The sequence below is a fragment of the Panthera leo genome, chromosome C1 (assembly GCF_018350215.1).
Source record: "Panthera leo isolate Ple1 chromosome C1, P.leo_Ple1_pat1.1, whole genome shotgun sequence".
Classification (NCBI taxonomy): Eukaryota; Metazoa; Chordata; class Mammalia; order Carnivora; family Felidae; genus Panthera; species Panthera leo.
Genome location: NC_056686.1, coordinates 29,431,604 through 29,503,692, shown reverse-complemented (window position 1 = coordinate 29,503,692; position 72,089 = coordinate 29,431,604). Strand labels below are relative to the sequence as shown.

General features: G+C 43.5%; 1 long non-coding RNA gene across 1 annotated transcript; it reads left to right on the top strand.

Moving 5' to 3' along the window:
• The first annotated feature begins 20,749 nt into the window (after positions 1 to 20,749).
• Positions 20,750 to 45,366, top strand: LOC122227466. Its single transcript, XR_006206076.1, has 4 exons — positions 20,750 to 20,869; positions 24,399 to 24,496; positions 43,782 to 43,940; positions 45,248 to 45,366. It is a non-coding gene; the product is annotated as an uncharacterized LOC122227466 (long non-coding RNA).
• The last annotated feature ends 26,723 nt before the right edge of the window (positions 45,367 to 72,089 follow it).

Genomic DNA, 72,089 nt, shown 5'->3' with positions numbered 1-72,089 from the left:
CAGGCTGTCATCTGCGACATAAGGGAAATGAGTTAAAGGATTTCTAAAGTCTAGGGATTGAACCGGTTACCCTCACCTACGAAAGCAATAATGTAAATGAAATAGGATGCTGAATGTACCTCCCAGCTGCCTTGAAATGTTGCCAAAAGATGGAAACCGTAGCTGCCACATGCCCTGCCTGCGGCTTCCAGAAAGAGGGTTGAACTGGTCCCAGTCTTCTCCCCGTCATCCATCCTCAGCCCTGTAGACAGAAGAACTAGAGCTCCCCGAAGGAAGGAATTTGGAGGAGTAGCGAGCCGCTGGCTTCATGAGAAGAGCTGCGCCATTCCCTCCTCTGTCCCACGGTGAAGTTAAGAAGAGAGAGTGTTCCCCCTGCTCAAAGCCAAGTGACAGTAATTCCAAGAGAATTACTCAGAGCCTGAGGTGCCAGCAAAAGTGCAAACAGGCATTTCACTCTCCAGCCGGATAACTGCCAAGCTGCAGAAACTTCCAAGCCTACCCGGTGATGCCCGGGAGTGGAGTGCGGTGGGAGAGCTCTTGGAGGGCTTGGCATGCATCCCCTGGAATGTACATGAATAGAGAAACTGCTGCCTGGAAGATTCTGAAAGTAAGTGGTAGTTGGAGTCATTTGTGAAGCCAAAGGTAGGTCAAAGGACGGTCAGCCTGCACATCACTGTTGGACATGGCAAGGGCACACATACTTCATGAGGGAAGTAGCCGCTATGGCGGATACCTGGGTTTAGGCAGTCTTAGGTGGTGAAGCCACTCTACCTTTCAGGCAAGGGAACTCTGTCAGTAGAGGTCCTGGGGTGAAAGAAGGATTACAAGAGGTTACAGAGGGTATGTTGCTCATGTCAGGAGACTGTTTAGGATACAGAGCCCAGAAAGGACTCTCCCAATGAGAAAGCCAGTATTTGAAGGCCTGTCACATCAAGGGTATCAATGCCAACAGCACTGGCCAAGAGAGAAGATAAGACCAGTTAAGTTAAAGATAAGACTTCTGTTCTTTCCTTCCAATCCCTACACCTCCTGCCCCGATTCTAGATTAGCCAAGAGCATCATGAGAAGAAGCAGCACAAGTGGAGAAATAGACCATACACCTTCTCCATGGCTAGTAGACCACACCCCTTTCTCCATAGCTAGTAGACCACCCCCCTTCTCCATGGTCAGTAGACCACACTTCCTTCTCCATGGGCAGCAAACCACATACCCTTTCCATGGCCAGTAGACCTCACCCCCTTCTCCATGGCCAGTAGACCACACCCCTTCTCCATGGGCAGCAAACCACACCCCCTTCTCCATGGCCAGAACATCACACGCCTCTCTCAGACTCAGGGGTGAGTCTTGAGTTTGGTTAGGGGAAGGAGCTTTGAGTCCCATGTAAGATAGAAGTTTCAATTTGGGTCGTTTTGATTTGGATAAGTTTGGACTTTTTAATACCTGAATATAAGTCTTAATTGCCAAAGAGAAAACGTTCTCACGACTGTAAGGGAGAGGATAACTCTGAGTTCTGCCTGCGATGGTATCAGGGGACAGGGAGGGGAAATCAGAAAGCTTGTGTTTAAAGGCAGTGGTTGGAGAAAAATAAAGCTATTTCCTATTTATATGCCATCAGTTTCAGACTGTTCAATATGCAGTTTTCATAACTAATTATCTGATTCAATTTGTTATCATATTTAGTTTGGTTTAATGTCAGAAATGAAAAGGTGGAATGTACTGTATTCACCCCTCAAGCTGGGCAAATACTGTCTTGAAGGTGCAAACCACATTCCTTGGCCCCAGTCAACCTTCCCTGGCTCCCCAGAGAGCTAGGGGCTTGCTTTTTCTCCCACAGTCCCTCATGTGCTGCCCACCATCCCAGGCTTCCCCTGCTGGATTGGATTTTTGCTTTGGTCTGTCCTTTAGACACTGTGCTCCCCAAGAACATAGGCTGTATGTCTAATGTTTGCTCTAGAACAGCTCTGAGCACGTACAACTGAGGAGTGTTTCTGGCTCTGATCTTACCTCACTGCCCAGTCCAGAGTTGGGGGTCTCAGTTTTCTCATCCATAAAATGGCACATTGGACTGGATGATTTTAAGGGCCCTTCTAGGTCCAGAAGCCTTGGACCAACAGCATGGGGTTGTCTGTTTATTTTCCCCTGGGAAATATTCTGACAACCAGCTGTTGAGTATTCAGTGCTGGATTCCTCTGAAAGAAAGGTCTGAAATGGGCAGTAGGGACAATTCACCTCTGTGCTGACCACATAGCGTGCAATCTGTTTTGCCTCATGTGGCAGGATGTACATGGGGTCACTGCAGCAGGACTGACAGATTGGGAAGGGCCAGGAGGGAGTAGCCACCATTTCTCCTCCCCAGTCTGCAGGTCGAAGGAGGCAGGTGGCCTCTAATCTGAGTTTCACTGGGACCACACTCCTTGGGAGAGAGAGGACAAATAAGCTGGATCCCAGTCCAGGTGGCTTTGTGATAGGAGACAGGACTGTGTACATGGCTGAAAACCGGGAAACAAGGTCAAGGTCTGACTCACACGACAGGGCCGCTGCTGAGTCCCGGGTATTGGCTAGAGTTTCTTAAGTTTCTGCTGCCTGGCCTCAGGATTAGTCCTCGTGTTGGGAGGCAGGGATGCTGAGGGCACAGATGAGGATTCCCAGGGCCTTGAAAGCACATGGGACACGTGACAGCCCCCAACTCACTTCTCAGATTTCCCTATTGCTCTGTCTGTTATTTGTACTTGTAAAGGGTTGAGCACTGTGATTTGCACATAACTGTCCACAAAAGCACAGAGCTCATGCAAGGGGAGCGGATGGGGTTGTGGTAAGCATTGGATTTGGGTTTTTTCCAGGAGGTCGGGGGTACTCTGGAGTGCTTAGCTGGGCTGAGAAAGCCTCCTGAAGTTGGGGAAGGACCACAGAGAGGATTCTGTGGGCCTCAAAGCTGTGTCATTCTGACATCACACACACACACACACACACACACACACACACACACACACACACGCCCTCTGTCTTTTCAAAAGACACATGCCAAGCTCTGGAACTTATATAATTAGCATAGTCACGGCAGCTGATTACTTCAGACTGCAAGGGCCTCTTATCCCTCCGTAGCTTCACATTCGGTCAGAATATTTACCACCAACATCATCCCCAAGGGCCTCAGCCTCTTGGGGGAAATTTCAGCACAGAGGGATGCGAGAGAGGTCTCTGCCTGCGAGGATGTCTAGGCGGGAGAGGCAAGGGAGAAAGAACAGAAGTGCCATTTCTGACCCCAGTCATCTCCTTGGGGGCTGTGTGTCTCGCATGAAGTGTGACTTTGCAGAGAAATTCAAACCCCAGCCGGTGGGACGCCTGGCTGGCCCTAGGCCTTCCCACGCAGTGATGACTCAGGCGGCTGGCCCCACTGGCGGCAGATTTTCATGGCTTGCTGAAAGAAAGCTGTGCTTCCTGGTCTGATTTCTTTTGGGTCTAAGCTAAGTCCCCTTAGGAATGTACCAGTGATTTTTTTTAAGTTTATTTATTTATATTGAGAGAGAGACAGAGAGCAAGCAGGGGAGGGGCAGAGAGAGAGAGAGACAGAGAATCCCAAGCAGATTCTGCACTGTCAGCATGGAGCCCAACGTGGGGCTCAAACCCACAAACCATGAGATCGTGACCTTGGCAGAAATCAAGAATCAGACGATTAACCGAATAGGCACCCAGGCACCAGTAATCATAATTTAGGTCTCCTCGAGGTGTCTTGGGTATACTGGCTTATCCCATTAACAGAAGGTGACTGTTTCAGCAGGAGAAACAAAAAACAAAAAACAAACAAAAAAACTTACCACAGTGCCTAGCTTGGGCCAGCATGTTGGAGAAATGCTTTAGCTTCCAATGAAAGGAGTCTCTGAAGCATCTTACTTCTTTTGGAGTTTTAATGATAAAACCAAGCAAATTTATGGAGAAAAATAAACACGAAAGTTGGTTTTATTTATGGCTCATTTTGGTTGCAAGGAATAACCTTTATCAAACCATCGCAAACACAGGGAGAAGTTTGGGAGAAAACTTACATTGGGATATTTGAATTCAAAAGTGGGGTTCTCGCAGGGGCCCGTGTGCTGGTCGTCAGTCTCCCTGTGGTCGGAGCAGGAAGGAGTTGTGAGATGAAGGTGTCTCTGGGGGCCTTGGAGACAGCTGTCCCCAGGCCTTCCCCACCTTATTACTGTGGCCCAGTGTTGGGGGATGAATTGTGCCCCGCCCCCAAAGATATGTTGAAGTTCTAACCCCTGGTACCTGTGAAGGTTCCCCTACTTATAAGTAGTCTTTGCTGATGTAATCAAGGAACATGAGGTCACACTGGATTTGGGTGGGCCCTACATTCAGTCACTGGTGTCCCCATAAAAAATGTCACAGAGATACACAGGACACTTGGAGGGAAGATGGCCATGTGAGGATAGAGGCAGAAACTGGAGTAATGCAGTCGGGGGCCAAAGAATGTTAAGGATCACCAGCCAACACCAGCAGCTAGGAGGCTAGGCTGGCTTCTTCTGTCCAGCCTTCTAAGGGAGCATGACTCTGCTGACATCTTCATTTCTGACTTCCAGCCTCTGCACCTGTGAGAGAATAAGTTTCCATTGTTTTAAGTACCAGTTTGTGGTACTTTGCTAGAGCTGTCCTAGGAAGTGGACACACCCAGCTACCCGCCACGACCCTGCTAGCAACTGGCTTCCTCCTTGTTTCCCCTTCAGGTTCCTGATACAAAAGGAATCTGGCCTCGGTCATCGTTTGTGGCTGTCCTGGGCCAGTCAGCTGTCCCTGGATGTGTTGGGGTCATGTGGAACAGGGCAGGACTCCTTCAGCTCAAAAGACCAGAGGTGCGCCTGGGTGGCTCAGTTGGTTAAGCGTCTGACTTTGGCTCAGCTCATGATCTCATGGTTCATGGGTTCTAGCCCTGCACTGGGCTCTGTGCTGACAGCTCAGAGCCTGGAGCCTGCTTCGCATTCTGTGCCTCCTTCTCTCTCTGCCCCTCCCCTGCTCGTGCTCTGTCTCTCTCTCTCTCTCTAAAAAAATTAAATGTAAAAAAAAAAAAAAAAAAAAGACCAAAGAGGTCAAACCTCCTAAGCATGTCCTGCGTCCCCAGGTATCTGGCTACGAAGCCCTTCTGACCTTGGGCAGGATCGAGAAGGGGGGGTTTCTATGGAGCTGTGATCAGCCCCCCGAGGTCTTTCACAGTCTCCCCCTTTGCCTTTCCACGTACCATCTACTTCCTACTTTTCATTGCTAATGGCTTGGGAGAAAATTAGCCTTTTTTAATGGCATTTCTGTGAAAAAATACAGAGACTTGTGTCCTAAATTCAGATTCCTGGGTCCTGAGTTTAAAGCTAGATTTTGGTACCTACCAGCTACATGACCATGGCACTGGACAGACCTTTCCACTTTGCCAAGCTTTGATATCCATCCTATGAAACGGAGTCGATGTCACTGTCCTGCTTAGAATTCGATCAAGTAAGAAAATAGACGCGAACATCCTTTGATTGTGTTGAAACCCCAGCCCCACAAGGAGCCCTGGAGGGGAGAAGCAGCCCCCCAGTTTCAGGTGGGCCTCCGTGCAGTCGCTGGGATGTGCAGATGCAAGGACAGGCTCAGGGCTGGGGTGCCTGCTGGCCGCCCGCTTTTCCTTTGTCTTTTTCGATAATGCTAATTTGGTTACTCTTAGTAACAGCTATTCTCCATTACTATTACTCATTCCAGGCTCTGAATCATTCTGATGGATACAACTTGACATCAACCAATTTGCCTAATTCATCACCTTTGCATTTCTTTAACAGTAAAGACAAAGTAGGAAGGTTTTCCAAGTGGCTTTGCAATTCTTTTCTCCGAGGGGCTGCTGGGTGGAGAAGTCAGCTGGCCATTCACTGTGTGGGCTCGATTAAGCTCAGGGTGACCAGAGCTTTGCCTTATCCTTGACTCTGCGGCCTCCAGGGCTGGCTGCCCAGCGGCCATTCGGTTGCTGTCTGTGATTAAGCCCAGCACAGCTGGGGCTGACAGTGCAACCAGCTCGTGCACTGGCTTGAGCTTATCCGTGGCCTAAATGTCAGAACAGTTCTCCTTCCTCAGCTGTCGTGATTCTCCCTTCCCCTGGATCTGGAAGGTCCAAGGTGGACTCACCCTTTCAAGTCCAGCCCTGCCACTGTCCCAGGGCGGAAGAAATCTCCCACCCGAGACTCTCTTACCCCTTGTCCTCTCCTTCCTTAGGACCCTCAATGCTTTCTTTCACGTTACAAAAGAGAAATGCTCACTCTCATAAGTCAAACAAGACAGAAACATGTAAAGGAAAAAGTTAATATTTTTTGTGTTCTCCTCTCCTGTTTTCCCCTCACCCTTGCATCCCCTTGGGTAATGCTTTGTTTTGTCTGCACCTTCCAGTGCCTTCCGGTATGTGCTCGCGCTAACATATTCATTCATATACTCACACACATAAAGGGTTTTTCTTCTCTTTTTTAAGTGGGATCATACTGGGGCGCCTGGGTGGCTCAGTCAGTTAAGCGTCGTACTTCGGCTCAGGTCATGATCTCACAGCTTGTGAGTTCGAGCCCCGCGTCAGGCTCTGTGCTGACAGCTCGGAGCCTGGAGCCTGCTTCTGATTCTGTGTCTCCTTCTCTCTCTGCCTCTCCCCCACTCATGCTCTATCTCTCTCTGTCTCAAGAATAAATAAACATTAAAAAAAAACTTTAAAAAAATAAATGGGATCATACTATGTATATACACAATTACCTTTTTTAAAAACTTAATATATTATGAGCATTCCTTCATGTCAATTCACATCTATTTAGTTCATCCTATGGTTTCATAATGTTCGATATGTTTATTCAACCCTTGATGTTTTCTGGTCTTCAATCTTTATACATATACAATCTTTATACATACAAAAACTTAATATATTATAAGCATTCCTTCATGTCAATTCAAATCTATTTAGTTCATCCTATGGCTTCATAATGTTCGATATGTTTATTCAGCCCTTGATGTTTTCTGGTCTTCAATCTATATATACATATATGTATATATATGTATGTATATTTTACAATGGTGCTTATGTTTCTGTGGAAAGGGTCACAAACATGGTTTCTTGGTCAAAAGATATGACATGTTTAATTCCATTTTTTTTAAGTTTATTTCTTTATTTTGAGAGAGAGAGTGCTCATGCGCATGCACAGTGGGAGATGGGCAGAGAGAGAGAGAGAGAGAGAGAGAGAATTCCAAGCAGGCTCCCTGCTGTCAGTGCAGAGCCCAATGTGGGATTCAAACTCACAAACTGCAAGATCATGACCTGAGCCAAAATCAAGAGTTGGACACTTAATCAGCTGAGCCATCCAGGTGCCCCAACGTGTTTAATTCTTATAGTTTCTACCAGATAGGAGGTGGTGATTGGCTCATCTGTGAAGTAAGGGCATGCCTGTGTCCTCATACACCCACCAGGCTTTAGATGTTACATGCAAAGATTTTACGTTTGCCTATCTTCTGGGTGACAAATGGCATGTTATCATTTTCACTTGCATTTTCTTAAATACCTAGTGAGTTTGAACATCTTTTTATATTTATTGGCCATTTGCATTTCTTTTTCTGTGAACTCCTTGTTCAAATCTTTTGCTCATTTTTTATTGTATCTTTTAACACTTAATGCCTGATAGTATAGTTATTTTTGTACTTGTCCGACATTCCCCCATTCTAATAGCTAACATTTGTATAGCACCTAAAGTACTTTCCACATACATTAGCTCATTATGTCCTCACTGTGATTTTGCGAGGAATGTATTATTATCCTTAGTTTCAGCACACTAAAGCTTGGAGATCCGTTCAAGAGTTGTGCTATGGATAGCAGAGCTAAGACTCCAACAACCCCCTCCCCCCCCCTCCGACAGCACTGTGCAAAGAATCACGGTGACTTTTTGTCCCATATAATGCCTCCACAGACCTTATACCAGGGGATACTTGCAGAATGGGTAAAGAGACATATAGTGGATGGAAGAGGGAGGGACTGATGGATAGACGGACAGACAGAAGCTTGGCTCTGCTGCCTGATTGAATGCTTCCTCCCAGTATCTGTCTTCCAGATTTCTGCTAAAAAATGTCCTTTTCTGTAAAAAAAAGTATTTATTTATTTATTTAGAGAAAGAGAATGGTAGAGGGAGAGAGAAAGAATCTTAAGGAGGCTCTACACCCAGCATGGAGCCAACATGGCACTCTACTTGAGGATGATCACACAACCCTGAGATCATGACCTGAGCCAAAATCAAGAGTCAGGTGCTTAACTGACTGAGCCACCCAGGCACCCCTAAAGATCGCCCCTCTTGGGGTGTCAGTGTGGCTCAGTGGGTTAAGCTTCTGACTCTTGATTTTGGCTCAGGCCATGATCTCACAGTCATGGGATTGAACCCTGTGTTGGGCTCTCCACTGAGCGTGGAGCTTGCTTGGGATTCTCTCTGTCCGTCTCTGCCCCTCCCCCCTCAAAATAAATAATAAACATTAAAAATCATAACAACAAAAAATAAAACAACAAATGTCCTTCCTGTTCTTCATTACCATGGCCAGTGGTCTTCCACGGGTGTCTGACCTCGCTATGTTTCTTGACTTCTCCGCATGTAGTGAGGAATTCCTGGCCCACACGTGCAAAACAACCCCTGGCCTCAGGTAGACAACATTTAAAGAGTGCCAAACAATGGGAAGATATAAAACAGCAGTTCTCCACTGGAGGTGACAGGGCCACCCTCCGGACATTTGGCAACGTCTGGAGACAGTTTTGGTGTCACAGCTGGGGCAGGAGATGCTACTGGCATCCGGTGGCTTGAAACCAGGGATGCTGCTAAACATCTTACAATGCACAGGATGGTGCCCACAACAAAGAATTATGAGGCCCTAAAAGGTCAAGGGTGCCACTCTAGAAGAGCACTGGCTTAAAGTCACAGCAAGCCCGTCAGTAGCAGAGTGATGAAACAGGAGACAAAACAAGTCAGGGGGTTGGTTTTGAGTGTAAGGGTGACTATATATGAGCTGTGTGCTCTTGGGCAGGTCACTTAGCCTCTCCAAACCTCAGCTTTCTCCAGTGTCAAATGGGGATGGTCTTACCTCCCTTGAGAAGCTTCTGGGAAGATGTAGCAGAATGGTGTGTGTGAAAAGGTGGTGGGTAACATGGGAAATGGACATTGTCATATAGGAAGCTTTGGGGAAAGTCTCTTATGTATCCAGGTGTGAGTTTTTTGAGGGAGCTTGGCTTGGACTCTTTTGGTTTCTGGGCAGACTGTACATAGGGTCTTTGGATGAGAAAGTGCAGGTGTTTGTGGTTTGGAGTCCAAAAGACTAGCTGAATGCTAATATCCCAGTGTCCTTGTTTGCTCCTCTGGAAACTTTGCGGGTGGACAGCTAATCAATGGGGGGAAATGATGACTCCTGCATTGTGCACATGCCGACTGGCAGCCTGTAGCTGAGACCCAGGCCTTGGGAACATGATTTTACTCTTGAAGGAAGGCTGTGCAGGGAACCACGGTGGAATTCCTAATACTGGATCTGGTTGGCTGGGGATCAAGGTCTGATCCGTTCAGGACATCAAACAAAGCAGCAAAGGGAGAAAGGAGAAATGAGTCACAGCGTCAAAATCAGGGCCTGGAAAAATCAGGAAAAACTAAAAGGGAGAAAGAAGGGAAAGTGGGAGGAGGTCTTGAGGAATTTTGGAACCTGGGAGGGGATGCTTCGAAAGTCATTCTATATTCTCGGGCTTGGGGTAGGCAAATGATTTTTCTGATCAGACCCACATGGTTGCAGCTAAGACCTCACCTTCCACTCTCTGACCACATTTGCTGACTGAGGCTTTAGTTTCTTCTCTGTCCCGAGCCAGTCCCTCTCCTCCCTGTTCTCGTTTCCCCATACCTGGACTTCCAACCTTTCCTTTAATCTCTTTGCTCAGACTAGAATCCCACCCACCATCTTGACACCATCCAACATCTACCATGTTGACTTTGGTAGGGAAAGAGGAAGCGAGAGAGCCTTGGGGAGGGGCTGGACTCTTTTGGCCCCAGGAAATCAGATTCCTCAGCGTGCCGCCCATTTATTCTGCCCCAAGGAGCGGAAGGGTAGTCCTTTCCTTAATATTCCTGGGCTAGAACCAGTCTGCCTATGCACGAATACACATGTTCTGTGTTGAGTCATAAATAGTGGTTCATAAGCATCTTTTACAGTTTATGGAATTCACAGCATGGATACGATGCACATTCTGCCCAGGGTTCGGGCCCCAAGCCAGGCTCTGTATCTTCCCAGCATGAGTGGCCCGAATCCATTGGCCTTCTTGTCTTTCTGGAACTCTTGGGCTGGGGTTGCCCTCCTCCCAGTAAGAAGCTTCTGTGAGGGTGGAGGAGAGGAGCGATAAAGTCACGGATGTCAGGATAGCTTGTAAGGTGATTCAGACCCTAGTTCTGGGAAGGAGGAACCCGGGGAAATTTCGTTATCAGTGTTTCTCGCTCGACATAGTAGCAGGCGGGGTGGAGAGGACACAGACCGCCTGTCTCCCCATGTGGGGACCAGCCCCTCGGGGGAGCGGACTGCAGGCTGCCTCCAGCCAGGCCGGGTGGGGCGGGGACTGCGGGGGCTGGTGTGGCAGCTGTGGGCTGCACCGAGGCCTGTCAGGGAGGAATGATTAATGAACAGCCGCACCAGCTGAGGCTAACCTTTGGAGAGCCGAGCAGGACATCTGCAGAACTGTCAGCGCTCTGACAAGGACAGAGCTGAACAACCAATTATGCCGCCATCACTAAGGTGGGCTGTCACTTTAATCCCAGCCATTCACTTAGGCAAGGACAGGGAAATTTCTCCTCTGCAGAGGCGTGTGCCTTGACCACCTTAACCATTTCAGGACAGGGCAGGGACCCTCACTGGGCGCTGCTGGCTCGAAGCCTCCTGACAAGGCTTTCCACTTCTGGGCTTTCCCGGTTTCCAGGGTCTCTCTCTCGTACCGGCCATTGGAGCAGAGTTCCAAAACCACACACATGCCTCCCATTTCATTCCGCTGCCCCTATGGCCTGAAGGATAAATTCTGAATTCCTTAAGTTGCCATCAAAGCTTTCCTTCCCATGGGTTTACTCAATCATTTATCCGGTGAACAGCTACCTATTGAGGATTTGCTACATAGTAGGCTGTCTGCTATCTGGTGAGCACAGTAATTAAATATGAGAGAATTCTTACCTTTAGAAGCTGGTGATCACAGAGTAGAGGCAGATAAGTTAGTCCCTGAGTGGAGAGGATCTCTCAGAGAGGTAGTAATGGAAAGCTGTGGGAAGGCAGAGGAGGAGCCCTATAGCCAGATCCGTGGCGCAGGGGCAGGGATAATCCCGGGCTTCGTCTAAAGCACTGAGCACACATTAAGTGGGGAAAGGGAAAAGCAGGTGCAAAGACATGAAGGTGAAAAATTCATGAATTCCAGCATCCCGTGTGTCTAGAATGCCAAGTACGGGAGAAGTGGCCAAGAAGTCCGGAAAAGTGGGGACCAAGTGGTGAAGGGCTTTGAATGCCAAGATAACATGCTTTGGGTTTTACCCGGCTCCTTAGAGGGGAGTAGGTTTGGGCACCACCCTCCTACTTACATATTTGATGTTCTCTGTCACTCTGTCTTGCCACACATATCCTGGATTCCAGCTGCACTGGACTTTCTGTTGTTCTCTGACCTTGCCATATTTTCACACCTCCGTGGTTTTGCTCTTGCTTTTTCACCCTGAAATGTCCTTCTCCCGTTCCTTTTTTTTTTAACTTTTTTTTTTTTTTTTACATTTTATTTATTTTTGATAGAGAGACAGAGCACCAGCAGGGGAGGGGCAGAGAGAGACGGAGACCCAGAATCCAAAGCAGGCTCCAGGCTCCGAGCTGTCAGCACAGAGCTTGACATGGGGCTCAAACCCACAAACCATGAGATCATGACCCCAGCCAAAGTTGGACGCTCAACCGACTGAGCCACCCAGGCGCCCCTGTCCTTCTCCCATTCTTTGCTATAAAGCTAGGAATCATGGGTTAGCTGCTAAAAAGAGAGGCATCAAGTAAGAGAGGCTTAAGCAAGATTGGGGATGCTATTTATTTTTTTCCTGTAACACAAAGTCTCATGATACGTAATTCAGGGCCAGTGGTAGCACATCAGCATCATCAAGGACCCAGTCTCCCTCTATTCTTCTGTTCCATCATCCTTAGTGTGGTTTCCATCTTCAGGAAACAAGAAGGAGAAGGGGAGGCAAAGGCAAAAAGAATGTAGTTTTCAACTAAGCCAACCACTTTGAGTTTTTCTAGAAGCTTTGCCTGAAACTTGTGATTTTATTTCGTTGGTCACTCCATCTGCAAACGGAAGTGGGAAATGTGGCAGGTTTTTTTTTATGGAGTTCATTCTGTCCCCCAACAAAATCAGGGTTCTGTTAAGAAGGAAGAGACAGAGAATGAGTCATAGGAGACTAATCTCTGCCACAAGGGCTGAGCAAAAAGCACTGTACGTGTGCCACAAAAGAGTCAGATATGAAAGAAATTAAGGGTTCAAAGATGGAGAAGTCATGGCACGAAAAGTAAAAGGCCTAGGAGAGAACAATGAAATGAGAATAATACGGGTAAATCAAAACAATTGTTAAAGCCTAGGTATCCTCCAGATTTCTAACATTTGTCTTGGAAAAAAAAAAGTTTTGTGTGATATAAAAGGAGAATAATATGATACAGTAATCTACCACTAAAGCTCAAGTTTGAAAAAAAAAAAAAGATGCAGCATGAAGTTGAAAGAAGAGAGCAAAAGTATGCTTAACTATCCATCTTAAATAAAAAGATCTCAAAGGATTCCAATCCACACTTGATTCTGATAATTAAAAGAATGTAAATTAGGAATTATTTTTGAGAAATGTCAAGGTTATAAATAGTGGGATTGGCACCAACATTTATCCTCTAATACATTAGAGAAATAAATGCAAAGAAAATAGAATTCATCTACCAATAGACAGGTAAAAAAGTAAACAAGAGAGTTACTATAAGAAATGACAAGAAAAAACAAAACAGCTGGTTATAACAATGTGTAGAAATGCATCAAACTCCCCTATTAAATACAAAGACTTTCAGATTTTACGAAAATAAAATTCAACTACATTCTACTTATAAGATAATCAACTGAAACAAAGTTGGGAAAAATAGATTTTTTAAAAAGGGATGGGCAAATGCTTCAGGCAAACAGAAAAGAAATCAAGGACCACAGCATTAGCTGGGCAAAGTTTCATCCAAAGCAATAAAGACACACACAAAAAAAGAGTCTTGTTTCCTGTAGAGGGAATCCCAGCCTTAGCCTGAGTAGGACTCAGAAATCTCTGAGCATTTCTTTTGAGATGTGAACTGAGGCTGAGGGTCTCCCGGGAAAGAATTCAAGCTATGTCCACTGCAGTGGTTGAGATATGGCTAGGCGTGTCTTAGGAGATGACAGGCCTTACTGTGCCAAAAGTCTTTTTGCCTGAGATTCTAGGTGGCTCATCATTTGGGATAAAGAAGCCAAGTACAAAGAGTGTGACGTGGGAAGGAAATCATAGTCACCAGAAAGTTGAAGCACTTCTTAGGACAGTGTGGTATCTATTATCAGGATTCGCCTTTTGGTCCATTCTCTGTTATTTTTCTAACCTAAGTCTTGTGGAAAGCATGGAAACTACAATTAAAGACTTAAATGAATTTTTTCCTCAAACCATAGTCGAAGGGGAAAAAAGTCAACAGGGTGACCTTGAGATCTTATAACAGAGTATAATGTAAAATGTGGAAAGGGCTATTCATTCACATCAACTTTGCATTTAATACCATACAATTTGGTGTTTTGGAAGTATTACTTTGGGAGCAGTATGGAGTAAGTCTGGAGAGAGACCAGGCACTAAGAAGATGTTACAGTAATCTAAGAGAGAAATGCGATTTGGCATCTAAAGGGCCTTAGCATATTGTCACTGGTGCACAAGGTAAAATAGGGGTGCGTGACAAATAATGCATGATTGTATCCCATACATGCCCAGAAGAGGGGCAGTGGAACTTCCACTTACAGTCATAATGGAGCAACCAGGATCAGACTTCCCTCCCACTGTAAAGGGATCTAGATGAAGGATATGAAATAGCTCTTTTGAAGCATTGGATAATGCTAGTGTGGTGCTGTGATGCTTTAGAGAAGGGGAACAAACAAGATAAGCTCTACAGTTATTCCAGATTTCTGTCTGGATGTGTCTTAGAGATCATGGTCCCAAGAGAAGCTAGAAGCTTTCTAGAAAAAGAAAAACAAATTAAACCTAAGATAAGCAGAAGTAGGGAAACTAAAGAGTGGAGCTCAATAAAATGGAAAATAAGCAATAGAGAAAATCACTGACACCAAGAGATGGTTATTTCAAAAGTTCAGCAAAATTGACAAATCATTATCTGGCCTAAATCAAGAATAAAAGAGGAAGGACACAAATGATCAATATCATGAAAGAAAGAAGACATCCCTACAGATCCTACAGACATTAAGGGAGGAGAAGATATGGCAACAATGTTACACCAATACATTCAACAGCTTAGATGAAATGGACACAAATTAAAACTGACTGAATTAAAAATAGAAAATCTGCTTTGTCCCATATATTTATACAAGAAATAGAACTCATAATTTCAAAATCTTCCCACAAAGAAAACTCCAGGCCTGGATGGCTTCAATGATGGATTTTACCAAATGCAATCCTCCACAAACTCAAAAAAAAAAAAAAAAAATAGAGGCAGGGGGAGCATCTCCCAACTCATTTTATAAGATGAGCAATCTCCTGATACCAAAAACAGACAAAGGCATTATAAGAAAAGTCTTTATAGACATTTATAGACAAGAAAAGGCATTATAGATCCTAGACTAATATCATTCATGAACCTAAAAGAAGGGCAGAGGTACCACGTAGCCATCGCAGTCCTCAATAGAATTCTGATAGGAGATTATGGCCCGAGAAGATACGGAGCTTGTAAGTGGCTGCCTCGTGGTGCAGAGGCAACATTCTGTGAGAGACAACTTGTTAATGAGCAAATGTGAACCCTTGTCACCCAAGGACTCTTAAATATAACAGAAAGAGATTAAGAAAGTCTGTAGATCCTACATGTGGGTGGGAGCAAGAGCTGGTGAAATTATGGTGTCATTTTTTTTCCCACGTGGTAGTAAGAGCTGGAAAACTTGCATTTTACTGACAGAATGTACACTTTACCATGAAAGTATAATTTCAAGAACTCTTAGGCACAAGATAACTTTGCATCCAAAAATATAGAGCAAAAAGCTTTTAGAAATATAAGAATAAATAACCATAAATGCAACCATACTGAGAGGTTTTACTATTCCTCCTTGTATTTATTTTTATTCATAACTTGGTGAATCTTTTTGATCTATATATTCAGCTTTGATTTTGGCTCAGAAAGCTTTGCCTTTTATTCTTCTTTTCATTTTTAAAAAATTATGTCTTTGATTATTGCTTCTGTTTTAGATATTCTATATACATCTTTGGAAATATCTTTGATTTTTCAATTTAGTTTTCTTTTTCCTTTTTGTCCTCCATGTGACTTTTTCACCCATTGCTTTATCCTTGCCTTTTTATTTAGGAGTTTTATAGCTCTACTCCCAAGTCTCTCACATTAGCAATTCTTTTAAAATACTATTTTATTATTGTTACTGTTACCCTTGTTATATTATCAGTTCTATTCTATAAACCTTTGTAATCTGCCTTTCCCTTGAGCCAGAGACATGAGCGCAATCTCTAATTCTATCCTCTCTCTTCCCCTCCTATTTTCAATGCCTCATCAAGCCCTATAGCTTCAACCTTCAAAAGGTGTCTTGGAACCACCTTACCTCTATTCTCCCAGCTACTCCCTTTGTTTGGTTCCTCATCATTTCTTTTCAGAGTTATAACAAAAGCCTTCGAGCTGATCTCCTGGATGCCAGCATTTTAGGACAATAGCCTGATTCCTTAGCTAAGCTAAGAAACTCCTTACAATTTCACCCTTGTCTCCCTCACAAGATGCATCTCTCCTATTCCTCTTCTTGGATGCTCCAGTAATTAGCATTCCTGACCAGCCAGGCTTCCTCTCCTTGTGATTTTGCATGTGCTGCCTGGACGTTACTGCCTATACCCCTTGGCAAGCTCTAATTCATTCCTCAAGATTCAGCTCAAACATCGCATACTCTGGGGAGGCTTCTCTCACACCTGCTACCTCTCCCTAGTCTGTGTTAGGTGGGGCCCTCCAGACCCCACATTCTCCTTCAACACAGCACATACCACATGATACTGCAGTCCACTCTTTATTTGTCCATCTCTTCTACCCCCAAATAGTGAGCTCCTTTGGAATAGGAATTATCTTATTCATCTTTATTTCCCTAGCACCTCACGCAAGGCTAGTATGAAGAGTTTTTACTTAATGAAAAACTTAGAGTGATGACCCTAACACCAAGTCCTGGACGAACAGCTCTCATGTTCACCCTTTGCTTAATGCTGCTTTAACCCAGCACCTGGACTCTGTGATACACACAACAGAGAGTCAGCCCCTAAACCAGCTGTGTCTCCAGATCCTGGCACAGGGTTTGGCACACAGTAGGCATTCAACAAACATTTTTCGAGCTGCAGTTGGCTGCAATATATTATTCTGTCCTAAGTCAGATCTGTGCATTGGAAAGGGGGCTGGAAGTCAGTGATGAAAGGCTATTTAACTGCATCCACACCAGTCTCCACAGGGATTGTATGGATTTTGTTTTATGTGGGGAAGTGATAGGACTACTGAATAGAAGAAACCCAGGGTTGCTCACTGGAAGGGTTGTAATGACAAAAGACCTGGTGGCTCACAAGAAGAGGCATCTACTGGACAGTATTTCTGAAGTTGGCCAAATTCAGTGTGATTTGCAGCAACATAGCAATCTCCTGCTCATTTGTGGGGGTCATTCAGCGGGTGGAAATCAGAATTAGAATGAAATCATGTTTACGAGACAAATAAATAACAGGGCATCAGGCTCCCTTCACCCTGCTCCTCTAACAGCTGGATGCAGTGAAGGGTCTGAAAGGCAGGATGGTGGCTGGATATTGCCAGCCAGTGGTGCCCACAACCAGGAGGGTAATTGTGGGCAATCCCAGAGGAGACTCAGAAGTACATGCCGTAGGATGGTAGTGCCGCCTTATGCAGCAGTGGCTGCGTCCAGCTGGATGGGGGCCCTGCTGGGCGCCCCCCACCCCCCATGGCCATTTGAAGAAGTAATGATACGATCTCATCAATTATTGTGCGGGAGAGGGAGAGAGAAACGGTAGCCAGTAAATCTCTCAGTTAGCTCCCCCAACTTTCCTAAGCCCTCCCTGCTGAAATCTCACATTGTGGAAGAAAGCGTTCACTTTCCCTTGCCTTTCGGTTCAATTTTAATTGGATGATTTTTTTTTTTTATTGAGCACTTCCTCACTCCTGGTGACTGCTTAGAGGCCAAGGATCCAGAGAGGGGTGAAACACAGTGCCTGAGGTCATGGGGCTCTCAGCGTGCCGGGATGGTTGGGGGACAGAGACAGAGGGGCTGGGCTGGCGCAGGGTCTGGTATGGGAAGAGGATTGTGCCAAAGGCAGAGCCCAGAGCTGGGATGGCCAGAGAGCCCTCCTTTTGGCAGAGCAGGGCCTGGTGAGTCCCAAGGAGGTTGAAATCCCAGGGGAAGGTTATCTAAGCCAGTGAATGGCAGTAGGACATAGGGCAGCACCGAGGACAAGAACAAGGCAACCAGCAATGGGGTTAGTAGGGCTGTTTATGGGGGTGGTGAGGACAAAGCAAAGACCTAAAAATAACCCCAAATTGACCAGGTCAGAGAGTACCCAGAGCATCCAAGGAACCAGAAGAAAAGAGTCACTCCTGCTGACTCTGGTCCCCTGGAACCTCACGAAGTGTTTCCATCTCAGGTATTAAATGCCCATCACATGGCTTCTGTCCCCAGGAGAGTAGGGAGACAGACATGCACCACTCAGGGTTGAAGCATGGTGTGAGCCACGAGCCCAGGGTGTTGCCAGGGGCAGAGGGCGAGAAGTCAGCTTCATGGAAGCAGGAGAGGCTTCATGCAAGCCATGACTTTGACTGAAAGCTTCCAGAAGGGTCAGGGCAACCCTGACCTTGACACTTGCCCCAGAGAAATCGCCCCCACTAGTACCGGATGTCTGGGTGACTGACAGTTCTGTTTTATCCCTTTCCTGAAATTCCGTCTGCTCCAACTGTTCGGGGCTGGAACATTGAGATTCTGCGCAGCCGCCGGCCTATTGGAATGCACAGGAGGCAGCTAGCTGCCTGCCATCTCCCCGTCTTTCCCTGGGCTGTGTTCCCACAGAAGGCGCGAACCTTCTTTTCCATGTCTCCTGGGTGGAACATTTGAATTCCCCTGGGAAACCCCACTAATTCAAAACCCAGTGACTCAGAATTTGTGATCATGTGACTAGGATTCAGATTAACTTATTCCCTGAACTTGATGTGAAGGCAAGACTCTTTTAATCACATAAATAGGGCAAGGTTTCATGGGTAATGATGGATTTAAAAGCTATTTTTCAAGGGTTTTAGGAGAAATCAGAGTCACGGAAGAGATCTTGGATCATTCAGCTCAATCACAGGTAGATTTGGTATCCCAGCTTCAGTAGGTATGCTTACATACATCCTGTGACGGGGAACTCACCTCTTTCTGAGACACCAGATTCCATCTTAAGGCAGATTGATTCCAAAGGTCTTTCTTATACTCAAATCTGTAGGGCCCCTAATCATTGGTCATATTTCTGGCCTCTGGAGCTGCACAGAAAGGGTTTGTGCCACAAGGTTGCCCATTGGAGACTAAAGACAAGCACTCCAGGTTTTCTCTTTATTGGTCTTATGCACAGGAATTGGCCTTGAGGACTCAAGCCTCAGGGAGAGACTGGGGGCTTTCTGGGTGAGATGGTTTAGGAACAGCCCTCGCCGGGATGGGAGTGAACAGCAGCTGTAAAGCCCTGTCCAGGAAAGGACTGGAAGGCAGGAGGGGTTCTAGGTCCTGAATCCTGATAGGGCCAGCTGTGCCCTGAGACCAGGCTCCTGGGGGAGGGGGAACAGCTAGACTGGGGAGCAAGGGGCTCTGGACTGAGTGCTCTGGCAGGGCGCTGAGCACAGGCAGCACAGCAGGCAGATGCACCAAGAGGCTCTCTCTCTCTCTCTCTCTCTCTCTCTCTCTCCCACCCTCTTCTTCCCCATTCCTGCCCTCTCCTTCCGCCCTGCTCTTTGCTGCCTCCTCCTCTCTGCAATCGCAAGCTTTGGCTGGTGTTCCCTCTCTGAATCTCTCACCTCATTTGGTCTGGCTCATTCTCCTCCCTTCCCATTCCTTCCATCTCATTCCCTTTTTTTCTGTTTTTGTGGTTCTCTCCCCTCTCCTGACCTCTCTGCCTCCATTACTTTATGGGAGGCTCACCCTCTATATTCAAAGAGAATATATCATATACGCAAGACCATGCTCAACTGAAGCTACTTCTGAGCTGGGCTTCCTTTGTCTGTTATCTTGAGTGCTTTCTGTGGGGCAGTGACCCTCCCTTGAAACACAATTCTATTCCCTTCTTCTGAATGATGGTCTCTGCATCCATTTCGGGATAGCTGAGAACAGGTAATTTCTGCAGGCAAACAGGATACACAGATGAAAATCCAGATTCACAAATACAAAATGATTTGCTTCAGGAATTATTTAAATAGCCAGTGCATTTACAATATGATTCAATTTACAAAGATTAGCTTCACATGCAACCTCTCTGTAACATCCCTCTTATGTATGGTGAGTTCATATCTGAATCTTCACTTAAAAAAAAATCAGCAAAATGTTTGAAAGCCTGATTCCTCATTTCTTTGGCAACTGGAGGAAGTAAATCTTTCTCGAAGGCAGTATACAAAGGGGGCAAAGCACAGATTTTAAATCCTGGGTCCTCCTCTATCCTCTAGGTTTAGAAAGGCTTAATCTTTCTGAGTCTCTGTCTTCTCATCTGTAAAGTGGGGACAATATATTGACCTGTCAGGTCTGCTTTGACTTAAAAATGAGTTGACATTTCAGACTCGTGACCTTTGAAGCTGGTAGGATTACTTGAGATTTGAGAAGCAAGTGTATCCAGAGTCTTTCTTAATATTTTCTGATCATACGTAGCAAAATCATAAGATTTGGAGACTGGATTTAAGAAGACCAGGGTTCTTTGCAGCAAATCCTACCAGAAGAACCACCATCAGTTTGTGGAATTAACTTCAAGAAAAACTATTGAACTAACATGTGAAGAAACCACGGGAGCACCCTGTTTTTGTTAGTGTGGCTCAGTAGGTATATTTAAAACGATCTGTTTGGAAGACTGTGTTCCTTAGAGGCAATAGTTAGGTATGAATTTATAATTTGGAAATTCTAGGCTCTGTATCAAAAGAAGGTAGTACTCAATGATTTGGCAGAGGATGCAGATTTCAACAATGAGAAGGAAAGAGAAAATCTTAAATTAATTCAACCCAAAGAAGAGGAAAAGAGAAGAGGTGAAGACGTGATTAGCCAGACAGAAATTTGTAGGATCGGAGGCATCCCCTGTGGAGAATGGGGCTTTGGTCCAGATGCCATGGGGTTACAAGATGCTTTATCAGTTCCTTTGTGAACTAAGAAAGGGAGAGGCTGGCAACTGGGTGGCAAGAAACCGCCAGGGGGCTTCAGAGGACTACCCCCCACCCCCCACCCCCGCCCCCACCCAGAGAGAGTGTCCAGTCAGCAGTGGAGGATATCATATGAGCTTTGGACACAAAATTGACTCTGAATCCAGAGCCCATGGAGGGAGTGAAGTACTCAGAAGCAAAGTATTTTACTTGGTTCCAGGACTAAATCCAGGTCAGACTGGCTTAATTTTTTTCTTGGATCTTATCTTATGTGACCTGGCAGCAATATTCAGCACAGTTGACCACCACCTTCCTCCCCTCCTTTTTTTTTTTTTTTTTTTTTTTTTTGCATACTTTTAAGTTTTTATTTTGGAAATTTTCAAACCCTGTGATGAACAACCATACGTTCTTCATCTGGACCCACCATTGGTGATGTTCACTTTGATCACTCGGTTAAGGTGGAACCCTGCAGCCCGCCCCCCCCTCCCCCGCCACCGTAAAGGGATTTGTTTCCTTTTGTATTTAATAGATGGTCTGTGGTGAGGTACTCTGATCTGGACCCCCAGTGAAAGATTTTTAGATCCATTAACAATTTTTACCTGAACGAATTATTGCAAAATGTTGAATTTCCTGTTCTATCATCCCCTCTATACTTTGTAGTTGGCATTCTACTGTGAGGAAAACTTTTTCCTCCTCTCTACCCGCCCCCCCCCCACCAGTTTATTTATTTTTGGTTGCTTTTTTTGTATCTATGAATTTATTGGCTTTTTTCATTCAATGAGTTATAATCCATTACTGTTATTAATCACTTTAATGTTTAAATTATCCTTAAAGTGGCCAGTGGGAGCTGTCTTAGGTTGGCACCTGTGTCTCTTTCGACCTACTGAGAGACTGAACATACAAACAAACAATGGCCAGAACTTACATGAAAATAGAACTCTGACCCATGATCTGTAGCAACTAGTCCAGAAAGTCAATCCATTATCTCTAACTCTATAACTCAGATCCTTAAAAAGTCAGACTCTATATGTAGCAACCGACACAGGAAACCCGTCTTTATCCTCTGTAACAATCAGCCCCAAATGGCCAAGACTTGACTAATAACTGCCGGTTTCCTAAATTTTGTCCCAATTTAGGAGCAACCAGAGAACCAAATATGCCCCCTAACCAATTACGTGAGATGCCCTGTTTCTATCTACCCCCCCCCTACGACTCCCCACATGCCAACAGCCATCAATCAGGGCATACGGAAGCTTCTTGACTATGAAGCTTTCCCACTCTTCCTCCTGCCTTTGAGTCTCTACCAAAATGCGGGATGGCCAAGTTCCATGCTATCATAAGTTCTGAATAACTAGACTTTGCTTGTTCTCATTTGGGTGGTCTTTGCTTATGTCCATAGTGCCCCCCTCAGTTTGTTAGTGGAGCACCTCTTGGCTCTTTGGCACAAGAAGTTCCAGGCTCACCTTGTAGTCGCCCTGCTCCAGCCCTGCTATCAGCCACATTCCTTCTAGTGGAGACTGATATTTAGAAACCAAGATCTGGGCACTGCTTGTGCCCATTTTTCCTGGGATCACCGTGTCTTTTTAAGAACACTCTCTTCTCTAGAGGACTGTGATATTATACTCCCCCATTTTTCCTCCTCCTTCACTCAACACGCCTTCACAGTCTCCTTTGCTTTCTTATTTCCTTTAATCAGACTCAAAGTGTGAAATCACTCCAAATGCCAGTCCTAGGTCCCCTTCTCTTCTCCAGCATAAGATGATAAATTCAATTATTTAAAAAAATATATAAGGACATCTGGGTGGCTCAGTCAGTGAAGCGGCCAACTGTTGGCTTCGGCTCAGGTCATGATCTCACGGTTTGTGAGTTCAAGCCCCATGTCAGGCTCTATGCTGTCAGAGCCTGCTTGAGATTCTCTTCCTCCCTCTCTCCCTGCCCCTCCCCCATTCGTGCTTGCTTACACACACTCTCTCTCAAAATAAATAAGCCATAAGATAAATAAATAAATAGAAAAAACTATGTATATATTTATATATGTATATACTAAACACCAATGTACAGTGAAAAGAACTCAGACTAGGTGACTGAAGTTCTGGGTTCAAACCCAGGTATTACACTTGCCAATTGTATGGTCTAGGGAAAGTGTCTTATTTCTTAATTCTTATTTCAAAAGCGTTATTCCTTCATGTGTAAAGAGAAACGTAATAAATAAAATACAATAGCCATCCATTAAACATTAGAGTGCCGCAAATAATGGTTGTAACACTCAAGTATGCCAAAATGTGCCCAGTCTCACGCACGTATTAGGAAGATGTGTGTAAAGTGTCTAGAACAGTGTCCAGCATGAAGTAAGTGCCATATATGTATAACGACAATAACAACAACAACAATAATATTACAGCTGGTTTTAACTCACATTCACTCTTTCCTCTGAGTGCTAGAAAGCCAAATATTCCCAACTCAAGGTAAACCATGTCACTTCCAGATTTAAATATAGTGGACTTAAGGTCCTTTTCCTCTTCTCTCTTCTCCAGTCATCTTGGTTAGGGAGATGGAGTGGAGAGATGGTGATGTGAGTATAGTCAGATGGTGGCTGAGCTATGAGCTTTCCTCTGACTTGCTGACCCTACTGGGAGGGGGTTCCTCTCTTCTTCCCTCCTGCTCTCTGATGTCAGCTTTTAACCCAACACACACCCCACTCCATCCTACAACTAATGAGGGCTTCAGGCCATCAGAGTCACCCAGATCACTTTTCCCTCTATTCTTGCTTCCTTTGGATCTGCCAAAGGAAGGGACCATAGAAACTTCTGTGTGAGTTACTCTCACCATGCTGGAAAGCATGGTACTCTGTGATTTAGACCAGGAGCCCATTTACCTAGAAACTTCAAGCAGCCACTGCTATTCCCCCTCCCAGGTCATATTGGACCAGAGTCCCCCTAAGAATCTTGCTGACTCCTCAGGAAGCCAGGGCATCATCTCCCTCTTCTCTGAGACTCCACCCCCCCTTCTCCCTCACTCCCGCCCCGTTAGTCTGACTTTTCTATCAGGCTCCTCTCATTCCACTCCTACATTCTCAGGGACCAGCCTCTAAGCTCCAGATAAACGCCCTCACGTTCTCCATCTTCTCATCTGATCTATCTATTTTGGGAAGGAAGTTGTACTTATATCACCATCTAGTCTCCCCTACTGTATGGTTCGGTGCTTAAATCTAATTTATGTTTTCTGCCATTCAAAACCAAACTTTGAGAATAAAAACAAAGTAAGCAAATAAATCTATAGTCACCTTTGTTTCTCCAAAGCTAGCTTTTAGACTGAAAACCTTCATTTTTAACACTTTCTTTCACTGTAGTTTTACAAATATCTACTTAGAGGCTCCCAAGATAAGAAATGGGACTCTGTTCTTGGCTATATTCTCCGGAGGCAGATGCATTGATGGTGGGGAAACAGTAGTGGGTACAAGAAAGCATGGAGAAATGCAATCTCAATTTCAAAATATTCCACTTTACCATAAACACAATAGCATTTTTTTTTTCTGAAACAATATCTAATTTTTCTGGGAGAATACCTTTGACTCCTTAGGCTGGTCAGTTAGGTCTGGTCTGTATGATTCTATATCAACTAGGGTCAACCTGATCGACCTGTATCATCCTTGGTTTCCTCTGAGTCACCTTCTTGGCTCTGGTTCCCACCTAGGGGAGGGTGTGGAGGATGTCCTTAATGCTACACTTAAACAGGTCTGCCTTTTCTATTTGATATGGAAGGGAAGTCCTGAGTACCTCTTGCAGAGCAGAAGCCACCCAACCTGGACCGGACTTGCACCACAGAGACAGCTGGGTCTACTGGTAAAGTCTTCCCGGAGGTAAGTGTAAGGCAGGTCTTCAAAGATGGAACAGACCTATGGATATGGGTGGGCTGAGAGGAAGGAGATGGGAGACAGCATGTGCATGGGGTGGGATATCCTGGGCCAGCAAGCACTGTGGATTTGTTGGGGCAGAGCTGACATGCTTGGCTGCACAATGCTGAGAGGCTGAGGGACCATACCCAGGGATGACCTTGGCCAAGCACAATCCTTTAGGATTGGGCAGCAGCATCAAGGGTGGGTAGTGTGTTTGGTAACTTAGAAATTTGAAGACTTCCCTGGGACTCCAGTTCCCACATATCAACAGGGGATATGGGTTTGTTCTACTCATAGATTTTAGAGCAGGAAACTGCCTTATTTTATAAGCTTGTGCACCCCGGGGCCCACCCTGAAATCTAGCACCCCATGGATCTGTCCAACTGCTGGTCTCGGCACAGCAGGATAAAGCCTTTGCTAGTCAAATGCTTTGGGCCTGGTTCAGGCCTTCATCACCTTCATCTTTCACCTAGATTCCTCCAAGCTGGTCAGTTGAACCCAGGCAGTAGCATCCTATCTATATCAACTGGCGTCAACCCTGTTTAAAAACATTCAGTGGCTTCCATTTCCCTGTGAGTAAAGTCCAGATGCCTTCTCTAGTTTGCAATCCCCACGATGCTCTGGTCATCCCCCACCTTCACCTGGCATCACTCTCCTCTTCCAATCTGCTCCAGCCTCTCTGGCTCTCTTTTTATCCCTCGGATGAGTCAAGCTTGTTCCTTATATGCTTTTTCCTAGCAATTCTTCTGCCTAGAACTCTCTGCTAGGTCTAAAGTAGCTATTCCTTCTTATCCTCCAGGCCTCAACTCAAAATGCACTGCCTTTTCTCACCACTTACTTTAAGCCTTGTTGTAGTGATGCTCCAATAGCAAAAATCATGTCTAGTGCCCAGATCTTGGTTTCTAAATACCATTCTCCATTAAAGACAACCAACTAAGGCTTCTTAGAGAAATGGCTGATTCTAGGGCTGGGACAGGAAAATGCAAGATGAGCCTGGGGCACCTTATAGTAACAGCAAGTGAATAATACCTAAAATGGAGAGAGGCAGAGACAAACAGAAGGTAAGAAAAATGATAAGACCATGTCAAAAGGACACAGGAGCCAATCTGAATGAGCTCCCAATGGCCAAAGCTGGGACAACTAGAGCAACAGAGTACATTACAATAATATTGGATTATCACCCCCCCCCCAAATAAAATATATTTCTGTTAGTCCATACTGCTATAAGCAAATATTGAATGAGTAAACAAACAGGGAAGAAGAGACAAATTCCACATGCAGAATTCCAAATAATTTACATCCACCTTTCTTTCTCAAGGAGGTAGAGCCTCTAAAGCATGGGTTGTGCATGGTGGCTTCCTTCCAAAGAATGTGGTATGGAAAGGGGGAGGCGAGAGTAACTTTAAGTGGAGAAACCGACCAAAGCAGCCTGAGCCATGCGATCAAGGTCAACAGCATCAGTGGTAAATCATGTTGATAGGATGCACCCTTGACATGGTGTGGTGAAAATGGCTCTTTTCTTCTGTGGTCTTCAGCCCTAAAACTCATAATTATGAATGGCATTATGAGAAAAACAGTAGAAAAATCCCAGTGAGGGATATCGTATAAAATACCCAACTGGTACCCCCCCCCCCCAAAACTGTCAAGATCATCAAAAACAGGGAAAGTCTGAGCAACAGTTATAGCCAAGAGGAGCCTAAGGATGACTAATGTAATGTGGTGTCCTGGATGGGATCCTGGAACAGAAAAAGGATATCGTGTAACAAGCCAAGGAAATCCGCATAAAGTATGAACTTTAACTAGTGGTATGTCAGCATGCCTTTATTAACGGTAACAAATGTAATATACTAATTTAAGATGTTAATAATAGGGGAAACTGGGTGCTGAGTATATGGGAACTCTCTGTACTATCTTTGCCATTTTTCTGTAAATCCAAAACTGTTCTAAAATGAAAACCTTTTTTTTTTTGCTTAAAAAAAGCTCACTTAACGATATTTTTAAATGTGTGAATTTTATTGGATAAAAATAATACCTTAATTTTCTTAAGTGGAAAAAAAAAAAAAAACCCTGAGGAACTTGAGAGGTTTCCCCAGCACGGCTAGCAAACGGTGAATCTAGAATAAGAATTCGAGTTGTCTTATTCTGTATTTCATACTACCTACTATGGCCTGAATTGTGTCCCCAGCCTTAAAATTCCTAAATTAAAGCCCTAACCCCCAATGTGACTGTATTTGGAGACAGGGCCTTTAGGGAGTAGTTCAGAGTAAATTGAGGTTAGAAGGGTGGGGCCTTAGAATCCGATAGGATTGGTGGCCTGATAAAGAAAAGAAAGAGATCTCTGTCCCAGGCTTCTCCCTGCCCCATGCACAGACTGAGGAAAAGCCATGTGAGGACAAAGCAGCAGCAAGGAAGGAAGAACACGTTTACCAGAAACTGAACCCTCCTGGACCATGATTTTGTACTTTGCAGCCTTCAGAAGAGTGAGAAAATAAGTTTCTGTTGTTTCAAGCCACGACGTCTGTGGTTTCTTGTTATAGCAGCTGGAACAGACTGACACATTACCTTAAAAATATATAGGACTATAATTTATAGAGTACATGTCCCAAGTACTATTCTGAGAGCTGTATAGACATTCGGCCTTTGTAGCGACTCTTGACAGGTAGCTAAGTGATACTGTTATCCCCATTGTGCAAATAAAAAACCTGAGGTTTAGGAAGGGTAATGGCTGGGATCACACAGCTAACAAGGATGGGAGGTGGGTCTCCTACTCCCAATTATTTGAGGTTAAAGCCCAAACTCTGTCATCCCCTCCCCAGGGCCTTATCTGGGGGGGGGGGGGGTCATGCTCCAGCTCCTTGAGGACCAAGTCTCTGCACAATTCATTTGGAATTCTTCTGCATGGGAGAGTTGTTTCTTCCTCTCCATTTATTAATTTATTCAACCATTTATATATGTCTGTATGGACTCATGGATATTTACTTTACACTTTGGGTCATAATCCAATACTACTTTATTTATCTTGTGGTTCGCATAACTCTAGTTTTGGGCACTGGGAACTCCCTTGTGGCTTTGACATATCCTACCACTGTGTTTTTGCTTTTGCTTTTTTGAGCTCTCTCTTCCTTTGTGACACTATAAGATACTCCAGGATCATCTTACATATATTCTGCTCTGGTCCTAACAACCATTTCTCCAAAGAGCCCTTGTTGCTTTTACTGGAGAGTGATATTAAAAAGTAAAAGCCTTGGGGCACCTGGGTGGCTCAGTCGGTTAAGCATCCGACTTCAGCTCAGGTCATGATCTCACAATTCATGGGTCGAGCTCCGCGTCAGGCTCTGTGCTGACGGCTCGGAGCCTGGAGCCTGCTTTGGATTCTGTGTCTCCCTCTCTCTTTGCCCCTCCCCTGCTCATGCTCTGTCTCTCTGTGTCTCAAAAATAAATTAAAAAGACATTTAAAAAAATTTAAGAAGTAAAAACCGGGGTATTAGATATGCTCATTGCTGCTGCTGAGTCCTTCTGTATATAAGCATTTGTATCTTTACTAAGCTAACCATGAGTTCATGCTTACGCTTACTTAATTACTTATTAATGAATTATTAATTACTTAATGGATTTACTGTAATCCGTTACCACATGGGTCATGCTAGCCTCCTCCCTTTGCTTACTTGTAGCCTCTCACTCTGACAATGAGAAACTTGAGTCCTACTTACCATCCACCATCCATTCACCTAATTGTTCACTTCCCACAGACATGCTCAGTGCTATCAGCATGGTGAACTCCTTCCCCATAGGAAACAATTTTATCAACTAGGGTACAGTTCTTATTCACAGGTTGTTTGGTTGTGTTACCTTTAGTCCTACAGGCTCATTTCCAAAGTTACTTAGGTCCGAACCTCCCTGCCCCCAACCCCAACCCCAGCACTTTAGTGAGATTGTTTCTTACATTTGTAATACAGTTAGACAGCCATGTCACTGTCTGTCCTGGACATTGACCTCCTGAAAGATTGATTGATTGATTGATTGATTGATTGATTGATTTTGGCATATGGCTATCCAATTGCCCAAGCATCATTTGTTAAAAGACTAACTAACCTTTCTCCACCAAATTGCTTTTGTCCTTTTGTTGAAAATCGATTGGCTAATTGGGGGTTTATTTCTGAAACCCTCCATTCTGTCCCATTTACTTATGTATCTATCTTGAAGCAAATACCATATTATCTTTATTATAGTATCTTTATAATATAAGTCTTGCAATCAAGTAGTATCCGTCCTTCTATACTGTTGTTTATTTTCAAAGTTCTTTTGGCTATTCTGTGTGTTTTGTGCTTCTATATGAATTATGGACTCTGTCAATTTCCACAGGAAAACAAAGACTGATAGAATTCAGTTGAATCTATAGATCCATTTGGGGAGATTTTAAATACTAATAATATCAAGTTTTTTTTTTAACATTTTTGTTTATTTTTGAGAGACAGAGAGAGACACAGCGCTAGCGGAGGAAGGGCAGAGAGAGAGGGAGATGCAGAATCCACAGCAGGCTCCAGGATCTGAGCTGTCAGCACAGAGGCCAATGCGGGGCTAGAATCCACAAACCATGAGACCATGACCTGAGCTGAAGTCAGAGGCTTAACTGACTGAGCCACCCAGGCGCCCCTAATAATACTAAGTTTTTAATACATGAACATGGCATATCTCTCCAGTTATTGATATCTTCTTTAATTTTTCTCAAAACAGTTTTGTGATTTTCAAGTATACAGATCATAGATATTCTGTCAGATGTATCCTTATTTCTTATTTTTGATGCAGTGTAGATGCTATTACTTTTAACTTCGATTTCTAAGTTTGTGTTGCTGATATATTGAATTATATTGATTATATATTGTATAATCATATACCAACATATGGCATATTGGGTAATTATATGGTAGGAAATATATTGTATCTTGCAATCCTGCTAACCTCATTAGTTCTAGGGCAATTATGTCATCTGTGAATAAAAACATTTTTACTTCTTCGTTTCCATTCTGGATGATTTCATATCCTTTTTTTGCCTAATTGTACTGGCTGGTATTTCTACTGCAATGTTGGATAGAGGTAGTGAGAGTGAACATCCTTGCTTTTTTCATGATCTTAGAAAGTTTCAGCTTTCATCAAGTATGATGTTAACTGCTGTATATTCGCAGAGGCCCTTCATCAGGTTGAGAACTTTCCCTTTTATTCTTAGTCTGTGAGCGTTTTTAATCTAAAATGGATCCAAATTTTATAAAATGCTTTTTCTGCATCTATTGAGAAAATCATATGGTTTTTAGTCTGTTATGGTAAATTACATCTATAGATTTGATGTCAAACTAAATTTTGTATTCCAGGGATTAAGTTCTACTTGGTTATGATTTATTATCACTTTTACATATTGCTGCATTTGATTTGCCAAATTTTGGTTAACACTTTTTGCATCTCTATTCATGATGGAAATCAGTCTCTAGTGTTCTTTCCTTACTATCTGTCTGGTTTTGATATCAGAATAACAATGGCCTCATCTAATGAGTGGGGAATGCCTTTACCTTTCTGAAAGAGGTTATACAGAATTGGTATTTTTTCTTTCTGAATTGTTTGTTGTAATTCACCAGTGAACCAGTGAAGTTATCTGGACCAGGAGTTTTCTTTGTGGGAAGGTTCTTAGTTAAAGTTCAATTTCTTTAGTAAGCGATGAATCACAGGAATCTACCCCCAAAACCAAGAGCACACTGTATACACTGTATGTTAACTAACTTGACAATAAATTATATAAAAAATTTCATTTTCTTTAATAAATACAGGGCAATTAACATTGTCAATTTCTTCTTGAGTGAGCTTTGATAGACTGAGCCATTAAAGAAATTTGTCCGTTTCCTAAATTCTAGAGTTTACTGGCATAAAGTTGTTCACAATATTACCTTACTACACTTTTAAAATCTGTGGACTGTGTAGTGATCACCTCTGTACTTCCTGGTGTGGGTAATTTGTATCTTCTCTCTCTCTCTCTCTCTGTCTCTCTCTGTCTCTCTCTCTCTCTCTTTCCTGAGTAGCCTGCATAGAGGTTTCACAATTTTAGCGATGTTCTCAAAGAACCTGCTCTTGGTTACATTGATTTTTCTCTATTGTTCTATTTTTTTTCTATTCTATTCTTTTCAACTCTGATATTTATTACTTCCACATTTTCTTCTCAGAGTCTGATTTGCTTTTTATATTATAGTTTCTTAGAATAAAAGCTAAAGTCATTGATTTGATACCTTTCTTCTTTTCTCATATAAGAGTATAAATTTTCCTCTAAGCACTACTTTGGCTATATTCCCTATTATTTCAAAATCCTGTGTTTCCATTTTAATTCAATTCAAAATACTTCCTGATTTACCTTTTGATTCCTTTTATGACCTGAGTTGTTCAGAACTGTGGTATATAGTTTCCAAATATTGGGGAATTTTCTAGATATCTTTCTGGTATTGATTTCTAATGTAATTCCGTTTATGGTCACAGAACATACTTTGTATGAATTGAACAATTTTTAATGTATTGAGACATAATATATGGCCTAGACATAGACATTTTATGTTCTGTCTTGGTAAATGTTCTGTGTGTACTTGAAAAAAAATGTGCATTTTGCTGTTGTTGGATGAAGTGTTCTAAAAATGTTAAATGGGTCAAATTTGGTGATAGTGTTGTTCAAGTCTTCTATATGCTGACTGATATTTTGTCTACTTGTTTTATCAATTATTGAGAAAGAAAAATTGAAATCACCAACTATAATTGTGAATTTATCTATTTCTCCTTGCAGTTTTTACTTCATTTTGAAGATAATAGATGCATAAATATTTCAGATTTTTATATCCTTATAAAATTAACCCTCTGATCATTATGAAATGACCATTTTTACCCCTCATAATGTTTGTGTGTGTGTGTGTGTGTGTGTGTGTGGTGAAATTTACTTGGAGATTAATGCGGTTACTTCATGGTATTTTTGGATTAGCAGAACACATTCGTAATAACTGTGTCAATGAGTATGTCTACTAATTCTATCAATTATGTCATTTCTGAGTCATTTTTGATTGATTTTGTTTTCTCATTATGAGTTTTTTTTAAGTCTGTTTACTTATTTTGAAAAAGAGAGAGCAGAAGCAGGGTAGGGGCAGAGAGGGAGAATCCCAAGCAGGCTCCGTGCCGTCAGTGCTGAGCCTGACATAGGGCTCGAACTCACGAACTGTGAGATCATGACCTGAGCCGAAACCAAGAGTCAGTCGCTTAACCGACTGAGCCACCCAAGCACCCCTTCCTTAATGTGACTTTTATTTTCCTGGTTCTTTGTGTGCCTGACAATTATTTTACTGGATTCAAAGATATTGTGAATTTTACCTTGTTGGATGCTGAGTATTTTTGTAGTTCCGAAGGTATTCTTGAGCTTTGTTTTAGGATGTGGTTAGATCACTTGGAAACCATTTAATCCTTTTGGTTCTTGACTTTAAGCTCAGTTACGTGGTACCCAAGCAGCATTTAGCCTGCAATTAATATCTCCCACTACCGAGTACTTTACTTAGTACTCTAGCTGATGTCTATGACTTTAGATTTTCACTAAGTGTTGGGAACAGGCACCATTTCCAGTCTGTGTGAGTTACAGGCACTGCTCCTTCTAACCTCTTGGTAATTCTTTTCTTGGCCTCAGATAGTTTTCAACTGAACACTCCAGGCAAACGTCTGCAGGTTTCTGAAGTTCTCCCTGTGCACAGCTCACCTCTTCAATACACTGCATTGAGGTTTCTAGATGCCTTTGTTTTTCTGGACCTCCAGTTCAGCCTCCTCAACTCAGGAACATGGCGAGGCTCTTCCAGGGTTCTGCCTTCCTGCGTCATTGCCTAGAAACTTCCTCCAGGCAGTAAACCGGGCCAGTAATAGGGATGTATTTGTTTCCTGTCACTTAGGGACCTCTTTTCTTCATTGCATAATGTCTAATGCCTTCAGAGCCATTGTTTCATATATTTTATCCTGTTTTGTTCGTTTTTTGTTTCAAGTGGGAGGTTAAATGCAGCTCTGTTACTCCATCTTGGCCAGAAGCGGAAGTCCTGTCAATTCATTTTTCCAATATTTAAGCAAAGGACGAAAATTTTTTCTTTTATATTTTTCCACATAGTTACCATCTACAGTGGCCTTTATTCTTGCCTAGAGATCTGAATTTCCATATGGTCTCATTTTTCTTCAGCTTAAAGAACTTTTTCAGCATTTCTTGTAGCTGGGTCTCCTGATGACATATTATGTTGCCTTTTATTTATCTAAAATTATTTTATCTTTGTTTTTGCCGAGTATTTTCACTTGATCTAGAATTTTATGTTTGCAGGGTTTTGTTTTTTGTTTTTTGTTTTCCTTTTAGCACTTTAATGGTGTCTTCCGGCCTCATTTGTTTCTGATGAGACATCAGCTACTTCTGGCTGCTTTTAAGGCTTTTCTATTTGTGTTTTTCAGGTATTTAACTTTGATGTGCCAGTATACGATTTCTTTGTATTTATTTTGCTTGAGAGGTGATGAAAGTTCTGGATCTGTGGGTTTCTTTTCTGATCAGATTTGGAAAACATTTGACCAATATTTCTTCAAATATTTGTTCTGCCCTATTCCCTCTCTCCTCTCCTTCTGAGATAGCAGGTTGCTCATTTGCCTACCCACTTGATGCCCATGTCACAAACCAATGAGTCTCTGTTCATTGTTTTTCAACCTGTTCACCCTCTCTGCTTCAGTTTGGATGATTTCTATTGAACTACTTTCTAGTTCACTGATTCCATCTTCTTCTTTATCCAATCTACTATGATATTTTCTAATAAATACTTTTTAGACAGTATTTTTAAATTCTAGAATTTCCTTTTGGTTCTTTTTTTTTTTTTTTTACAGTATTCATAGTTCTCAAATGCCCCGTCTCTTCACACATTAATACACCTTTTCTTAAAGATTGCTTATCGTATCTCTCATAGGTATTTTAATGTTCTCCTTGGCTGATTTCAGTATCAGCCTCCTTTGTCGCTTTGTTTTTATCAACTGATTTTTCTCTTCACTGGGTTACATTTGTCTGTTTCTTCACATGACCAACAATTTTCTTCAAAATTTAATTATGCATGGAGAACTCTGCATTCGGTTATCTTTCTCTGAAGAGTATTGGATTTTGTTCCAATGAGCAGGTAAATTAACACTGGATTCCCTTGGGCTTCGTAGAGCTTAGTTTTAGCCTTTGAAGAGACTCTGTTTGGCTTTTTCCTTAGTCCTGGGATGAGTGCCTTAATCCTGGGATGTGAAATTTCATCCTAGGATGTGGTCCTTCTGTGGTTTCGGTGGAAGGTGTGAGGTACTTACTGAGGCCCTCTCTTTTGGTAGCACTCGAACTTTAAACTCTGCATCCATGGTAGGCAGTTTCCAAATCCTCTGCTCAGTCCTTTTTTGCAACCCCCCCCCCCCCCAGAAATGTCCAGCTATTGTTTTCCCCACATTCAGGATCTAGGTATCAGCCAAGGATTAGAATGGCATGTATATGCAGTTGGAGGTCTCCTTTCTTTCTGGGATCCCCACCCCCTTCAATTTCCAATAGCAATTTCCGGCAGGCCCATTGTTCATCCTCTGACTCTTCAAGCCAATATGATGGCAACTTTCTACAACAGCTCTCTTGGAAGTGCTCCAGCACACCACATAGACTGGGGACTGCCTTCACATGAAAAGCTGGATAAATGGGTATTACCCAGTGTGGTTCTCTTCTTTCAAAAGTCAAATTCCCTCTAGTTTCTGCCTGACTTTTGTCATTTTCCAGTACCTTTAAACAGTTAACTTTCTTTCTATTTTGTCCAGGGTTTATAATTCATATCAGTAAGATAATTAGTACAATACAAGCTACCCTACCATTACCCTAACTTGGAAGTCTCCTGGTTCCTCATTTTTTAAATGAGGATAATATCTACTTTGCAGGTTGTTTTCCTCTGTGTGTGAATTAAACAAGAGTGTGCATGTAAAACGCCTGGCATAGATAGATATTCAGGAAATGTTAGTTTCCTTCTCTTTATGTTGAACTGGCATCTGCTTCCTTTTATCTTTCCTTCATTAGTCCTTGCCTCGCTCTCTGGATCCAACCTATATAGGGTAATTTCTTTCCCATGTGGCAGCCTATCAGGGCTTTGATGACAGAGATCATATCCTGTGCCTGCAAGGGTCCTTCATCTTTAGGCTAAAATTCCCACTTCCTCTTGCCACATCCCAGGCCATGGGTTTTCTCTGGGGAACTTGGAACGCCGTTAGCCATGCTATTTCTTCATCAAGGAATCTCCTAGATTTAAGCTCTGCTTTTGCCATTTGTAGACTCTGTAATTCAAGCAAGTCAACTTAGCTTCTCAGTGTCAATGTCTCCAACTGGAAAACGGGGTAATAATCCCTAGACCATTTGTGCCTTTCAGACCGAGACCCCTCAAACTTTAGCCACTGCTGGGGGGAGAGTCTGAGGGAGAGGCATCCCCAGTTCAGGTTCCCTCCGGCACCACTGGAAGGACTGGGGCTCCCGTCCTCTGATTGTATGGGTGATGGGGAAGCACAGGGGAAAGGGATGTGACAGCCCCGATTCCATTTTTAGTGGCTACTTTTATTTTGAGTCACCAAAGGCTCTTCATGTTGCAAGTCCCACTTTTCTACCAAAGACCACACAGCCTAGTCTCATCTGAGAAATGCATATTCCTCCTGTTGCAACTTCCACCCTATTCTTTACAAAATTAACACTGGTCTTATAGAAGCAGTTCCCTCCCTCCTGAGTGTCTCTGCCTGAAACAATAGGATCAGTTAATACATCCCCAAAAGTGTCTCTCCGATCCCCAAATTCCTTTGGAAGAAGAAGAATGGTAATGATTTGGTTTTTTCTCCAAATGACTGAAAGCAATAACAAAGGCATAACAGTCCCTTTATAAACTGTGAAGTCCTTACACAAGTGAGTAGGGTGATCATAATGCTTTTTATACAAAGGAGGATACTTTTGAGATTTAAAAAGTTACTATTAATAATTATGCCACTATCAACTCAGGAAAACTGGAAGGTGTATGGCATTGTGCTATTATATATGCTATAGGGTCTGACTTCCTCTAAAGCCTCTGTGCCTATTCCTCTGCAGAGACTTCCTTTCTTAGGAATTGTATTGTTTGGGGACTGCACTCAACTGATGGAAGAGGCAGGGAGCTTAGGCAGGGAGTTTAGGCAGGACCACCTGTGCAGAGCCACCAGGGAAAAAGACTACGTGGTCACTTTTATCTGAAGCACATTCTCAGCGCTAGAGGCAAAGACTTGAGCTCAAATCACCTTCTTGCGAGTCAAGGACTCACTGCCCCTCATTGAGTTGTGTCCTGCCTGGCTAATATGTGTTTACTCACACAGCTCCTTCGAAAGGTCACTGCCTTCCCCCAGAGGTGCTCGTTTGCATGTAATGGAGCTTCAAAGTGACCCTTCTCTCCTCCAGCCCAGTTCAGCACCAGGCCTAACCCAGGCCTAAGTCTCAAACAGAATATTCAAGAAATACACAAGTTACACTCATCTTGCTATTTTCTAAGCAAACCATGCTTTTTCACTCCTTGTACCCTTCCACACCGTTATTATTGTGTCTAGAATGCCTTTCTTGTTTCTAATCTTTTCTACCTAGTAAGATTTTACTTATTTTTCAAGTCCCAACTCAAATATTATACGCTCTATGAAGCTTTCTGGATACCTCTCCCCTCGACTAATCCGTGTCAGAATTCATTAGGATTCACTTCTGCTGATGTAATAGATATATATTTAAAATCATGACAATGCTTTAAGCAAGATAGGACTTTATTTCACTTTCACATAGAAGTCAGAAGGTTAGTAGTTCAAGGCTGGTATGGTGGCTCCTTGGTGTCATCAGGGATTCAAGTTCCTATCTTTCTGCTTTGCAAACCTCTCAAGGCCACCTCATGGTTCAGCACATATGTCCACATGTCACATGATAGCCAGAGGAAGAAATCGCAGAAAGACAAAAAAAGGATTTTCCTAGCTACTCAAGTCCTTTTTGTGTTAATGTTGTGAATTTCCTCCTGTTAAACTAACCTTGAATTCCTGGAATCAACCCAATTTGGTCAAATGTATTATCATTTAGACACATTGCTGAATGCCACTGGCTGATGCTTTAAGGATTTTGCATCTGTGGTAGCAGCTGGATGACTCAGTCCATTGGGCATCCAACTTTGGTTTTGGCTCAGGTCATGATCTCACATTTCGTGAGTTCAAACCCCACACTGGGCTCTATGTTGGCAGTGTGGAGTCTGCTTGGGATTCTCTCTCTCTCACTCTCTCTCTGCCCCTCCTCCTTCTCTTTCCCTCTCACCGCCACCCCCCACTCTCTCTCTCTCTCATTCTCTCTCTCAAAAATAAATAAACATTTTTAAAAAGATTTTTGCACCTGTGGTTCATGAGTGAGAATGATCTGTAATTTACTTTCTCACGCTGTCTGTGTCCAATGTGGCTTTCATGATGATGGTAACTTCATAGAGCAGACAGAAACTGCTTCCATTTTTGGTGCTTTGGAATGTTTATGTAAGATTGAAAAATTTCTTCATTTGAATGTTTGATAGAACTCACTGGTAAAACCTCCCAGATCTGTGGTTTTCTTTATGGGAAGACTTTTAACTGCTCAACGTTATTTAATAATTATGGGACTATTTGGGCTTTCAGCTTCTTGATAAGCTATGGTTTCAAAGAATATACTCATTTCATCTAAATTTTCTTTCATATAGTCTATCTTTTAATCTAGTTCTTCCATTGACTAGTCCTGCTGCAGTCCAGACAGTATCTTCAGTTCTGTCTTCTGGTTCACTGATTCTTACGATATATATATTAGCTTACCTTTGGTTCTTCAAATCTTGATCTTTTCAGATAGTTTCAAGCATTTAGCAGCTTTATTGAGGTACAGCTGACATACAATAAATGCGACATGTTTATAATATATAATTTCATAAGTTTTGCCCCATGTATACACCTGTGAAATTATCACCACAATCCAGAAAATGAACATATCTGCCACCCCTCAAAGTTTCCCTGTTCCTCTCTATAACCCATTTTTCTGTCTCTCCTTGCCCAAGCAACCACTGGTCTGCTTTCTGGCACTATAATTTAGTTTTCACTTATCGACTTTTATATAAATGAAATGATATCATATATACTCATTTTTTTTGCCTGTATTCTTTCATTCAATAAACTTATTTTAAGATCTTACATTTATATTCTTGCATGTATCAATATTTTACTCTGTGGGGGCTCCTAGGTGGCTCAGTCAGTTAAGCATCTGACTTCAGCTCAGGTCATGATCTTACGGTTTGTAGGTTCAAGCCCCGCATTGGGCTCTGTGCTGACAGCTCAGAGCCTGGAGCCTGCTTCGGATTCTGTGTCTCTCTCTCTCTTTCTGCCCCTCCCCCTTTCATTCTCTCTCCCCCTCTCTCTCTCTCCCAAAAATAAATACACATTAAAAAAATTAAAAGAAAATATTTTACTCTTTGTTGTTAACTGTATTCTGCTCCATGACTATACAATAATTTGTCTGTGCATTCACCTACGTAATTTTTGTACTATGTACTATGTCTATGTACTATGTCTACGTAATTTTTGGCTATTACAAATAAAGGTGCTGTGAACATTTATACATGATTCTTTGCATGGACAAAAGCTTTCATTTCTACTTAGTGTCTACAAATGGAATGGCCAGATTATATGGTAGGTGAATGTTTAACCTTTTAAGAAATTGCCAACTGTCTTCAAACGGGTTCAACCATTTTACACTCCCTGCAGCAGTATATGAGGTTCACTTGTGCCACCACTTTGCCAATACTTGGTATGGTTGTTCTTTTATTTTTTTTAAATTTATTCATTTTTTAAGGAGGCCTCATGCCCAGTGCAGAGCCCAATGTGGGGCTTGAACTCACGACCCTGAGATCAAGACCTGAGATGAGATCAAGAGCCGGATGCTTAACTGACTGAGCCACCCAAAGGCCCCTGGTTATTCTTTGTAGACAGTCCAATAGATCTATAGCATATCTTATTGTAAGTTAAATTTTCATGTCCCTAGTAATGAATGAAGGTGTGTCTCCCCCACCCTACCTGTCTCTCTCTGATCAGTCTGGCTAGAGATTTAGCCATTTTAAGATCTCCAAGAACCACCTCTTGGTTTCATTGTTATTCTCCATGGCTCTTTGCTTTCTGTTTCATTGAGTTCCACCCTGATTTTTATTATTTCTTTTCTTCTGCTTCCTTTGGGTTTCATTTACTCTGTTTTATCTAGTTTCTTAAGGTGGAAGCTGAGGCCATTGCTTTGAGACCATTCCTCTTTTTAATATAGGAGTTTAATGTTACACATTTCCCTCAAGCTTTAGCTGCATCCCATAATTGGGATATGGTATTTTTTTCACTTACATTCAGTTCACAATACTTTCTAACTTCCTTTTTTGTGTGTTGGTTTTTTTTTTTTTCCTGTGAGATATAGGTTATTGAAATTGTGTTAACTTCTAAATATTTAGAGATTTTCCATATATCTTTCTGTTGCTGGCTGTGGTCTGAAACTATATTTTGAAGACATGACTCCTTTGAAAGTATTGAGACTTTGTGGCCCAGAATATGGTCTCTTGTGGTGAATGTTCCATGTAGTACATTCTTCTGTTATTGGGTGGAATGTCCTATAAGTATCAGTAAATTGGTTGATGGTGCTGTTCAAGCTTTCTATATAATTTTTTTAAGTTTATTTATTTATTTTGAGAGACAAAGAGAGAGAGAGAGAGCACACCTGGGGGAGGGGCAGAGAGAGAGGGGGAGAGAGAATCCCAAGCCTCCTATATTCTTGTTGATTTTCTGCCTATTGTTCTAACAACTTTTGAGAGAGGAATATTGAAATCTTTGACTATCGTTGTGGCTTTGTCTCTTTCTCCTTTAAATTCTACCAGTTTTCACTTTGTATGTTTTGTTGCTCTGTTATCATATGTGTAAACATTTAGGAGGGTTATGTCTTCTTGGTAAATTGCCCCTTTCATGATTATGAAATAATACTCGTTATTTCTGGTAATATTTCTTACTCTGAAATGTACTTTGATGTTAACATAGGCGCTCCAACTTCCTTTTGATTTCTGTTAGTATGGTGTATCTTTTTCTGTCCTTTTACTTTTAACCCACTTGTGTCTTTATAAATAAAATGGATTTTTTATAGGCAGAGTATATGTTGTCTTATAATCTAATCTGGCAACCGATGCCTTTTAATTGGATTATATAGACCATGTATGAGTTTGTTGTTTTTATTTACATGATTGGGTTTAAATCTACCATCTATTTGCTTTCTATTTGTCTCAGCTGTTCCTTGTTCCCTGCTTTCTTCTGAATTAATTGGGTATGTTTTTATGATTCTCTTGATCTCTTGTTGGCTTATCAGCTGTAGCTCTTTTTATGCTATATTAGTAGTTGCTTTGGAGTTTGTGGTATACGTGTTCAACTTATGGCATTCAACCTTCAACAGGGATACTGCTGTACATATAGTATAAGAACCTTACCACACACTTCTACAATCTCCCCTCCCAGCTTTGGCACTACTCAAAGATCCAGCTTCTACACCACACCTCACAATGCATTATTTTTTCCCTTTAAATAGTTACCTTTTAAACATATTTCAATCATAGTAGTGATTGCTACCTATTACTGAAGGTTTCTTTCAGGTCTTTTGTTATTCTATAGCTCTTTCTCTATGCTGCTCTGAGTTGTCCTTTACTGCTTTGCCCCAAGCCTGGATACAAAACCCTCCATTCATTCCCCCAAAGAACAGTCTGCCCAGTAAAGGGGTGGGTGGGAGTGGAGGGCAAGGTTAATAGAAGAAAATCAGAACTGGATATCAGCTAGAGCTGTTCCTATGATCCTTCAATTGTGTGTGCTCTCCACTGAGGTCATCCACTGGCCACCTTTGCTTCTCTCTCCAGAAGTACTGCCATGTTGCTGGGCCAGAGGGAAGACCCTGTTGATCATGTCCCTCTCCATGGATGGCAGGCCCTGGAAAGACTGTAAGATCCTCCTTTCCCCTATTCTGAGGTCCACCTCACTTCCTTCCCAGGAGACCGATAGTGAGAACATTCATCTCTTACAGAACAAATACCCCACCTCCATCCCCAGGTCAAGGTCGGGGCCCCATGTCCAGAGAAGAGGTGGGAGAGCAGATGCTGACCACCTAGAACAAGAACAGAGATACTTTGTGGAGTGGCTAGCCAACAGCATCAAGGTGGCTGTGTGGGGCACTCTTCAGGGCCCCCAGGGGATCCGGTGAGAAGTCCCTTCTCAGAGCCTCAAGCTGACTTCCATGCTTATGGGCAACAGCACCACTATTCATGACTTTTAAAACTCATATGGGAGGGGCGCCTGGGTGGCTCAGTCGGTTGAACATCCGACTTCAGCTCAGGTCATGATCTCACGGTTTGTGAGTTCGAGCTCCGCATCGGGCTCTGTGCTGACAGCTAGGAGCCTGGAAACTGCTTCAGATTCTGTGTCTCCTTCTCTCTCTCTGCCCCTCCCCCACTTGTGCTCTGTCTCTCTCTGTCTCTCAAAAATAAATAAATGTAAAAGAAATAAAACACTCATATGGGAGCAGTTTTCCATAATGGTCACCAGACCTTCCCCCACTGGTGCATAGGAGAAGAGATGGATGGGGTGGAATTCACCAAAGTAGAAAGTGACGGGACGGTCTGGTGTTGGAATGCCAGCAGAGGCAAGAAGCATCAGTTAATGATGGAGAAGAAATTTTTGAAGATGGTGAGAAAAAGATCAGTGAATAAAGGAGGCTCATTGACTCAACTTCTAAAAACACATGGAATTCCTTTAATCCTTTATAACTGAAAACTTGTGCATCTTCAGACTGAATGGTCACTGGGTCAAATGACTCGCATCGTTGTAAATAAGTTTATATAGGTCCCTCAACGATAGGACAAAATTGTAACAGCAGCCATCTGAAATACAGAAAGTACACTAAAATAGCAAGGGATTGGCAATCCCACCAAACAGATCAGATGATGAGGACTTTCTATTACAGGATATGAAACAACTGGTGGGCCATAAATGGCTACATAAATAAGCCTTATTTTTCATTAAATGTTCAGCCATGTTTGAAATTTAGCATGGGGTGTAGTTGGAATAATTAGTACTTTTTCATCCTTTTTGAGAAAACCCTGAAGCTGTACAGTAATACTGTGTCTTGAATATGCAATATTAAACTTTGAAATATTATTTTCATAATAAAATACCAAAAATTGTAAAAAGAAATGTGCTGGGGGAAAAAAAAAAAACGGCAGTATCTAATACGGTTGAAAGTGAGCAAACCCTATCACCATACAATTTCCTCATAAGCCTATGCCTTAGAGCAGGAGTCCATAAACTTTTTTCTGAAAAGGGCCAGATAGTAAATAACATCAGCTCTGCAGACCCTGTCTGTGGTCTCTGCTGTGACTACTGGATTCTGCATTCAGAGCATGAAAACCATAGACACTTTTGTTTTGTGAACAAGTGGGTATGGCTATAGTCCAATAAAACTTTATAAAAACAGGTGATGGGCCAGCACTAGCCCAAGCATCATAGTTTGACATGCCTGCTAGAGAAACTCATGCATATGTGCACCAAAATGTAGGCACAAGAATGTTATTGCCTATCGTTTGTTAATAGCCCCAAACTGGAAACAATCCAAACCCAAATGTCCATTGACAGGAAACTCAAAAACTAAACTGTGGTATATGTATCAGCAAACACTGAACAGCAAATCAAATGATCTCTGTAGACACAGAAGAACATTCTTTTAAGATTCATGAATAAGTCTTAAGAACAAAATGTTAAGCAAAAGTAGCCAGGGGTGCCTGGGTGGCTCAGGGGGTTAAGTGACCGACTTCAGCTCAGGTCATGATCTCGTGGTTTGTGGGTTCGAATTCCAAGTTGGGCTCTGTGCTGACGGCTCAGAGCCTGGAGCCTGCTTCAGATTCTGTGTCTCCCCCTCTCTCTCTGCCCCTCCCCTGCTCACACTCTGGCTCTTTTTCTCTCTCTGTCTCTCAAAAATAAATAAACACTAAAAAAAAAATTTTTTTTTAAGTAGCCAGACACAAAGGAGTATATCTTGTATGATGTTTGAATTGGTAAAACTAAACTGAACTATAACTATACTATAAAACTAAACTATATTGTCTCTAGGAATACGGTCAAATAAAGCAAACAAGCAATTACAGTAAAAGTCCGAAGCAAGAAGCGAGAGCCACCAGGAATGGGTTCGCAGCGGGCTTTGGGTGCTTGAAACATCCTATCCCTTGACTTAGGTGATATTTACCTAGATAATTAACTCTTTAATATTTTATACAAATTGAACATTTTGTACAAACTTAAACCTATGTTTTGTATGTGTGACAGTTTTGTAAGAAAATGTGAGATTTTCAGTACTTTCCATCTATAAAATGCTACAGACATGGCAGATGTTAATAATATGATGTCTAGTCTCTTTGGAATGAGAGGTGCCATTCACAGGTTTTATTTCCTGTGTAAGAGCAGGTGCCTGTCTTGCCTTAGTGCTTGGAGCTGAGGTCAACCAGCAGTATGAACCAATCCAGAGCTCTATAGCCATACACTTTCACATGCATGTAACATAATTTCTTAGTGGTTCATAGGCCTTTTATTTTGTAATCTGTAAAATACGAATGCGCAAGCCCTCGAGAGAACACCTGCATTGTTCCTGTACAAGTGAAATCAGACATCGGCTACATGGTATTCTGGCGTATTTGGGGTCTGCATCTGTCTTCCCTCTTTTACTCTGAAAAATATTATGAAATTGAGAAGTGCTATCTTGGATAGTGTCTCCCGGGAGCAGAGCACGTGATGAACAGACTTCCACCGTAGAAGAGATGGGTGAGGAGGTTAAGTAAATTTTCTTTGTGTAGTTCCCATTAAACTTCAATCAGAGTTACAGAAAGAAATTTCCTCCAGGCGGCTGCGAATACAGGTATTGGTTTGACTTTAATAAAAGTCATAACTGATCTCTCTGAGGTCTCTCGTGGAATGAGCTCAGCAGAATTCAGGCAGGTCCTTGAGAGGGAAAGCGCCCACTTAAACATCGCATTATCCTAATAATCCCATTCCAGAGCTGCCGTCCCATTATTTTAAAGGTCTTCATTTGCAAATTGTGGTATTTGAAAGTTTTCTTTTTACATTATTGCAGAAAGCAGGATGGATCTTCCGGAGGGCCCCGCACCTATTTACACATTCCTTCTGCTTCCAGGCCAGCGGAAGACTGCATTGTGGGTAATCCTGGCTGCCCCGAACCTTCACCTCCTTGCCTTGATTAAACCACCTGCTTAAAGCCCTGGCTACATCGGAGGTAAGGATGATTTTAATGAGATTTGTTAAGAAAGAAAAAAAAAAAGAAAGAAAGAAAAGATTCTCTCATTGCTAAGAATAGCCCTGGTCAGGATGGAGATCAGGAATAACATTGTTGCAGGACCTAAGTCTCATTGAGTTCGGTTATTTTTCAACAAATCTTTTCAGGGCACCTGTCGTGTGCTGGCACTATTCTAGGCACCAGAATAAAGCAGGTGTCAAGATGGACAAGGGACTCACAATCCAGTAAGGGAGGCGCACAGTGAACAAGTGCAAAATTAGTAAGATGACTTCAGATAATAAGAAAATATTAAAAAATAAACCTGGATGATATGCTATGTGACAATTCAGGATGCGAGCGTCAATGGAGATGGGGTGGGGGTGGGGGCCTTCAGAAGGTATGATGTGAATTGATACCTGAACTATAAGAAGGAGCCACCCATATAAACATTTAAGGGAAAGGGGGTCCTGGGGAGAAGGTGTATAGCAAATGTCAAATACTTAAGGGAAGACAGGAAGAAATTCAGAGCTATCGGAATGTCCTGAATGGGGAAAGAGGGATAAGCGATGCGTCTGGAAAGGTCCTGCAGAGCCTTGAGGGCCATAATAAGATTTTAGATTTTATTGGGCATCCAAAATCTCTTTGCTCTTTTAAAAAAAAAGTTTTTTTAAGTAAAAGTATTTCTTAAGATAATGTCTGGCTTTCTGGGGTGCAGAGGTACTTGGGTGGGTATGAGGGAGAAATGAAAAGTGTTTCTGAACTCTGGCTTACTCACTTAACTTGCACAACCTTGAGTAAGTTTCCCCAGCCTCTCCAAGTCCCCGTCTGTGAAATGGAGGCAGCCACAGCCACTTTGGACTCCCGTGAATAGGAGATATTTGTGAAAATGCCCCACCCAGTGTCCATACTCAGTAGGCACTGGATAATTTTCAGTAGACTCTTCATCTGAATAACCCCTGGGGCCCGCTGAACCTCTGGGGAAGGCTTCTTTTCAGTAAAAACTCGTTGTTTAAAATGAGGTCAAGCCAGCGATCATGCATCAGGAAAAACCTGAAGATACGAACAGATCCTGGGCCGGCAGCCTTAGTGTTGTGGGGTGGGCACCCAGTTCTGGTGCCAGCTCTGCCGTTCACTAACTGAATGATTTCAGGAGACTAGGCCTCGGTTTCCAAATCTGGAAAACGGGAATACTCATCATCCTAATCTGGCCTAGGGCTTCCGGTGCCATACTCGGTGGGAACTAGGAGGGCTCTGCCCAGGTGAAGCTAGCGTCCTGGGCTCCTTTGCTTCTCTCTCCGTCCCTGCAGGCGCTGAGACCTCTGAAGAAGTCTGAATCAGGGCATGAGTTGGAGGAGCGAGCGGCCATCCCCTCCGCCACTTCCCTCCATCTTGTTTCCTATTGGAATTAAAGGAGTTAATTTACGAATTTTCTCAGGATGTTCTGTAACGTACACTCTTTATCAGATTTAGGACGACTTTAGTCTAAATCTTTGGGCAAACGACCCCTCCCTTTGAGAGAGCAAGGGTACCTATCCTAATGCAGAAGCTTCCTGTCTACCCTCTCCTTTCTCCAGTCACGAGAACTGGTTGTCTCCCTGGGCCACCCAAGAGTCTCATTGGGGGTCACGTAACAATCCTGGTCAGCACAGCTTCAAAGCAAGCCCAACAGTGTTGCAGGGATTCCAGCCTCTCTGACTAGAAGGGGTCCTTCTAGATTCAGGATTGCATCAGCTTTGGCCTCCCTTCCCTTCCGCCAGTTGCCTAAGCAAAGGGACACAGATCGGAAAGGCATGGCTGAGAGCAGGCCGGGGTGAGGGGCCGCTGGGAGTGGGCAAGGCCGAGCTCAGCCTGGGGCAGAAGGTTGGAAAGGACATCCTAGTGACCAAGGTGGAAATCGGAGAAAGTCAGAAGAACTCCAACATGACATCAACGGACACGGGTATTTCTGCCCCTAAACTACAGATGGGACCCAAAGGGACAAACCCCACTGAGCCATGAGTGCTTGCATATAATGCAGGGGAAGGACAGGAGGAGCGTAAACATAGGATCAGCTGGGTTCCGGTGTGGGTTTTGCTTTTCCAGTTCTGGATGGCTTGGGTGCAAGTCCGTTTCTCAAACTTCTGGAAACGAAAAGGATGGGGAAGTGGAGAGGCAGGATTGCGGACGGGGACAGGGGCCTCTCCACCGGGGAAGCCTGGCAAACACACCGTCTCCTATTTGACAGTCAGGTCGGTTCTGTGAAGTGGGGCAGGACTGATCACTATTCCCATTTACATGTGAGAAACTTGTGTCCAAAGGGATTAAGAACTTGTCCTTTGGCACACAGTTTATAAAGGCAGGGGCTCTTCTTAAATCAGCTGGCTCTAGTCCTGAGACTCTGGGTGAGCCAAGACACTCCCAGAGGTCCTCTCAACCACCCCAACGCCGAACTCACCTTCTCTACCATCATCATGCGCCCCAGAAGGAAGAGCAAAAGCAGAAACCCCCAGAAATAATGCTGCCTCCACATTCACTGGAAGAAGGGACTCACGGCCCTCTCCTGCTTAAAGGAACAATTTGTACTGATTAGGAAAGGCATTTGTTCCAGTCAGCAAATCCTTTTAAGAACTAGAATCCACTTCTCTGCTAAAAAGGCCTGCGCCCAGAGCCTCTAACTGATGATAATTGCTAGTCAATTACTCTTTTGTGAAGCCCTTTGGGCCCAGCCTGAGCACCTAGAGGGGGTGGTCCCTGCAAGCCGTGCCCTGCCCTGCTCCTTCAACATCTTTCATCAGAAACCTGAACAGGAGCTGCTTGCTCTAGGACGTGAGCAACCCATCCCAATCTGGTTTGCAGCCCACATTTTTGTGCCATATAAAATCCAGGTGGGCCAGGTGGGACATACTTAATGACAAAATTACGTGTTGTTTATCTGAAATTAAAATTAAATTAAAATTGAACTGGGCATCCTGCATTTTTCATTTGCTAAGTCTGGCGGCCCTACATGCCACCCACCCCTTTCCCATGAGCCCTGCCACTTGGCCTCTTCAAATTATGAATGATCACTTGGGTAAGAAGGCCTTCCCTCCCCCCTCCCCGCCCCGGCCTAGTGTGGCTTCCCCAGAATCCATGGGAGTTGGGCGGGCATAAATGTAGACTGATACCTACTACATGCCAGAAACTTTCCATATTCTAGATCATTTTAATCCCCACCCCAACCCTCTGAAATGGTATTCTTGGTTAAGAAAGTTGAGCGTCAGAGATTTTTCTCAACTTTCTCAAACATTTCTCCTGTAAGTGGTTGGGTCAAGATTCAAATCCATGTCTGTGGATTCTAGGAAGAGAGTGGATGGTGCTGTGTTACCTCTCTAAGCCCATCTGTATCCTCCATACATTGGGAGACAAGAGTAATGATCCCTGCTCCCCACAGAGGATTAAAGGAGATGCTGCTGTACTGATGTAATCACCCAAGGGTCTGGCACAAAGCCTCAGTATCTGAGGATGGCTTTGGGGCTCATTTCCATTTTCCACCTTTCATAGATCCAACGCTGTCCAGTTCCCACGGCAAGGCAGCGTGGCCTACAGGATTCTGTTTGGCAGAAGCAGTAGCTTTAGGGATATGACTAAAGACCAGGAAGACTTGCAACTCTGCCCTAGCTCTCAAAGCACCTGCTTTGTGGTCTATATAATGAGGGATAATTGTGCTCAAACCCTCAGTGTGTGGAGTGACGAGCTAATGGTTCAAAAGGGTCTTTGAAGTCCCAAAGCCACGAGCAGTCCAAAGCTATGTGTGAATGTTCACGTCACCACCTGGGCATTTCCCAAGCTGTGCCCTGACTACCAACAGATGGCCTCATTGAAGGTTCTGGACGGTCAGAACTTGTCCTAAGAAAAGGGCAATATTTCTCAGTTTCCCATTCAGGTGATATTGGGTGCTGCCTACCTGAATGGAATCCTCCCCCTACCTCTACGACCTCCTCCCTGATTAGACTTCCTTTCAGAAACTGCACTTGGCTCTTCATAGTCATGGCCTCTCTCTAGTGGATGGGTCAAATTCTAGGTCCCAATACCCCTTATCAGCACATCAGCCTGGGTCATGCTAGTTGGGGTTCCAAGATAACACAGGTGAGTAGTTGGAAAGAGTTTCACTGGTGTTCTCAAATGTCTTCCTTAGCCTTCTGTAGAAACCCATGGAATGTGTGGTTTGTGAAGAAGGTTGGAAACAATTCTGTGCCTAAGATGCATTTCTCTGAGGGCTTCCAATTCTTCCAGTTACTATAGTAACTGAGCATCTGGTTGTCAAAGACATGATAGGGGGTGGGAGAGGTAAAACCAAGAGCCACCCAGATCTCCCCTGAATGATTAGCAGGGTTAAATTACAAATGGCACGGAACTAGGTATACAGGTAAGTAGGTAGATAGATGGTTTCTTAGCATGAGTGTCCAGAGAAAGCTTAATTAAGCTCTGAGGGCAATGACCATAGCTATCTTGGTTGCTGCTGTTACTCTTGTACCTCGATCAGTGTCTTGCACATGATAGGTTCTTACATTTGATGATGGACGGATGGTTGGATGGATGGATGGATAACATCCAACATTCAGGTACCAGGCAACGGTTTAGCAGAAAAAGCCAGGATGACACTCCAGAAGGAAGTCAAGAGCAGCAGTTCTGGGGCAAAGGTGGGCAGCTCATTGGAGTCACCCTGTGCAGGCCTGGTGGGGAAGGGTGTAGATGGAAGGATTTTGGCCTGGAATCAGAGCCATAAAAAAGAGAGCCAGTATGTCTGTTCTTCTAAGTTCTCAGATAAGATCTGGATCTATTTTCCACTCTTTTCCATTTTGCAAGACCACCCCTTGGTGCATTCTTGACTCTTCCTCTCTCATATCCTTCATTCAGTATGTCATCAAATCCTGTTGGCTCTCCCTTAAAAGTACATCCCATCACTGTACTTCAACGTTTAAAAAAGGATAAAATATTTCCCAAATGCAATTACTTCTTCATAATTACAGTTTCCATCTTGATTCAAGTCATAGAACCTCTCATCTGGATAGTTTCAACAGCTCCTCACCATCTCCCTGCTTCTACTCTTGCCCCGGACACCTACTCCCCCCAAACAGCAGCCACCATGATTCCTTTAAAAAGTCAGATCAGATCGTGTCACTCCTCTGCTCAGAATTCTTCAATGCTTCCCACCCCAAGTCATTCAGAGTGAAAAAATAAGTCTTTGCAGTGGCCTGGAATGCCCCACGCCCCTGGACCCCATTCTCTTGCTGCCCAATTTCCTCTCTCACTCACTGCTCTTCTGCTGCCCCTGGATGGCTTGAGCTTGCATACTATTTCTCCAATACACTTGTTCTTCCATCTGCCCAGATGTTTCTAGGTGGGTCTGACCTAGCTCTGAGGTCGGCTAGAGATGCGTGTTATACTTGAAGCTTCTGTCCTTCCATAAAGAAATTTCTGCTTCTAATTAACTGGTCTCTTGGACCCTCAAGCTGGCTCCTCTCCTGGCCAGGCCTGCCTATGGTATGCTTAGGTTCTTGCCAGGAGAAAAAGCCAGTAATAGTCAGTGACTAACCCCTAGAGTAAAGAATTTGAGAACAAGTTATGTATGGTTGTGTAGGTTGTACACTGCACAAAGGCATGAGTCAAGGTGGCCAGTAGGCGCTGGAATCCAGCCTGAGTGCTGCTTGCCCAGCTTGCCAAATGGTGCAACCCCAGACAGCATTGCATTTTCCCAGAAGAAACAGAGACCTGCTTGGAAGCTGACCCAGCTACAGGGGCTGTCTGGATGGGAGGCAGTTGACATTCAAGCAAGAGGCCCAGAAGGCACATGCTATGGCCCAAGTCTTGATTTGGCAAATAGTGGATTCTGGGTGGGCCTAGCAGTGGGAAACCAGCAGCCAGGTGGGTGGTGGGAAAACCCTTGCCTCTCTCAGCCTCTCCAACTATATAATGTGGGTTCCAGCTAGTCTGGGGATGGAGAAGCCTCAAACTTGCTCAGAATTCATGGAAGCTACAAACCCTTCTGCAAAAAAGGGCATACACACACACACACCCTAAATTTTGCACACGATTTCTGAGGACCCACACTACGCATCTGCCCCACCCCCTATCTGTGGCTATTAAGTCAAGTACCCCTGGTAATCCAGCATGTCTCCCAGAGTCCTCCCAGCTCAGATGCAAAATCTGAGCAGCCTCTAAACACTCCAAGGAAGCACCTGCTCAGTGCAGCTGCCTCCACAGCCGTGACAGCTGTGCTGGGGGCTGGGGCTGCAGGGAAGGATGGAGATTTTGGGAAAACATATGGGAGGGTGGTCCTGCATGGCTGGACCCTGCTTGACCTAAATGACCAGGGACCTCAGAAGGAAGTTCTTACCCTCCCTGCCTCCCAAACCCCAAATTCCTGTTCTATCCTTTTTCCTTCTAGAAGGAACAGGCAAGAGCCCTGGCAGCCTCCTCCTCAGCACAGACAGCGCCATCACCAAAGGGCCCAGACAATTAATTACCCACCATCATGGCGCCGCTTACCCTTCAATTTTCCTGACTACCACAAGGATTAACTCAATCTGTGAGACTTCACTGGGCCATTTAAGGGAGCATCATAACTCTTTCTGTTCCCCAGAAATTGTAACCCGGACTCGGTTTTGTAATGCTAATTGCCTTATCTTCATAAATTCTACAGTCTTACATAATTTACCCGCATTGTAGCAGGATTTCCCAAGAATAAAAAAGCAGGTGCCGTCAATGGTAATTTGAATAAGAAAAGACATGTTAAGTGGTTCTTCTCTCACTAGTAATAGAAATTAATTAGCTTTGAGCGGCTTTGGAGGTTTTTGCATTTTTTTTTTTTGCTGTAACCTGTTATGTTTTCTAATTGTATGGAAAGAAGGTTTGATTTGATCACATTATTTGGTGACGGAGAGGCCTCTGTTGGGAGTCAAAGGTACAGAAGGGTGGCAGCCAGAAGAGTGGGAAGCCACCGGAGGCGTGCAGAGAGCGTGGGTTTTGCAGTCAGATAAACATGACTTCTGCGCTGGGGTGAGCCACTTGCTAGCTCCGTGACCCTGGGCAAGTCACTTCCCCTTTTTCCACTTCAGCCTTCTCCTGTGAAAGACAGGGGTCAGGAACGCCACAGGAAGGCAGGATGTCTGAAGCTGAGCAGTTAAAGAGCTTTAGCTCTGGAGCTGGACATGCCCAGCTCTGGATCCTGCGTCCACCACTCACTTGTGACTTTTCCAGCTAGGATGCCTTCATTCGAGAAACATAAGCGCCCTTGACACTGGCTTCAGCAATACGAAAAGTGCATTACCTTACATGGGAACACTAGCGCTGTTGCAGGCTACGGGGGTGGTACAGTTGATGGGTGAATATCACCAAAGATCTAGATATTCTGCCTCCCTTCATTCTGCTTTACCCAATGCCGGTCGTACCCCTACTGTCCCCTGGCAGGGAATCTAAGTTTCCTGGTTCACATCTAGCAGAAGAGGGAGTGAGCCTCTCCCCCAGATACAAAGCCTTCCCTCCAGTCTGATGGAGCCAATCAGTTTACCTGTCCACCCCTGGGGCAGTCGGTGACTCCAGGAGAAGGCCACCGGTGGGTTGTTTGACTAATCGGGATCTGAGTCCATCCGCTCGGGACTGCTTCCCTTAAATCACATATACGACACTGTATACAGGCACACTACTTTGGCACGCTCTTCATCCCCTCTGAGCTCAGTTTCCTTGTCTCTAAATTGGGCACAATAAAAGCACCACCTCCCAAGGTTGCTGAGAGGATTCGTAACACGAGCTGAAGCATCGTGGGCCCTCCATACATTCCAGTTTCTTCTTCCTGCTCTCATTTCACTTTCCTCGAAATCCTTGAAAGAAATGCTCCAGCAGGTTATCCAAGGCAACTCTATGGGCTTCGGAAGGACTAAGAGCAGAGGAGGAGAAAGAGAAGAGCAGTAGTTTCCTTGAACATATTTTCCAAGGGCGCATCTTTCAACCACAAGAAAAGAGTGGTGAAAGGAAGGTGGCTGTCATTGAGAAGAAGACTTATTAAAGCAAAACATGAGACATGTGGAGAAAGTGGTCAAACGTCCATCTGGCTTTTCATACCCTTGCACCGAACAACACCACACACCCTGCCCCAGCTCACTCTCTGTGGATGGTTCCACCCGGAGTCCTGGCTCCAAGTCAGGGCCAGCCAGGGGACAAACAGTTCCCTCAGCTAAGGAAGGCCCCAGCGTCTTTTCCCCAGCTGATCAGACTCATACAAACAAGAGCTGAAAGGCAACTCTCCAACCAGCTGGTTGAAGCCTTTCTTTGTACAGCTTTTAAAAACCTGAAGTCTAGAGATTATCAGATTGGAGAAAAATGCCAGATCCGAGTATTTTCTGTCCACACACGAAAAAATGAATTAAAAACATTTTTTTAAATAGGCTTCACCCCCAGCACGTAACCCAATGTGGGGCTCAAACTCACAATCATGAGATCACGACTCGAGCCAAGATCAAGAGTAGGATGCTTAACCAATGGAGCCACCTGGACACACCCCCCAAAATGCATTTTAAATGTAAAGGCCTAGATAAGTTGACAGGACAGGGAAGAGAAAAAGATATAGCATGTTGTTTCCCATCCAAGTATTAACCAGGCCCGACCCTGCTTAGCTTCCGAGATCAGACGAGATCGGGCGCGTTCAGGGTGGTATGGCCGTAGACTAGCATGTTGTTTCCTATGTAAGCAGTGAGCATATGAAAGCTGTGCAGCTATATTCATATAAGACAAATTAGACTTCAAGATAAGGAATATTATGAGAGACGAAGAGAGATATTTTATAGTGATAAAAGAGTTAAATCATTAGAAAGACATGAGTATCCTAAATGTGTATCTATTAATGAGTTCTCAAAAGAAATGAAGCAAACATTGGCTAGCATACTTACTCTCTCAGTAATTAATACAACAGCTAGACAAAAACACAAATAAGAATACAGAAAATTTGAACAACACTATCAACCCATTTTACACGTGTCACATTTATAGAATAGTATGCCCAACACCTGAATGTACGTTCTTTTTAAGTGTGCACGGAATGCTCACGGAGATAGATAGGCTATGGACTAGAAAATACGTTCTTATAAATTTCAAAAGATTGAAAAGTTACAGAGTGTGTTTTCTGACAATAGTGAACTTAAAAATCAGTAACACTGAATTATTTGGAAAAGCTTCGAATAATTAGAAATTAAACAACGCATTTCATTCTTTTTTTTTAAGAAGGTTGTTTGATTTTTTTTTTTTTTTAGTGTTTATTTTTGAGAGAGGGTGAGTGGGGGAGGAGCGGAGGATCTGAAGGGGCTCTGCACTGACAGCAGTGAGCCTGATTTGGGGCTAAAACCCGTGAACCGTGAGATCATGACCTGAGCCAAAGTTGGATGCTCAACCAATGGACCCACCCAAGCGCCCCTAAACAATGCACTTCTAAATGATTAATGGATCAAATGAGAAATGACAAAGGAAATTGTAAAATATTTTGAGCTGAGTGTTAATAAACATACACATATGAAAACCTGTGGGATGTAGTCTAAGCAGTGCTCAGAATGAAGCGTGTATGTGTGTGTGTGTGTGTGTATTTAAATTTTTATATTGGAAAAGAAGAAACAGTTTTAAAATAAATGATCTAAGTTTCTGCCTAAGAAGCTAGATAAAGAAGGGAAAATTTTTTAAAAAGGAAGGAAATAATAAAGATAAGAGTGGAAATGAATGAAATAGCAAAAAAACAAAGAAGTGAGAAAAATTAATAAAGTCAAAATTCATTGTTTGGCAATATTAATAAAATTGAACAATCCCCTAGAAAAACTGATCAGAAAGAGAAATTCAGAGAGAGAGAAAGAGAGAGAGAGGGAGGGAACACACATCAAGAATAAAAGAGCCATCACTACAAATCTATAGATATTAAAAGAAAAATGAAGCAATATTTTGCCAATAAATTAGACAACTTGGAAAAAATGGACAAACTCCTTAAACACATACACAAACCCAACTGACACAAGAATAAGCAGATAATTGGAATAGGTCTTTGTTTATGAAATAATTTGAATTTATAATAAAAAACCTTCTCATAAAGAAAACTCTAGACCCAGTTGATTTCCCTGGTAAGTTCTAGTAAACATTTAAAGAATAAATAACATCACTCCTACACAAGTTCTTTTAGAAATAGAGGCTGGGACAATCCTCAACTCAATTTATAAAGCCAGCCTCACCCTGATACCCAAACCAGACAATGATATTACGAGTAAAGAAAGCCATATACCAATATTTTTTTATAAACATGGGTGCAAAAATCTTGAATAAAAAAATAATAAATTGAATCTGGAAAGATACAAAAAGGATTCTGCATCAAAGGCCAGGGATGCAAGATTGATATAACATTTGAAAATGAGTATAATTTGGGGCGCCTGGGTGGCTCAGTCAGTAAGCATCTGACTTCAGTTCAGGTCATGATCTTGGGTTAGTGAGTTCGAGCCCTGCAACGGGCTCTGTGCTGACAGCTTGGAGCCTGGAGCCTGCTTCGGATTCTGTGTCTCTCTCTCTCTGACCCTCTCCTGCTTGCAGTCTGTCTTTCTCTCCCTCCAAATAAGTGAACATTAAAAAAAAAATTTTTTTAATTTTTTTTTTAGCGTTTATTTATTTTTGAGACAGAGAGAGACAGAGCATGAACGGGGGAGGGTCAGAGAGAGAGGGAGACACAGAATCTGAAACAGGCTCCAGGCTCTGAGCTGTCAGCACAGAGCCCGACGCGGGGCTCGAACTCACGGACCGCGAGATCATGACCTGAGCCAAAGTCGGCTGCTCAACCGACTGAGCCACCCAGGCGCCCCTAAAAAAATTTTTTTAAAGAAAATCAGTGTAATTTACCACATTACAAAAATAAAGGAGAAAAATAATAGATACAGAAAAATCATTTGAGAAATTCAGCACCAATTCAGCTCGCAGAAAACTTCCTCAGTCTGCTAAGGAACGTCATGAACAAAAGCAACAGTAACAACAGTAACAACAGAGGTCCTACAGGGAACACCACATTTAGTGGGTGAAATACTGAACAATTTCCACCTGATACTGGAAATAAGGTCAAGATGTCTGCTCTCACTGTTTCTATGCAGCATTGCACTGGGCGTTCTAGCCAACACAATTAGGAAGCAAAAGAAATACATATTGGAAAAGAAATAACACTGTTTTTATTCACCAATGATATGACTATTTACATATAAACGCTAAGAAATAAAAATTTTAAAACTGCTCAAACGAATACATTAATTTAGCAAGATCACTAGTATACAAGGTTAATATACACAAATCAATTATATTTCCATATACGAAAAGTAATCAACTAAAAAATTTCACTTATGGTAGCACAGACACATCAAATATTTAGGAGTACATTCAATAAAGGACATACAAGCCCTTTACATTGAAAATAAAATGTAAATAAATTTAAATAAATACAGCATAAATAAATAAGACTTTTACAGTGAAAATAAATGAAAGAGGTTGAGAAAGGCTCAAATAAATGAAGAAATCTATTATGTTTATGGATTGGAAGTCCCAGTATTGTTAAGGTGTCTATTCTCCCCCAAATATCTATAGATACAATGTAATCCCAATCATAATTTCAACAGGCCATTTAAAAAAATAAATTGACAAGTTGATTCTAAAATATGTATGAAATTGCAAAGGATCTAGAATTTTGATATAAAGAACATGGTTGAGGACTTTCCCTGATTTCAAAACATAAAAAGCTTATAAAACTACAGTAATCAAGATATTGTAGTATAGAGGTCAGGACAGACAATTAGGTCAACGGTACAGAATAGAGAATCCCAAAATAGACCCTTCCAATATACAGTTATTTGAATTTTAACAAAAACGCTGAGGCAATTCAATATGGAAATAAAAGTCTTCTCAACAAATGGTGCTACAAACAAGTGGGGGGGGGGGGAGTGAAAGAAAAAAACCCCACAGAACTTCAACTCTTATCTCACACCATACACAGAAACTAATTTGAATGGATAATACACCTAAATGTAATAGTTAAACATGGAAGCATTTAGAAGAAAACATGGGAGACAATCTTTGTAACACTGGAGTAGGCAAACATTTCTCCACATATAAAAAGAACTAATCATAAAACACTTGATAAATTAGACTTCATCAAAACTCCAAGCTTCTGCTCTGCTATTTCTAAAGCGAAAAATAAGCCACAGACTGGGAGCAAACATTCTCAATACATATGTCTGTCTAGCTATACAGAGAAGTCCTAGAAATCAATAAGAAAAAGACAAACAACTCATAAAAATGGGCCCAATGCTTCAATATACACCTCACAAAGTACCATATGGGAATGAGTGTAAGCACATGAAAAGTTGATCAACATCACTAGTCATTAGGGAAATGCATTAAAGCCACAATGTGATGTCACTTTACACCCACTAAATGGCTAGCATTAAAAAAGAAAAGAAAAGAAAATACTAAGTATTGATAAGAATGTGGAAACACTGGAATTCTCCACATTGCTAGTGGGAGTGTAAAATGGGGAACCGTTTGGTAGTAAATACACACTTACCATATGATCCAGATATTATGCTTGTAGGTAGTCACCCTAGAGAAATGAATACATACATCCTCTAAAAGACCCATTATGAATGCCCTTATTCATAATAGCTCCAAACTGGAAAAACCCAAATATCCATTAACAGATAAATTGATAAATACAGTACATTCACACAACTGATACTACCAGCAATAAAATTGATACTATTGATACATATTACAGCGTGTATGAATCTCAAAGACATGCTTAGCAGAAGAATCCTGGTAAAAAAATTAATCTCTGGTAGTGGAAATCAGAGCAGTGTCTGCCTGTGGGTAGACATGGAACAGGAAAATCATGGAAGCCTTTTAGTGATGGATATATCCTATATCTTGATTGGGATGGTGGGTACGTGGGTACATACATTTGTCAAAACTCATCAAATTATATAGTTAGAATCCATGCAGTCCACTGTAGACAAGTTATACTATTTTTAAAAAGAAAAGAAAATGATGATCTGGTGGTAGAGAATGGATTTGAGGAACGGTCAAGTAGATTCTGGGAGAATACATCAGGAGGCTATTTGGAGACTAGGTGGGAGATGATGGTGCTTGGGACACAGCAGTGGCAAGGAGTTGAGGAGAAATGAACAATGTTGAGAGATATTGAGGAGGTAATATGGATGGAGCTTGATGATTGGAGGAAGACGGCATGTCTTGGGTTACTGTTAGATTTTTGACGTCATTCAGTGAGGTGGAGAACCTTAAGAAGCACCCATTTTGTAAGATAGGGTCACAGTGCACAGAGTAAACTTGCCAGGATGAAGCTTCTACCACGCCCCTTCCCTGCTTACTCTCCTGCCTATAAAATACAGTCTAAGCCTCTTAGACACATGAGACCTATTTGACTTGAACCCTGCTGACGTCTCCAAGATCAAGTCCCTAACACTCCTTCCCTCCCACCTTGAATCCTGTGCTACATTCATTTCCAGAGCTGTTGTGTCTTTGCATGCTCCCATGCATTTGTATTAACTGAACCCTTTGCTTGGAAAATCTTTTAACTTAAGTAATGTATCAATCCTTTCTTTGGGAATCCCAGACCATTCAGTGCATGACTCTGGTATAGGAATCTTCTGCTGTAAATTTTGCTTTACACATCTATCTTTCTCAATAGATTGTGAAAGCCTTAGAGGGTAAGGTTATTTCTTATTTACCTCTGGTATTCCCTATGCCTAGTGTCAATAATGCTGAAAGAATGGATAGATGAGGAAGGACCAAGATTTCTGTCTTTCACCATTCATTTTGCAAGATCTTATTAAAGTCCAAATAGGTTCTCTGCAGAAGAGGAGAAATGTTAAGTCCTTTTGGTGGTGACAGCTGACACGATGGGTGACATTTGACCAGAAAGATGCTATGGGGGTGATTTTACTATAATTATTCTCTGAGGCTCTGTAAAGTGAAAGCAGCCCCAGCTGCCCCCAAGAAAGGAAGACTACCACATAATGTACTTGGGAAAGGAAGGACACCACAAAATATGGAACCCATTTATAACAATATTGCTAATAAGGCGATGCTGAAGCCAGGTCAACGAAGCTGCTTTTGTGAGAGCACTGGACACAAGAAAAGTGTGAACCAGAGTATTTCCTTTCCTGAAGATCATTAAGAGTAGAAGAAATGTGGGGTGCCTGGGTGGCTCAGTCAGTTAAGCGTCCGACTTCAGCTCAGGTCGTGATCTCATGGTTTGTGAGTTCGAGCCCCGCGTTGGGCTCTGTGCTGACAGCTCAGAGCCTGGAGCCTGCTTCAGATTCTGTGTTTCCCTCTCTCTCTGCCCCTCCCCAACTTGTGCTCTCTCTCTGTCTCTCAAAAATAAATGTAAAAAAAATTTTTTTAAAAAGAGTAGAAGAAATGTTACATTACTGGCTATTTTACTTTCTGCCTGCAAAACACAGGTTACCTTCTTTTCTCCCTTCACTGCTTCTCCCTTGGTTCAAGCCGTTATCCTCTCTTGCCTAAGCTAGAGGCAGTAGCCAGGTCTCTCTGCTTCCAATCCATCCTAGGCTCTGGCCACCAAAACAATCTTTCTCTAATATAGATCTGACCATGTCACCTCCTCCTGAAACTCCACCTCACTCATATCCCATTGAAGAAGGCCCAAGCTTCTTAACGTGATCCAAAATGCCCTTCGTGTTGTAGCCCTTTGCAGCATAACTTTGTGCCTTGTTGATGGGAGATGTGTCAGATGAGCAAAAAGATTGAAAACTATCCTAGCCCGTCTGCTTTTCCCACCATTCTTTTTAGATGTTGCATTGATGTTCATTGGTGAGTAACACATTACCACAGATTTAGCAGCTTAAAACAACACAAACTCATTTTCTCACAGTTTCTGTGGGTCAGGAGTCCAGGCATGGTTTAGTTTAGCTCTCTGCTTTAGGATCTTACCATGTTGCAACTAAGGTATTGGCTGGGCTGTGTTCTCATCTTGAAGCTCGACTAGGGAAGAGTCTACTCTAAGGCTCGCTAAAGACGGCAACAGACTCCAGTTCCTTGAAGCTGAGGTCCTCTGCTCTGATGAGCCACCTGAAGCACTTTGCCACATGGGTGTCTCCACAGGCAGTTCACAACATGGGCGCTTGCTTCTTCAGAGCCAGCAGAAGAGAGAGAGCAAGGCTGCTAGCAAGATGGAGTCTTATAAACATCATATAATCACAGGAGTGACATCCCATCACCTTTGCCACAATCTATTGGTTAGAAACAAGTGCCAGGTCTCAACCACTCTCAGGGTATGAGCACCAGAACAAAGGATCATAGAGGTCATCTTTGGGTCTGTCCACCAGATGCCATGGACTTACGAGCTTCTGAGCCTTTGCCCATGCTGTTCCCTTTCTCTGATATGCCCTTCCCCATCTCCTGCCACTGGTGGAGAGAAATAAGCACTGCACTTGAGTGACTCCATGCTGGCTCCAGACCCAGGTTGTAAGCCAGACAGACACCTTCTGAGAAGACAGACAGACAAAGCCTCGATTCAAGTCTGCTTCTGCCACTTAACCTGTTTGACTTTTGAAAGGATACTGATTCTCTCCCAGCCTCAGTTGCCTCATTGGTACAATGGAGAAAATGGTGCGATCCACCTCATAAGGTGGCTGTGGGGATTAGATGAGGTAATACAGGCAGTGGAGTGCCTGTCACACAGGAAGCCCTCAGTAAGAGTTTTGTCACATCGAAGACGACTTCTGGGTTCAGCTGCTCTGAGGTACCTCCCAGGGAGTGGGAACAGAGGACATTGTCGCTAGGGTGGGGCTCCCTCTCCTCTATGCAGATCCCACACCTGTGTGGCTTACAGAAGTGACTTACCAGGCAGTCAGGCCTGCCCCTCCCCGGCCTCAGCAGCGGTCAGCACTTCAGACAGGGTTGGGCCCCCAAGGGACTATGATAGCCCCCCCCTTGGGGCCAGCTTCCTCCCAGGGGAAAGGGGAACAGCCATTGTAGCCCCAGGACAAGTTCATCTCCTGCCACAGCTCTCAAAGCCCAGCTCCCTGGGGACAGGAGGGGGGTGGCATCATCCACCTTTTCCATGGCTGCCTCTGAGTACTTTGAATTTCATTACGGCAATTATTTCAAATGGAATTAAAAGGGTTTAAAATTAGACCCTAAACTCTTAACAATTAGTGACGCAGCGACCTGCCATCCACAGAGCCACAATAGACCTATGTCGATTGGTACGTGAGCACAATGCCAGTCTCCAGATTTGCATGCACTATTACAATAAACGGCTTTTAATAAAATGAATATTCTTAATTACTGCCGCATTAATAAGCTGCAAATTAGTCATCATTAAAGGCCCCACAGTCCCCCTCCACCTCTCTGAGAGTCACCAGTGGGCTTCACCAGATCAGCTGCTTCTGCAAACGCTCAGGTTTTCCTGTGGCCTCTTAGGAGGTGGCCATTTGGGGCATACACCCCATATTGGCCTCAGACCAGATGTGTAAAGGCCAAGTTGGGTCTCTGGGATCCTTCTTGCTGCCTCAGCTTAAACTCCAGTATTCTCTAAGCCTAGAAAGCACTATGCCAGCTTAGGACCCTCAACCACCTTGATCACATCATTTGTTCACCCCATAATCCATTCATTGATTCACCAGGCATCATGTCAGAGAGACTCACTGAGAAGATATCCAGCGTCTGTTTGAACCCCTCTAGGAGCTGGGGCAGCCCCTGTTAAAAGGTCTTCCTTATAGGGGCTGGGATCTGTCTGAGGCACTGGGCTCCACCCCCGCACATGCCCAGGGATGTTCTGAGGGAGACCTGGGAGAGTGTCATCTTGGGTAAGAATGCTGGATTCAACAGACCTTGAATCTGCTCCTGAGTCACTGTGGGACCCTGAGTAAGTCATGTGCCCTCCTGGACCTCTGATCCCCTATCTGTATGGTGGAGGCATTGGTCAAGGCCAAAAGCCAGCACGCTTTTTCTGTAAAGGGCCAGATAATAAGTATTTTAGGCTTCGAGGGCTAAGTGGTATCTGTCCCAACTACACAACTCTGAGAAACTGGCAGGAACTGAATTTAGCCATGAGCTGTGGTCAGCTGGCCCCCTGACCCAAATAAGTAATAAAATGCCTGGAAGATCTGGGGTTGGGGTGCTGTGAATCTGTAAAAGGGCTATTCTTTCCCAGGGAAGTTTGGGAAGAACCTTGGGCAAGCTCTCATGAAGGTCATATAGACCACATTACAGGATGCTTTGTTGTAGCAGATGATTTGTATAAATGTGACAGAGGATGTTCTGTCCTTTCCTGTTCCAGATCACACCCACCAATACACACACACACACACACACACACACACACACACACTGCAGTGGGCAAGTTGATGGTCTCATGAGATATCAGATCCTAATCCACAGCACCTTCAAATGTTACCCGCATGGTTGTTTTTGCAGATGAGATTAAGTTAAGGATCTTCAGATGAGGCCATCATACTGTATTAACTGGATGGGCCCCGAATGCCTTCACAAGAGTCCTTATAAGAGAGAGGTGGAGGAGAAGTAGACATGGAAGAGGAGAGGCAACATGGAGAAGGGAGGCAGAGGGTGGAGTGCAGCCACAAGTGGATGGACTGCCAGCTGTCACCAGAAGCTGGAAAAGGCAAGGAGCAGGTTCTCCCCTAGAGCCTCCAGAGGAAGCACAGCTCTGCCAACACCTTGATTTCAGCCCAGTGAAACTGATTTTGGATGTCTGGCCTCCAGAATTGTAGGAGAATAAATTTTTGTTGCTCTGAGTCACCAAGTGCATGGCAATTTGTTATAGCAAGCATAAGAAACCAATACACCACCTTTTCTCCTACAGGAACCATTGACATTCCTCATGCTTCTGTTAGCTATACTTTGGCTAAAAGGAGAAACAACGGTAATGATAATCCTTTAGATAGATTCCTGCACTGTGGTTTATATTGATAAAACACTTTCATATACATACAGTAGCCCTGGTAGGAAGACATTAGAGTCTTAACTCCACAGGGAAAGAACCAGACTCCAGGAATGTGAAGTGCTTTGCCCAAGGTCACAATGAGTAGGTGTCAGAGCCAGAACTTGAACCCAGATCTTCTGATTTCAGGTCTACCCTGAAGCCCAGGTTGAAGGCTATGCTAAATACACCAGCTGCAGGGCAGCAAGGACTATCAGAGGGTTGGAGTAAAACTGCAGTTTGGGAAAGCAGTCACTCGGAATGGAATGGTAACGCTTTGATCCCCAGGTAATGCCTGGCTCAGGTTCAGGCTCTGATGAGGATTTATTGGATGTCTGGTGTCCAGTTAGCTGACAGACCCCATCCAAGAGCAGCTCCTGGTTGGGGACCAACAGATCTACTGGGGACTTGGACCCACCCAGCAGACAGGGGCTTTTGTGAGCCCTGAAGGCAACTCTTTGATTTCTGTCTTTACATGCCATTTGTGAAAATCCCAAGCAGCACTGTGGTGAATGCCAGAGAGGGGCACTCTGCAGCCAGCTAGCCCAGCATCCTTTTACCACACCACAGGTGTTGCATTGGTTCCTGCAACAATAGATGTGTTGACACTCTTGTAAGTGCTAGCGTGACGGGGAGCAAACCCAGCCAGAAATCCACCTTGTTAAAAAGCAACATCCTGTAAGGAGGAGGTTGGTTATCTAGTTTGCAACTAGAACATGGTAGTTCACCAGATCAGATCCTTATTTGTTGCAAAATGCAGGTGAACACTTTAAGTCACCATTCTCAGAAGACCACAAACATATTGACTGAGTGATTGAACAACCCCTACTAGAAACGGATAATGGAAAGTTTATTACACATTTAATTCAACCACAATTATTTCCAACAATCAAAAATGATATATAGCATGGTGTTCTAAAGTTGGAGGACTGATACATGATTTCAAGACATATTATTAAGCTATAGTAATCAAGAAAACGTGGCATTCATGTAAGGATATACAGACAAGTCGATGGAACAAAATAGAGTCAAGAAACTGACTTATTTATGTCCAGTAGATTTTTGACAAAGATTCCAAGGTGCTTCAATGGGGAAAGGATGGTCTTTCAATGAATGATGTCAGAACAACTAGGTATCTTTATGGAAAAGAAATAACAAACCTTGACCCCTACATTACGCCGTACAAAAAAATTAACTTGAATGGAGCATAGGTCTAAATATATAACCTAAAACCATAAACTATAAAACAGAACATAAAAAATATTTTGTTCTTTGTTATATATATAGTATTAGGATTCTCTAGAGAAACAGAACCAGTAGGATATACATAAAGAAAGATAGATAGATATAAGGGGAGACATATTATAGGAATTGGCTCACAGTTATGGAAGGCAAGGAGTTCCATAATCTTCCATCTGCAAGTTGGAGAACCTGACAAGCCATTGGTATAATTCAGTCTGAATCCAAAGACTCAAGAACCAGGGAGCCACTGATATAAGTCCTGGAGTCTAAAGACCCAAGAACCAAAAGCTCTTATGCCCAAAGGCAGGAAAAAACCGATGTCCCACCTCAAGAAGAAAGACAGCCTTCACCTTTCCTTCACCTTTTGTTCCTTTCAGGCCCCCAATTTATAAGATAATGGCTGCCCACATTGATGAGAGCAGATCTCCTTACTTGGTCTACTGACTCAAATGCTAATCTCTTCCAGAAACACCCTCACAGACACACCCAGAAATGTTTTTTTTACCACCTATCTGGGTATCCTTCAGGCCAGTCAAGTTGACAAAATTAGCTACTATATATTTGTTTTTAATGAGTAAAATATTTGATCAGAGATTTCACAAAAGAAGATATTCATACGGTCAATAAACACATATAAAGGGGTTCAGCATCATTAGTCATTAGGAAATGCAATTTAGAACCTCAACAAAGTGCTACTTCATCCTGACTTCAATGGCTAAAACTGAAAAGCCTGACAATACCAAGTGTCAGTAGGTGTGTAGGGCAACTAGAACTCTCATATGTTCTGATGGAAGGGACAAAATTCTACAACCCCTTTCGAAAACAGTTTTGCAGTCCCTCATAAACTTGAGTATACACACAACATGACACACCAATGCCTAGATATTTACCCAAGAAAAATACATGGCCACGGAAATACTTGTACACAATGTTTGTAACAGCTTTTTTCAAAATAGCCTAAAACTGGAAACAACCCAAATGTTCATCAACAGGTGACTGCAGAAACTTGGTACATCCATACAAGGAAATACTACTCAGCAATGGAAAAATGAGAACTGTCAGTTCATGCCACAGAGAAAACATACTGTATGAATCCATGTGTATGATGTTTTAGAATGGACAAAATTAGTTGAAAATCCCACCAGCAGTTGCCTGGGGAGGGAGATGGGGGGGCAGATTGACTGAGAAGGGGCACAGGGGCACTTTTTGGGTAAATGGAAGTGTTCTATAGATTTATTGGTGTGATGGTTACACAGGTATATACATTTGTCAAAATTCAAATGGGTTCATTTATCATATGTAATTTATTACCTCAGTAAATTTTATTTTAAATATACATGCATATTGTGGGGTTCTGATCATTAATTTCCATATCCTCCCCCAAAATAAACTTGTAAAAACTCACACTCAGATATGGACATGAAGACAAATTCCACCCAGAATTTTCTTTTTCTTATGTTGTTCATATTCTAGGAATATCCTCTAGTATGGGTCCTGTCCAGTCCCTGTCTGCATGGGCATGCCACACCGCCACACCCTTGTAGGAGGGCCTTTATGAGATGCTACAAACTCCCAGCCTCCGCTTAGGGCAGCTATGTGGTTTGGGGGAATGAAAGCCACACTGTTCTGAGAACTGAACCAACTGAGAAAGAGATTCTGGGATAAGAGCTTTGCTGCGGCTAGTAAAAGCTTAGGGGTCACCTGGGGTTCCTTTCTATCCCTCCCTCTCCAGTCACTGGCCTACCAGACAATCTCAGGCTCTTCCTCACGTGCAGTCTTGCCCCTCAAGTTGATCACATGGAGGAAGAGAGGGTGCCCTGGTCCAGAGCACAGATGCTCCAGAAGAGAGAGGACCTGGAAGGGGCTGAGCCACACTCCATCCTCATTCCAAATTACTCAGATGCAGGTAAGCCCTGGGAAGGAGGAGGGGGAGGAGAGGCCAAGAGAGAAAAGTCTCAACATCTATAAAATATAAGGGATTGTAGGGTGAGGGGAGCGGGGAGACAAGCTAGCAGCAGTGCCTGTTATTAGGGTGATTCCACATTCTATTCTTTCAGGAACAATCCCAATTTAAGCCTGCTGTCATGTAGTAATTACAGATGGTGTCCCTTTCACCCCCAAAAGTGTCTCTGTTTTGATAACTAATGATATGGTCATGCCATCTACCAATCACATGGAAGGGATTTGCTTTCTTCCAATGCTGTCAATGTCTTGCTTCTCACCTGTTACTTTCTATGTTTCAAGCCCAGCAGCTCTTCCTCTCTCCCTGGGCACCCAATCTACTGCATCCAGGTCCTGCTCACACTGCAGGCTCAGGAACGCTTTATAAATCTAATTTTAACCAGTCATAAAGTGTCCCTTTGTCAAACTGGATCCAAGTGGCCCATGGAGCGAATTCACAACAGCCCTGATCTTTCTTGCACGTGCTCAGGGAACCATGAAGTGCTTCGCTGCTCAGAGCCTTGCTGTTTCACTCTTTCCTCTGCTGTGGGTGGGGCTGCACTGTTGCTGGAAGAACCATAGAAATGCACGTGACAGGGTCCTGTCATTGCAGAACTGCTAACTTGGACCATTGTGGCAACAGTATGTAACTCAAACCTACTGGGGAGTTCAGCAAAGAGACTTGACACTCTGAGATGGAGGGCGATGGTCTACTAGTGGATGGGGAGAGGCAGCAGGAGGCCAGGCTACCTAGGTAGAGCCTGAGAGGTGAGAAGGCTTGCTGGAAGCAGAGACCAGAGTGAGGCCCCTTGGGCTCATGCATGCAACATGATGATAGCCCTTTGGGTCTTCCCTGCTGCCCCTCCATCCTTGTCTGGGACTTCAGACCCTCTCATAGGATGTATTCCAGCAATCCTCCACAGTGTGGTCCATTGGGCCACACAGTGCACTGCAGCAGAACGGTCTCCCTAAAACACAGCTCTGTTCATTCAACGCCGCCCCCCCCCCCCCCCAGCTCAAGAATTTGCAATGGCTCCCCTTGCCTACAAAACGTCTGCCACTGCAGCCTGCCATTTAAGACTTGCTTCCCTCCTGTGGTCACCTCACAGTCTCCTCCTACAAGATGTAAGAAGCTTTTCACTTACATCTTGCTGTGCTCTTTTTAGGCATTTGCATCCAAGAGAAGAAGTCCTCATGCTCCAAGAATCAGCTCAAATGCTCCCTTCTCTCCACAGCCTTCTCCGATTCTTCTAGGCTGCAGTAGCCTCGACCGTTCCATTGCCTCGTTGCGCTTTATTCACACCTGTCTTTGGTGACTCTCATCAACCTGCTTTGTCCCCTACTTCACTGGGGTCATGTGCTCCACTAGCCCCACAAGACCAAGAGACCCAATAGGGCAGGAAGTGTGCCTTTCATCTCTTTGTCCCCTGGGTCCAGCCCATGGCAAGGCTCAGAGCCAATGGTTAAGAAGTTCTGCTGGGTCACATGGAAGGATCCCATGGGACAGCATCCACAACCCCTCTGCAGACCACTGCCTGCTTGATCTGCGCCCTGTCCATGCCCGGGGTACCCTTAATGACCAGCCGGGCTTTCTTTGGGAGAGTTTACAAGACAGTCGCCTAGCCTTCCAGTCATCATTATGTCCTTTGGGTGGAACCAGAGGGGGGAAAAATGAAGTATATTAGTTTACTGCTTGATCTTTGCTCCTCTTCAGCAGAGCCAAATCTAAAGTGAATATTGATGACTTTACAAAGCCCAGTGTTTGGTATTCACTAAAAACCATTGTGTATTCCCTAAATAGTTCGTTTTGTTTTCAAAAGTTCTAAAAAACTCGCTGTATTGAAATGCATGTTGTTGCATCGATTTTTCTAAAATACACCTTGTTATCTTTTCTTTGGTAATTGGTGACTGGTAATGACTTTGGCAATTTAACATGTTCTTGCAGACACTTTTCCCATTCCCCTTGATAACTGAAGTCAGGAGCGAGGGCCTGTCTGTCAATCTCTGACGCCTGTCAGCCTGCATGATTGACGGCTTTTGGTCCCACAATAGAGACCATTTTTGCAGCCCCCGTTCTGTTATTTTCCCCTCCTTTAATACTTGTGGGGGATGGTGTTTGCTTTATAATCTGCGTTTAAAATCCAACTTGGAATGAGGCCAGCTCCAGAGAAATTATCACAATGTCTTGTTAGCTTTGCATCAGGAAAATTCTCCAGAGGGTTCCTTAAGCTATGATTCCACCTTCTGAAATTACCTCTACTCAAAAATCTAAGCTTCAGCCTTCATCCTGATCCCTTCAAATTCCTGGAGAAAGGCCGAGGGGTCTGCCCAGCCATGCTCTAATAGAGGGCATGACCAGGGGGACCATATGCATCTGGAGTGGAGTCGGGCCGTCCCTCTCTCCCGGGGCCTCCGTGTATAAGCCCCCACATAATGAATGTGGGTCTGAGTGGCAGAGCTCAGCAGAAAAGAAAAAGCTCTGGGTCTGCCGGGCAATTATATTCCTCAAAAACCAGAGCAGGCAGGAGCCTCTCCCAACTAACAGGAAGCAGCATTTTGTTCAGCTTGACATCACTGGGTCATGGGATCGTCTGAATCTTTTGGAGAAGGAACTAAATGAGCAAGCTCAGTGAGGCTCACGGATTTAAGTGATGATGTGTCTTTCTGTGGTTGTGAATAGTTGGGGGGCGGGGGTCACAGATGCATTTGAAAATCTGAAGAAAACCGTGGCCCCTCTCCCTAGAAAAAAAATGCACATTCCTTCCTCAAATCCTGCCTTTCCGGGCAAGCTGCTCTTCTTTGGGGTCAGGTTGAGCTCTCCTGCTCTGTGTGAAGGTAACTGGTGATCTTAAGAAGTTTCATGACTCTGTGACGTTGGCCACTGATCTGGAGGCTGGCTACGGGAGCAAAGTCTGTACGTAGGAGGCTAAATCTTGGAACAAGTGCCCTTGGTTGGAAATGTCTATGAGTGTGACAGAGGGGCGGGAGGAGCCCTGACCTGTCAATGTCCACTGCCAAGTTATTAACAGGACAGCACTAAGCAGATCCTATGCAGCAAAGAAAGAAGACTGGAAATTTGACCAAACTGGAAAACAAAAACAGTCTTGGGACACCAGAAAAGGAAGAGGTAGGTCGGACGATGTCCAGTTTCTGTGTCCCTTACAGAAAAGACAATGTCAAGAACAAAGTCTGCAAACATCTTCTCGGAGAGGACTCCCTCTTCAATGTGGCCTGGCACAGAGTAGGAAGAGATGGTAAGTCATGCTTAAAGGGATTAAGCCTCATTGTTAAAAAAAAAAAAAAAGTCCAAAGTTGAGTATCTTTCCCTTCACTGTATTCCATCCCAGCCAAACTCCTAACTGCATTTTTGTTGCCGGGCTTAAAACCTGGGAGGTTTTTAAGGGAAGCGGGTCTCCATTTACTCCCATCCCTTTCACGATGAGGCCCAAGCTTCTTGTTGTAGCTTCAGTACTTTTTATAAGAGTAGAAACATCTGTCATATCCAGCTGGTGCCACGTGCCGGCATTCACATTCATCACCTCTTTTAATCTTTATAATGTGAAGTGGGTGTGGTAGGCAGACTAATAGCCCCACAAAGAAGTCCTCATCCTAATCCCTGAAGTTTGTGTATGCGCTATCTCAAATGACAAAAGGGACTTTGCAGATGTGTTTAAGTCAGGAGTCATGAGATGGGGCAGTTTTCCTCACTGTCTGCATCCACCCAGTTCATCTCCCTTACAAAAGGGAGGCAAGAGGGCCAGAGTCAAAGAAAGAGATAGGATGATAGGAGCAGAGGTTGGAGTGACGCCTCCATAAACCAAAAAGCGTGCTCAGCTGAAAAAGGCAAGGAAAAAATTCTCTAGAGCTTCTAGAAGGAAAACGGCTCTGCCCACACCTTGATTCTAGCTTCCTGAGGCCCGTTTTGGATGGCTAAACCACATCATAATAAACCCATGCTGTTTTAAGTCACTATGTTTGTGGTGATTTGCTACAGCAGCAATAGAAGACTAATGCAATACAATTATCTTCCCTCCCTTCCTTCCCCAGATGCAAAGTCCAGGTCTCAGCGAGGTTATCTGACTTCGCCCAGAGTTGTGACAGCGGTATCCAACTCTGCGTTGACCTCTAAGTTTGTCTGGTTCCAAAACACGGCCTTCAGCACCCAACCACACACCGCCTCGATGGGCTCCAACCTCATTATCAGCCACGTCTTCTGCCACCTCCTCCTCTACGCTCTTCACTTCCACCATGCTCATGCTTTTGCTCCCTCTGTTCCCTCTGCCTGGAACATTCTTCCCCACTTCACCTGTACACTGTTGGCATCTCAGCACCAGACTATGACCACCCATCCGGAGTGCTTCTCTCCCCTTCACAAAGAGCCTCATGCTTCTCTCCTACTCTTGATTCATCATAGCCCGGGCTAGGCTAGTGTCAAGATAAATGGGGAGCAGGAGGGACCTATGGACCACTTGCCTCCAAATCAGAGTTCCCCAGTACATGGCTCCAAAATCTGCATTTTCATGCATTCGAATGTACATTTTAGAGCCCTTAAGGTGTTTATTTTGCCTCTCTGGTAGATATTAATTTCACAAGGACTGGGTCTTTTTCATTTCTATTGCCTGCATTGGTCCATTGTGGTAGTTGATTTTATGTGTCAACCTGGCTGGCCACAGTGCCCGGATATTTGGTTGAATATTATTCTGGATATTTCTGGGACAGTGATTTTTGGATGAGATTAACATTTAAGTTGGTGGCTTCTCAGTAAAGCAGATCGCCCTGAATAATGTAAGTGGACTCCATCCAATCAGTTGAAGGCTTTAATAGAACAAAGACTGACCTCCCCAAGCAAGAAGGAATTCTGCCAGCAGATGGTCTTTGGACCCAGACTGGAAGTCCCCTGGGTCTCCAGTTTGATGATGCACCTGCAGATTCTGGACTTGCCAAGACTCCAAAATCATCTGAGCCAACTCCTTAAAATAAAGCTCTCTCTGTATAGCTCTGTATCTCTGTATCTATATGTATCTATATATTTATAAATAGATATCTATCTAGCTATATATAAATATATAAATACATAGATAGATATCTATATATATATTTCTATCTGAATTCTATAGAAATATATATAGATATCTATGTATTTATATATTTATATAGAGATAGATATCTTATATATTTATAATTTATATATTTATAAGATATCTATATATTAATATATAGATATATTTATAGGGAGAGAGATATAGACACACACACACACATTCACACCCTGTTGGTTTTGCTTCTCTAGGGAACCCCAACTAATATACACATTAATAACTGCTGGATAAGTTCAGGGTGGGGCTCAAAGATGGCCTTTATAGAAAAGTTCAGTAAAATTGGCGTTTTTATTTCAGGTCTAAAAGAAAGAGATGCACACGGCCAGCAGGAATTATTTCCCAGAGGGTCTAGGAGCCCAGAATAGATGGACACTTCCCCGATTCAGGATTCCTGAGAGAATGGTACGTGTCTTTCGCTGACAGAAAGAGTCTGCAAACTAGGGTGAAGCTGGGGGCAAATACTTGGGGATGCTTGTCCCTCTGGGGGTCCTCAAAAGCAAAGAGGACTCATTGTTGTATGTGTGTGTCCTGGCCCCAGGGACTACTGGACAGCCGAGGGGCAGGGGAGCCTGGGGTCCGGGACACCCAGACCAATGAAGGCCAGGACCTATATTCAGAAAACAATTATGAAAACATGATTCAGAGCTTCTAATGATGTTTTTTTGAGTAACTGCTCAAAAACTACAGCTGCAGGCATCCTGGGAGGCCATCTCTGGTTTCTAACACACCCTGTAGCATTTCACTCATTTGCTTCAATGAAATTTGTACGTGCGTTTTACAAGGCAGGCACTGGAAAGACAAGAGGTGAACCAAACAGAAAAGGTCTCTTCCTCCATGGATCTTATTTTCCAGTGGCGTGGGAGTTGGGGAGAAAGGGTAGATACTAACCAAGTCAAAAATACATAATTAAGGCAATTTCAGACGTTAAGTCTCACAGGGTACTACAACAGTGTGGCAGGTTGTATTTTCCAAAGATGGCCACAACAATATCTCTGATTTTGTGTATCTTTCTAGAACCTTGCCACAGCCCATAAGGAAACAGTCTGCTTCCCCTCCCCTTGAATCTGAAAAGGCTTGCGATTCATTTGGAACCAACGGAACGTGGCGGAAGGGAAGCCATATGATTTCCAAGGCTAGTTGTAGAAGATGATGCTGTGGCTACCTTGTACGATAAGGCATTTGCCCTGAAGCCCCTAGTGTCCAGAGGGCAGACCAACTGCCAATGTACCATGTTGTAAGGAAGCTCAAATTAGCCTTCCCCAAGAGACCACATGCACAAGCCTTCAGGTTACACACAGGGAGAGACGGGGAGATGCCCGGCTGGCCTCCAGGTGCCCCCGCCCTCCACTCTACAAGCTGCAAACACCATTACTGCAACTGCATGGAAACTGCCGAGCCTGCCTGCCCTCCCAAGCTCCTCCCAAGTTCCTGACCCACAGAAATCGTAAGATGTAACAATGATTATTGTTATTTTAAGCCACTAAATGTTGGGTTTATTTCTTACACAGCAATAGAAAACTAGAATAGAGAGTCTCTGGAGTTAAGGGACTACTTTATATCAGGAGTTCAGGAAAGCCTCTCCTGGGAGATGACATGTGAGCTGGGACCTGAGTGGCAAGAGGAGCAGCCACAGGAAGATCTGGGGGACAAGCATTCCAGACGGAGGAAGGGCTGAAGTTCCCGGAGTGGCAGTACCCTGGGAACTTCACAGGGGACCAAGAAGACTCATAGGGCTGGGGTGTAGTAAACGAGAGCAAGAACGAGAGGGGAAAGGTTCAGAGGGGTAGGAAAGAGGCAGGTCATGAAGAACCTTCCAGTCAGGGTAAGCCTACATCCCATTTGCCTGTGATGGTCCTGGTTGAAGCTTGT